Source organism: Loxodonta africana, chromosome 4 (genome assembly GCF_030014295.1).
Source record: "Loxodonta africana isolate mLoxAfr1 chromosome 4, mLoxAfr1.hap2, whole genome shotgun sequence".
Lineage (NCBI taxonomy): Eukaryota > Metazoa > Chordata > Mammalia > Proboscidea > Elephantidae > Loxodonta > Loxodonta africana.
The window spans coordinates 66212453-66284541 of record NC_087345.1 but is presented as its reverse complement, the minus strand read 5'-3'; the positions used below and the strand labels follow the sequence as shown (position 1 = coordinate 66284541).

Sequence of the window (72089 nt, the reverse complement as noted above, 5' to 3'; positions counted from 1 at the left end):
CAACTAAGAAATAATGAGAAGGGCAGTGCCTGCTCACAGCAAATGTGCATCCAACCAGAGTCTTTCTGAGAAGGGGTTGAATCTCATGAATGAACATTTCACATTGCAAACATAAGGTTGAAAGTGGGTCTTTGTCCATTTAAGAGAAAAGAAGATTCCAATCTGATTCAGACGATGAGCAGCTTGAGCTCTTCCTTGAACTGGCTGTGCCGCATACCACGCTGACTGGTGCAATCATTTGTGGTAATATGCAATTATCTCTATCTTGCTCTGTCTTATTGTGTACAGAGCTCTGTGTCTTCACAGAAAAGTCAGTTCAGGATGAGCTAGATGAGCTTTGAAGAACAGTTCCCTTTGAACATACATAAGCCAGGACATAGGAAGTGCCATGTTGGGTCAGCCTTATGGCTCACTCTGCTCTGTTGTCTACTCAGAGAAGAGCAGTGGTCTCCCTGGTGCCATCTTTAAGTTTTGTAATTTTCAAGTTTCTGTCAGTTGCCATTATAGTTCTGCCTTCCTTACGTTTCTCTAAATACCCCCTCCAATTTTTAAAAGTGGTATTAGCGTTCTGTTAAAAAGACAAAATGCTCGTTGTAAAAATTCAAACAATTCAGAAAGTGCCCAAAACACCTCAGATTCCATCAATCAACGATAACACTTGGTGATTGTCTTTCCAGGCACATTCTATGCCTAGATACACATGCATATTATTTTCTATAGATGAGACCATAATGCACATGCTGAATGGGAACATGACCTTTCAGTCAACAAGGTGCCGTGATATGTCTGCTGCATAGTGTACTGTTTTATGTACGTGCTCATGTTCCCTTATTGAAGTCCATTTGGATGGTTTTCCAAATTTTCAGTTTCTTAAACAATATCGTGATGAACATCCTTGTGCATTTTTCTTTTCATGCTTTTGCAAATATCTCTTTGGAGTAATGCACTGTTCATTATTTTTGGATCATAGATCCTTTTGAGAATCTAATGCGAGCTCTGGATCACCTCCCTTCCCAAAATGCACATGTTCATATATATAATTTTACCTTTGATATTTTTGTAAGGATCCCTGGTGGTGCAGTGGTTAAAGTGCTCAGCTGCTAACCAAAAGGTCAGCAGTTCGAACCCACCAACTGCTCTGTGGGAGAAAGATATGGCTGTCTGCTTTCATAAAGTTTACAGCCTTGGAAACCTTTTAGGGTAGCTATGAATTGGAATTGACTCAGCTGAAGTGGGTTTGGTTTTGGTTTTTGGGTTTATCTTTGTGGCTCATGGATATGCCTGTGTAGAAGTCATACTTGGACTTGCTAAGGGTCCATGGACCCCCCAAGTTACCAACTCCTACATTACAGTTAATTACGAGAAATGTGAATTTTCAATAACTTGTAAATTCATTTTTATTGATTTGTCACTTGTTTTGTGAAGTACTAACATGTCCCTCTCCCTTCTTTAGCTAGTACATTTACGCTCCAGTCTGTGCCCAACTCTGGAGGTTTGGTGATATAAAATAAATCATCAGATTATGTAAATTACTTGTTTCCACTGACCACCACAGGCACTGAAGTGATTTTGAGCACAAAACAATGCATTCTACCTTGCTTTATATCCTTTAAGAAGGTTTCATAAGTAAACAAAGTTTCGTAGGTTTAAAAAAAAAAAAAGAAAAAATGTATTTGAGGCATGTTGGTTCCTTCATTTACCAAACAGATATTGAGTCACAGCTATGTGCCAAGCCTGGTGCCAGGAGCTGGGGCAAAAATGAGTAAGACTCCATCCCTTCCTTTAAGGAATTCACTGTCCAGTCTAGTGGGCTAGACATAGAAACAAATCCTCTATCAGGCAGGGAGAAATTACAACCTGCTGTAACAAAGCAGGGTTAATACAAAGGTATGAAACAGCATGGTGTACTCAGGGAACGGCAGGAGGTCAGTGTCACTGGCAGGTCACGGTCAGGAGCAAAGAGCCATCTCTCTGAGCTGGATTAGCCAACCTGCCCCCTTCATATCCTGTATAGCACACTGCCCATTTCCCATCCCCACCCATATGAACCTCCTGCTCTTCTCTCTATTCAATATTTACTTCGCTTTTCAGGGAAAGGCAATACTAACTTGAAACTCAACGATCTCTAGGATGGCTAAGTGAATCCAGGATGCCAAACAAAACCAAAAATCAAACCCGTTGCCATCGAGTCGATTCTGACTCATAGCGACCCTATAGTACAAGAAATATTCAGGTCACATCCAGCAATGTAGCTAGGCTGTTTGATACATTTATTTCCACAGAATTGCAAATGTAGGTGTCTCAGCTGCGGAATCACTTTAGTAGACGAAAAACAGTGGAAACCACAGCATAACATATGTAGAATGCTTGCTGTCTAGTGGAGTGTGTAATTATTATAAACACAAAGCAATAGGCTATCTAAGAAGCTTGTGTGTGTGTGTGTTTTGCCATACTTTGTCTCTTGACTCTGACTCACTCAATAGTTCAGTGCCCTTAGAAATAAGCCAATTCATTTGTCCTCACCACAGCCCAGGGGCCTCTTCAGGAGCTTGATTTCCTTTTGAAATAGGTGAATCTTACACACCTGCTGTGACCTGCCTGCCATTTTGGTCCTCTATCTATATCCATTCCTCTAATTTTTTCTAATACCTGTATTTTTCATCTTTCCTCACTGACCGCCATCTCCTCTTTCTCTAAGCTTCTTATATTTGGACTGCCAGTTATTACTAAATTCCGCTCAGTCTCCACATTTGCAACAATCTTCAGCACCTACTTACTTGCTGCTGGAGCCAGACCCAGGGGTTCCTAGGACACAGCAGGAGGACCACACTCCAGCTAAGGTCTTCCCTGATGTATGGGAAAGAGGAGGAAGAAGATAGGTGGAACTGTTTCCTCCAATGTCTATTTCTTAAGGAAAGTGCTCATAAAAGCATTTTAGTTACATTCACTTTCCCAGGATTTTGATGCATGGTTGTACTCAGGATAAAGATTAAGTTTTTAAGAAAAGTGTTTGGGGGTGGGGTGTGTACTTTTCATTCAAAATCTAAGTGTATGTTGCCACACAAAATGTTTTTAAAACATGTGTTAATTATTTACAAATGTGAGTCACAGGCATCTGAGGCCAAGCATTCAAGCCTGTCAAGAATAAGGATAAGAGGTATTTAAATAGTAGCGAAGGAAGATGACTGCAACATCTGTCAGTGTCGGTGTCACTCCTCCAGGTTCGAGGCAGTCTGTTTCTAAAGCTTCTTGTGATCCAAATGAAAGCATCTTAAAATCTCTAAGATATTTCTTGCACATACAATATTGGCAACAAAACTTTGTTAGTCTCTAGTGTTGCTTTTGTTTCAATGCAAAATGTAACTTATTTCCCTTAACTTTTATATTTCATGAATGCATCTGTATTTTGAAACCTGGTTCACACCTATAGCTGCAGTCCTATTTTAGGTTTGAATGGTGTCTTACGTTATTTATATAATTAATAATTAGTATAACTTTTCTGTTTTCTCATGAGTGAGAAGAGGATGACACTAGTATCTTGCTCATAGGGTTGTCATGAGGTTAAACGAGTTAATACCCATAATGACAGCAATAACTAACATTACCCGAGTGTTTTCCAAGTGCCAGGTACCAATTTATATATTGACTCATTTACTCTTCCCTACAACTCTACATGATAAAATAAGTACTATTATTTCTTTTCTTTTAGAGGATAGGAACTGAGGCAGTGAACATTTGAGCAATGCTCCTTGGTCACAGATCTAGCAAATGGCTAAGCTGGGATTCAAACTCAGGTAGATCAGAGCCTGAGGTCTTATGCTATACCGTCTTTCAGGTAAAATAGTGCCTTAAAGAACCTGGCTGTGAACAAGTAGAAATTTTTATAAAAATTTAAAAGTATAATAAATTCATATGAAGTGAATATTTTTATATTATTGATGCTCTGTGCAATCTGGTTAAGGAATCTCTATTACTTGGCAGCTGTTGTTTTAGTAAAAATTTCAAGTCCTTTACTTCCTCTTTTTCCTGAATGCCTTTAAGTACTCTGAATTTGGGTAAAAGCATGTTAATGGAAAGACACGAGGTTTTGAAGCAGAAATGGTTCGACTCCTTATTAGCAATGTGGTACTGAGCAGGTATATGCTTCTCAAACCCCTGTTTTCTTATCTATAAAGACAGCGACAACATCTGCTTCGATTTCCACAGTAGTTGGCATGAATTGATTAAACATTAAAATATCGAGGAAGACAATCAGGAAGCTGAGACTATGAACATGGGCTATGACACCTGCTGACAGGACTGAGAACACTGCCTTAGCTACCTCCCTGACTCAGGATTTTGCCAGTTCTCTATGAGGATGGAAATTAATGTCAGGATCCTACTGAATGCCCGTATTTTGTAGCTTATATATAATTATGTTTATGTTCTTGCTATTGAAAATATTCAGTGCTAGTGAGGGTATGCTACAATGGTCATATTCGCTTATCGTTGATGGGTATATAAACTGGAAAAAAAACTTGTTAGGAGGCAATTTGGTAAGGTGTAATGAGCCTTTAATATGTTTATAAGTTGAAGATGATGATTTCAATTTTTGGTATCTAGCTTCAAGAAATAACACAAACTACAGAAAAAATTCTTAATATAGGGTATTCTCTGTGGCATTATTTATAATAAGCTAGAAACCACCTAAATGTCCTACCATCTGGCAACGGTTAAGTAAATAATATAATCTCCACATAATAGATTACTGCACAGTAATTTAAAGTGAAGTTTACAGATAATTTACAATAACATGGGGGAAATATGTGTAAATAAGAAGCAGGATACATCTTATATATAATATGATCACAACTAAGTAAGAGAAGAGTCATGTAAATAAAAAGATTTGGATATAAAAAAGAAAAGAAAAACATGTTGTATTTAAAAAAGAATAATAAATAAATATACCATAATGCTAATAATGGCTATTTATGAAGTGATGGTTGAGGGTGATTTCTTTTCCTGCTTTCTACTTTTCTGTATTTTTCAATGTTTTTCACATTGAACATATGCTATTTTACAATATTAAAAAACAAAGTTAACTTTATATAAAGATTTTGTTGCTGGGGGGACAGTAGTATCTGTTAAAATGTAATGCCTTAACAAGGCAGATTCTCCTCTGGGTGTGCTCCATGTTATGCTATTCCACAGGGTTCTTCTGTGAGAATTAAACTTTCTACTATGTAATGGCCAATATATATTAGAGTATGTTAAACTGTAACAGAAAATTTAAATTTTACAACTTTAAGTAAGAGGTGACAAGGCATGTTGCAAAGGAATGTTCCATTTCCAAAGAACTCATGTTTCCTTAGCCAGTTAGCTTTCCCATGCATTTGAAGTTTTGCTCATGAAACGTGTAACTTTTCAGGAATGTTTAATATATCTCAAGCACAGCCATCACCCATCTATCAGTGAAGCCTGGTGTGTTGCTGTGTTGCATTTCTAACAAGTTCCCAGGAAGTTATACATAAGAATCATATGGGGATCTTGTTAAAACGTAGATTCTGATTCAGTATATCTGGGGTGGAAATACAAATTCTCAGCAGGGAACTTGTTAGAAATGCAAATTCTCAGCAGAGGTTTGAACCAGAATGAACTGGTTTGAAGCCCTGTTCCTTTTTCTCTCAGAATTGCTCTGATTTGAGCAATAAGTTATATGGTCACTGTAGCAATATCAGCTATGCGGAGAGGGGAGGAACCAGCAGTGTTAACTGGGTGCTGACTCTTGAGTGGAGGTGTGTATGAGGGTGAGGGTGGGGCACAGCCAGCTCCCAACTACCAGCCTGCAGTCTGAAGGAGCCAGGCACAGCACCTGAAGAGACAGAAAGCACCTGGCTGCCAATATGGGCCATGTTACTTAAATCAGTCATCCATCTATTACCTGCTAGTGATTCTGACAGTATTGGCTTTACCTGAAGGTGGAACAGAAAATCTATGTAGTTGACGTATGATACAAAAGACAGACCTGCCTCAGGAATTCTCTTCCATCAGTTCACTCGGGAGCCTGGCATTTCCAGCATTATAGTTATTGTAATTAAATGTTATTAAAATGATTCAAATTGTTATCTGGAGAGAACAGCACAAAGGTACAGGGGAAACAGCACTACTGAGGAGTTGGAAGGCTCCTCATTGCTGACTCTGCTCTTCCTAGGTGAATGGCCCTGGGCAAAGGGCTTAACTTCTCTAAGGTTCAGTCTCTTCAACAGTAAAAAGAGGGAAATAGAACTTGCCCTGCCTGTATCACAGGGTTGTAAAACAACAACAACAAAAAAACCACTTTGGTGGGAATAAAATGACCATGTGAAAATGCTCTGCAAATGTGAGACACTACTAGTATTAGTATTATGCAGTTATTAACGTAACACATTAGCTTGAGCTAATAGCACCACCTTGAAATGAAGTAAACAAGATCCTGGGGAAAAGGACACAAATCTTGATGAGTGGTTATAAGGAGGAGAGAGGGAACTGAAGCGGACTGATCGATCATTTGAACCATCTGTAGAGCTTTTAAGACAATCACATTACTGGGCTCTAGCCCAAAAGCTTGAGATTCAGTTGATCAGACAGCCCAGACTAAGTGGTTTGGTGGGTGGTAGGGAAGCTACCAAGCATGACTCAGAAGGGAGCAGAGGGGCCTATGAAGAGAGTGATGGGGGAAGGAAATGATACAGAAACTACTGCTGGCCTTGTTCAGGGCTGGCCTTTCTGGGGGAAAAAAAAAAAAAAGGGCTAAAATGAATTTTTGAAATTTTTGTTTACTGCCCCTCCCAACCTACTGCCTGCCCCTAGTTCTAGAACATAATCACTATGTGGTTGGGAATTTTTGTCCCTTTTCTTCACTTTGGAATCCCCAGGACTTAGAAGATAATAAATATTGCATAAGTGAATGTCATTTGCCAGTGTCAGCTCTTTTCCCCATTAATGTCTGTAATTCAAAGTTGGCTAAATCTGTTATGGCAGTTCTGGAGCTACTTGAGGGGAAGGTTGTCGGTTCAAGTTTAGGATGCAGGGCCTTGATGTAGGTCACAGAATAGGAATTCTCACTTGTAGCTGCTGTTTTCATCACCAGCCTTAATTCTTTGTTGGTAAATTGTCAAGTTCTGGTTGTGTTAATATCCTATTGATATTTTTCTTTTCAAGGACTAGGATTACCCTACTAAGTACAGAATTCTTTTTTTTTAGTAATTTATTTGATTTTGTTATTGTTGAGACTATACAGCAGAACATAGGCCAATTCAACAGTTTCTACACAAAATTCAGTGACATAGATTATATTCTCTGAGTTGTACAACCATTCTCACCTTCCTTTTCTGAGTTGTTCCTCCCCCATTAACATAAACTCACTGCTGCCTAAGTTTCCCATCTAATCTTTCTGGTCGCTTTTGGCAATTTCATCCCATATAGATAGATCTTAAAAGAGCATAATGCTCAAGGTTGACATTTTTTACTAGTTAAGCTAAACTATTTGGCCAGTTTGGAAACCCTGGTGGCGTAGTGGTTAAGTGCTATGGCTGCTAAACAAGAGGTCCGCAGTTCGAATCTGCCAGGTGCTCCTTGGAAACTCTATAGGGCAGTTCTACTCTGCCTATAGGGTCACAATGAGTCGGAATTGATTCGACGACAGTGGGTTTGGGTTTTTCGTATTGGTCAGTTTTAAGAAGGCTTCGGGGATATTTTTGGTTTAAGGTTTAAAGATCATCTCAGGGCAATAGTTTCAGGGGAGTACAGAATTCTTTTGAAAGTTATATTTAGTTGGTTATATCCAGAAACAATATAATAACAGGAATCTGATCTTTCAATTCTTACTGTAGTTTGTTGCTGTCCTTTGGGCATTGCAATATGATGATGATTTAAATAATGCAGTTTGGTGATTAATTTTGCTTGTTAACTTTATTGATAGCCTTAAGCGTTTTGAATGTGAAGTGATTCAGATTTTATTTTGTGTGGTGGGTTTTTCCTTCCCTGCTATTGCCTTCCTCTCCTCTGAATGTGTAATATTTAATCTGTTACTTTGCAGATTGAGATTAATGGATCTAGTCAGTTCAAGAAATGTTTGCTGAGCACCTACCATGTGCAGGTGCTATGTCAGGGGCTAAAGATATGAAGATAAACAAAACAAATATTACTTCTTAATCTCTGGTGAGATATATGATACCAGGCTATATGTGTGTGTATACAGACTGTATGTATGCATGTATATGTGTTATAAAATACATGACTATAAATATATAAATATGTGTGTGTGCGTGTAATCATCCAGGATGCTTCTGTAGGAAATTGAAGGATACTCACTTTAAAGTGACTTAAACAGTGAATCCATTTATTATCTTACAAATCAAGAACTTTGAGGGTGGGAGTCCTTGTGGTTACGCTGACTTGATGATATCATGGCTCTGGCTCTCCTCCTCTGCACTTCTTCTGGCTTGTCCCTCTTGCTCCCAAAATAAGAAACTGAACAACTGAAAGGGTGAATACAAACAAAACTAGGATCTGTTGCAAAAAGGAAGTATGTGTGCGGGGGGGAGGCTTGCTCTGTGTGAGTTGGGCCGGGGTGATAAACAGTGTCTATCATATCCAGTTGAAAAAATTTAGGAATACTATAGGTTGATTTTTGTCTGAGAAACACAAAGATTTAATGATATACCAAAGCCTGCAAAGGAGTAAAGCAGGGAATTATATGCTAGGTTTGTTAATGTGGCACCATTTTATGGTATTAAGCTATTGTTTTGTTAAATACACAACAGCAAAAACATGTTGATTAAAAAATGCAAGTTGGCATAGACAAATCACAGTTAAAGGTTGATATGTATCCTGTCCACATTTCTGTGGATTTACAAACAAAGGCTTGGGTGTATACAAGTGTATATACAGTCACCAAAAATTATATATATATATATATATATATATATATATATATATATATATATACACTTGTATATACATCTAGTTTGCTTGTGATCTTAGCCTGGGTCTTCTAGAGAGGAGAACCAGAGGCAAGGATTAAAGTGTGGCCATTTTATTTGGTAAATGCAAACGGAGGATGGTGAGAGTGAGGAAAAATGGAAGTGAGGCAAGAAGAATGCAAAACAACATGATGTGATCACAATGGTAAACACAGTTTGGCAGGAGTGCCTATTTGGCACATGGGATCCTCTAGACAGTTTGCAGGAAGAAACTACACTTCAAAGTAGTCCCTGCAAGGAGAAAAGGGAGGGGATTTTCTGCTCAGTTCCCTCCCGCCTCTTATTTCCCATTGGTCAAGTTTCACCGCATAGGGAGGTTGTTGTTAGTTGCCATCCAGTTGATTCCAACTCATGGCGACTCCATGTGTGCAGAGTAGAACTGTGCTCCACTGGGTTTTCAAAGCTGTGACCTTTCTGAAGCAGATCACCGGGACTGACTTTTGTGTGTTGTGTGTTTTATTGTGCTTTAAGTGAAAGTTTACAGTTCAAGTTAGTTTCTCATATAATAATTTATACACATATTGTTATGTGACCCTAGTTGCTCTCCCTGTAATGTGACAGCACACTCCTCCTTTCCACCCAGGATTTCCCATGTCCATTCAACCAGCTCCTGTCCCTTTTTGCTTTCTCATCTCGCCTCCGGACAGAAGCTACCCATTTAGTCTCATGTATCTATTTGAGCTAAGAAGCATTCTCGTCATTAGTATCATTTTATGTCTTATAAAAAAAAAAAAATTATAGTTCAGTATAATCTTTGAAGAGTTGGCTTCAGGAATGGTTTCAATTCTGGGCTAACAGAGAATCTGGGGGCCACGTCTTCTGAGGTCCCTCCAGTCTCAGTCAGACCATTAAGTCTAATCTTTTTTATGTGAATTTGAGTCCTGCACCCCACTTTTCTCCTGCTCCATCGGGGACTCTCTGTTGTGCGCCCTGTCAGGGTGGTCATTGGTGGTAGCTGGACACCAACTAGTTCTTCTGGTCTCAGGCTGATGGAGTCTCTGATTTATGTGCCCCTTTCTGTCTCTTGGTCTATTATTTTCCTTGTGTCTTTGGTGTTCTTCACTCTCCTTTGCTCCAGGTGGGTTGGAACCAACTGATGTATCTTAGATGGCCACTCACCAAAATGGGATCCAGAATATTTTCTTAATAAACTTTGTTATGCCAATTGACCTAGATGTCCCCTGAAACCGTGGTCCCCAGACCCTCACCCCTGCTACTCAGTCTCTTGAAATATTTGGTTGTATTCAGGAAACTTCTTAGCTTTTGGTGTAGTCCAGTTGTGCTGACTTTCCCTGTATTGTATGTTGTCCTTCTCTTGACCTAAGATAATTCTTATCTACCAACTAGTTAGTGAATACTCCTCTCCCTCCCTCCATACCCTCATAACCATTAAAGAATGTTGTTTTCTTCTGTGTTTAAACCATTTCTTGAGTTCTTATAATAGTGTACTCATACAATATCTGTCTTTTTGCAACTATTTTCACTCAGCCTTCCAGATTCATCCATGTTATGAGATGTTTTGCAGATTCATCATTGTTCTTTATCATTGTGTAGTATTCCATTATGTGGATATACCATAATTTGTTTATCCATTCATCCATCCGTTGATGGGTACCTTGGTTGCTTCCAACTTTGTGCTATTGTGAACAATGCTGCAATGAACATGGTGTGCACTTATATATTCTTGTGATGGCTCTTATTTCTCTAGGATATATTCCAAGGAGTGGGATTGCTGGATTGCATGGTAATTCTATTTCTAGCTTTTTAAGGAAGCACCAAATCAATTTCCAAAGTGGTTGTACCATTTTACATTCCCACCAGCAGTCTTTAACTGTTCCAGTCTCTCTACAATCTCTCTAACATTTATTATTTTGTGTTTTTTGGATTAATGCCAGCCTTGTTGGGGTGATATGGTATCTCATTGCAGTTTTGATTTGCATTTCTCTAATGGCTAATAATGATCCTGAGCATTGCTTCATGTGTCTGTTAGCTGCCTGAATGTCTTCTTTGGCGAAGTGCCTGTTCATATCCTTTGCCCATTTTTTAATTGGGTTATTTCAGGGCTGACTTCTGAGGTGCCCCTATGTGGGTTCAAACCATCAAACTTTCCACTAGTAGTCAAGCATTTCTAGCCCTTTTGCAGCCGCTCAGGAGGCTAATTTCCATGCCCCATAGGGTGGCATTTCATTCAAGTCTAGAAACACAGTGTTGACTTGATGCTGATAGGGCTCTGTGAGTGGGATATGAGGGCCATACAGGCCCAGGGTTCCAACTTGAACTCCAGCCAGCTCGGGAAGCTCAGCAAAGCCAAAATCACGGAAGGGGTACATAGAAGTGTTGGGGTCACGTTCAGAAAAAACAAACAGTAGAGGAAATCGGAGAAGGTGCACAAAGATTGCACCCAATACACTTGTTTTGCAAAACAGAAATTTTGCAAAAATAGAATATTATACATGTTGTTCTGATACTTGCTTTTAAAAAATAATATTTTATTGTATTTTTGGTAAAAGTATACAGCAAAACAGGTTCCATTCAGTTTCTAGTGTTCAGTCATATTGATTACATTCTTCACATTGTATCAACATTTTTATTATTTCTGTTCTAGTTGTTCCATTCCCATTAACCTAGTCTCAGAGCCCTACAACCTTCTTGTCTATGCTTTAGAGTATTTGTTGACCATTTGGTCTCACGTAGATGACTTTATAAATGAGTGCAGTACTCAAGGGTGATATTCATTGCTTTACGGGCTAACCTGCCATTTTGCTAAAAGTGATTTGAGGATAGCTTTTTTTTTTTTTTTTTTTCTGATCAAGGCTTAAAGAATACCTCAGAGTAATAGTCTCAGGGATTACTCCTGTCTCAGTAGGTCCATTAAGTCTGGATTTTTTAAAACTTTGAAGTTCTGTTCTACTTTTTTTCCCCTTTCTATCACGATCCATCTGTGGTAGTCCTGATCAGAATGTTTGGTAGTAGAAGCTGGGCACCATCTACTTCTTCTGGTCTCAGGGTAGAGGAGGCCATGGTTCATGCAGACAATTAGTCCTGTAGACTGGTTCCTTTTCTAAGTCTTGGGTTTCCTTCTTTCTATTTTGCTCCAGATGAGTAGAGACCAATTGTTTTATCTTAAATGGCCACTTGCAAGGTTTTAAGACCCCAGATGCTACTCATCAAACTAGGATGTAGAACATAAACCTTACAAATCACATTATGCCAATTGACCCAGTTGTTTCATGAGACTATGGCCCTAAGTCTTCAAAGCAAGGAAATTGATCCCATGAGGTGATTGTTTATGTCTAAGAAATATCAATTTCTGTGACCCTTATTTGTATACACACATATACACACACACATACACACACATATGTATACATATACACACGTATTTTGGTTGTTGCTGCAAAATCATATAACACAGTTTACCTAAACATTCTCTTTTGTGTGTGTGTGTGTACAACCTAGTGGCATCAGTTATCTTGGTTAAGCTGTGCACACTTCTCCCATGTTAGGTGTTCCTTTAAGTGACTACTGTCTGTAGAATGAACCTCCCTCCTCCAATCCCTGGTAACCACCCATGAATGTTGGTCTCTGTATATGTAGCTGTTCTTGTCATTTTATAAAAGTGAGATCATACAATATTTGTCCCTGTGTGGCTGATGTATTTCACTCAGCATAATGTCCTTTAGGTTCATCCATGCTCCCAGATGTTTTAGGAACTTACCATTCTTTACGGCTGGGTAGTATTCCATTGATGTATATATTACATTTTGTTTATCCATTCACCTGTTGATGGGCACTTCAGTTGTTTCCATCTTTTGGCTATATAGTGCTGCAATTAATGTAGGTATGCATATGTCTATGTCTATGTCACTTCTATTAGATCTGTAGGGTATATACCACGGAGTGGAATTGCTAGATCATAAGGTAGCTCTATTTCTAATTTTTTTAAGAATTGCCATAGTGTTTTCCATAGTGGTTACACAATTTTACATTTCCACCAGCAGGGGATGAGGGTTTCAACCTCCCCACATTCTTGCCAACATTTGTTGTTTTCTGTTTTTTTTTTTTTTTTTTTTTAAACCATTGCCATTTTAGCAGGGTGAGATGGTATCTCATTGTAGTTTCGATTTGCATCTCTCTAATTGGCTAATGACATAGAGCATCTTTTCACATGTTTGTTGGCTGCTTGAATGCCCTCTTTAGTGAAGTGCCTGTCCATATTTTTTGCCCATTTTTAATTGGGCTATTTGTCTTTTTATTGTTGAGTTGTTGAAGTTTTATATATATTTTGAAAATTAGACACTTATCAGATATGTTGTTCCTGAAGATTTTTTTCCCACTCTGTAGGTTGTCTTTTTACTCTTTTGATAGAGACTTTTGATGAGCATAACTATTTAATTTTTATGAGGTCCCAGTTATCTAGTTTGTCTTCTGCTGTTTGTACATTTGTAGTTGTGTTTGATAATCTATCTTTACAAAAAACTAGGTCCCAGGGTTTTATCCCTATGTTTTCTTCCAAGAACTTTACAGTTTTAGCTTTAACATTTAGGCCTTTGACCCATTTGGAGATCTGTTAAAGTTTTTGTGTATGATGTGAGGTACAGGTCTGACACTTGCTTTTTTGTTAAAAAAAAAAAAAAAGTCATCTTTCCATAAAAGTATTTTGAGATCTAACTAATTTCTTTGAACAACTACCCAACATTCCAAAGAATGGATATGCCATAATTTATGTTGCCATTTCCTTATTGATAGACATTCAGGTTGTATCCAATTTTTCAAATTAAAAATGATGCTGTAGTAATTATTCTCAAGGAACATGCATGAGTTTTATTGGAGGCCAAATTTATAGTGCTAAAAATAATTTGAAAAGAAAGATCTTATTTAAAAATCAGTCACTGCCCTTGTCTGATTTGATCCTTTTGGCTGTGTTAACTATGCCCCCTCACCTTTTGCCCAGGATCTGGCAGTTCTGAGTTTATGTGCCTAAGATCTGTTGGCTTTTTGAATAGAGGTCATGCTGACAAGCATGCTCCTCTCAGAAGGCTGCGGACCCTGAGGAGTGTTACTTCCATTTTTGCGTATGCCCGAAGTGAATAAGTATCTTGAATAAAGAAAGAAATGAATTTCTGTGAGTTCTGACTTTGCCCAGCCTGGGTTTCCTGTCATCTAGACAGATGAAATTAGTCAGGCAATGGCCAAGGGGTGAGAACTTGAGGAGGGAGGTGACACTATGCATTCTCTGACAAGGGGTTTGAAGCATTCAGTGATAAGAAAAACACCCCATGGGAAACTGTACATGTCTTCTGCATCCAAAAATCACCTCAGGTTTCACATGATTTTGGAGAAAAACTTCTTGATCTTGTGTTTTTATCTTGTTTTATCTTGCTTTGGTGTCTTGACAGTTTTGAAGTAATGACCGTTTATGGGATACAATAGGGACTTCATCTGCTTTTTCTATTTTCTAGGCAGCTCTTCTGCCTCAGTCTCCAGGGCACAGCTAAGCCTCTGAAGACCCTGCTGGTATCACTCTCGCCCTAAATCAAAAAAATCCACTGCTGTCAAGTTGATTCTGACTCATAGTGACCCTGTACTTACCCTAAACTAGTTAGCTGTAGCATTTCTGAAATTCGGTTTTTAAAAAAATTTTTAATAAATCCATTTTATTTTAAAATTCAGCTAATCCCTTAGTTTTATTTCATTATAGGTAAAATACAATATTTTTATTGTATTATAGAATCCAAAATATTCTTTATTCTAATACCCTTTGGATTTTTTTCTCAGAGAAGCTTAACACATTTTGTTAGCCCTGCTGTAAAGTAGGAAGGAAATTCTACTGGAAAGTAGTTTAAAAAACTGATCAGAACAAATAGAAAGGACAAAATTATTAACCTTGCCCTTAAAGGTACTTGACAAGCAGTGGTGAGTGAACCAAAGGATACTTTCAGAATTAAAAAAAAAAAGAAACTAATCTGATCACCAAAGTTAGAACCAGAGCAATATATCATTTTTATTTTCTACATTATTTAGTGTTTTTTATACAAACATCTTACACCATTTTTTTATTTATCACATTAGCCTTAGAGAATTATCAATAATTCCATGTGAACAAATTGTAACATCTATTTTTCAGTTATGATATTCTAATAATGGAATATATTTTGTGACTTTTAGTGGTAAAACAATTTAATAAATTATAAATTGTACAGATTCAGTAACTCTCTAAAATCAGAAAAAGTCTACTATTTCCTTATTCTTGGAATCTGCACTTGGGGCCTTTGGTCTGTCTTATGCAGTTTCTTTCTTTTTTAATCAAAGGTATATAAAACAGCCAATCACACTTCTGATCAGCTTGAATTGATAACACATCAGCCCCAAACTAGGAAATAAGACATTTGAGTTTGCCTGTGTAATCTCATCAAGGATACATGTATAATTTTTATGTGAGATGGTTTTTAAGATCTTAAAAAAAGTTCATTGAGCCCCATAACTACCTCTGAGCACCTGGAAAGATCCAGAGACCTCCGAGTTGGTAGTCGCTTTTCCAGGCAGGATTTGATACCAACTCTCTGATGGCACTAGTGTTGTGGTATTTGTGTCTTGTGGTACTTGTACCTGCACAATTGTAGCAGCTTGAAAAGGGCAATTTAATGCTTACTATTCCATTCCTGGGAAACCCTGGTGGCGTAATGGTTAAGTGCTATGGCTGTTAACCAAGGGGTTGGCAGTTCAAATCCGCCAGGCCCTCCTTGGAAACTCTATGGTGCAGTTCTACTCTGTCCTATAGGGTCGCTATGAGTCGGAATCAATTCGACGGCAGTGGGTTTGGTTTTGGTTTTTTTATTCCATTCCTGATGATGTAATTGTAACTATAGGCACTTTTTTTTTTTTTAATTGTTTATCAGGTACTGTTCTAAGCGCATATTCATTATCACTACGACTTTCTGGGGGAGCCATTATTATCATCTCCATTTTACACATGAGAAAGAAACTGAGGTTAAAACAAAGCCATACAGCTATTAAGTAGCAGATGTGGAATTTAAATCCAACCTGTTACTCAGATCTATAGTTTTGTCCTTTTCAACAGTATTAGCATCTAAAGTCATTAGTCCAACCCTCTCTGTTGCATGGTAAATTCTTTATTGCTTTCCTGTTTGTTTTTCCTTCTTTCTCCAGCCTTAGAAAAAGCACAAAAGACTATGAAGATGCTTCTCAATTCTACATCTTTGCCTCTTATCTCTCTACTCATCTTTAACCGTACAGCATTTCTGTTCGCAACCTATAAAAAGTAGAGCTCACTGTCTTTCTCCCAATCTCCTCTCCTTTACCACCATTTCTACTTTTTGTCCTTGTTATCATATCACTTCCTTTTTCTGGTTGTACCATACTGTTGATTCATTAACAATGAACTCATGACCAATACCACTATAATTTATGCCTAAAAGAAGCTTATCTAACACATTTATTTTCTCTGTAAGGCTCATCACAGCTGATCATGTTGAATTTTACCTGAGCTGTGATAGTGGAAAATAGCGATGGCTACAGAAATCCTCCAACCCTTTGTTTTCAGGAAAACCCACCCAGTGAAACAGCTTACTGCAAATACCTATCTTCCCACATGGCTTAGGTAAGTCTCGTGGATGCCCCCTTGATTACCTATAACGAGGCAGACACTCATCCTCCAAATTCCCATTCCTTGCCTCATAAATGAGAAACTGAATTGCTTGTCCTCACTTACAGATCAGAAACAAAATGCTTGTTAACCTAACTTTGGTTAAGCTTCTCTCCTTCCCCCAAGCCTCTGAACCTTGATCTGCCCTCAGCTTGAGCTACCATACTACCCCTCTTTAAGGGCCCCTCCTGGAGATTAGGCTGACCTCAGGGTAAAACATTCTGATATACAATCTGATGACATCACCCTTTCATCCTACTGCCCCACACCTTGGTTCTTTTCTAGTCTTGTTTACTCTTAGTCTCTATAAAGGAAAAATGCTTTTTTCCTAATTTTTGAAACACTTGTTGATCTTATGATTAGAGTCGTCTCCTTATTACAATAGACTTCTCCCCCTATTGTAATAGTGCATTTCCCCCCTTCCTTTCTGAATAAATCCTCTCTCTGTCAAAGTCTGGATTTGTTTTTTTATCTGGTACAGACTTCTTGTACTAGACAGCACTTCAGCCCTACACTTGGGGGTCATTTTAAACAGCAAAATGAGCAACAAAAACCACAAAAATGCGAAAAATGTGGCACTAAATAGGCTTTAGAAAGAACACTTGATTACAGTGCTCGTTTTGAAATCTCTCTTCATTATATTCAAACTCATGGATTTTTAGACTAATTTAAAAGGAGTCCTTCAAAATTGTTTAGTTGACTCTGTTAGTAAAAATGTACATCTAGCCTACTAAAATTAAGGGTGACTCATATCTCCTGGCTACGCCTTATTCAAAGCCTCTTAATTAAAATATTCTGGAAATTTCAGGACTCCAAGAGATAGACCAATTAATGGTTAGAATTTGGTCACCATGAGTTGGAATTGGTTCAATGGCAACTAGCAACTACATTGTCCATTTACTCCTTATAAAGCACCATGCTAAGGGGTATTTAGATATTTCCCACATTGCTTCCAGTTTTCTACCTCAAGGTCAGGTTTTACAATTATCTGAATCATCTAAGTCCTGAGCTGGCATTGCTGGCATTGAATTGGGGACAGATGCCCATTCTTTGCAGCCGAAAGTATCTGTTAGTCTGGCAGGAATTACTTCACTAGAGGATGTTGTCAGAGTATTTCCAGTCCTGAAAGATATTTACCTAAAACAGAAGCTCTTTGGTCAATTTTGATTATGTCAATGACAATACAGTTATATATAAGACCAAACAATTCCAGGCTGTATTCAAGCAGTATATAACTGAATTTATACTCCAAATTTTGGTTCTCAATCAACATGAATTTCAGCAGTTTCATCAAAGAGAGCCATATAAACTGAAATTTAGGACAATTTTGCAATTCATATGCCACTTCTCAAATTCCAGTTCAGTTGTGTTTTTTTTTTTTTTTCAGGTTGGTGAAATTAGATCCCTCTTGCAACCAAGAGGAAACCCTGGTGGTGTGGTGCTTAAGAACTACAGCTGCTAATCAAAAGGTCAGCAGTTCGAATCCACCAGGTGCTCCTTGGAAACTCTATGGGACAGTTCTACTCTGTCCTATATGGTTGCTATGAGTCAGAATTGACTCGATGGCAACGGGTTTGGTTTGGTTTTGGGTTTTTTTGCAACCAAGATGCATAGAGAGGAGAGACAGTTGGTAATTCAAACACATCTTGAAGTTTGCACACCAAAAGCAGCTGCCAAAACCTAAAAGTATGATTCATATTCATCAAATTGTGTCTTCTGAAATTTTGACTTCATTTCTACCAATAAAGCACGGCAACTCCTGAAAATCTGTGATTTTGTTAGGGTCAGGCCGTTGCTGTGATCTCAATTCATATGCCTGGTTTGAGTCTGAGATCTTCACTTCTTGCATCAAAAGCTCTTCCTTTTCCCCGATGGTCCAAGGTTCAGATGTTTCATCTGAACAGCAAGAAAGCACAACCTCTTGGGCCCTGGCATTTTGAGTAACTTGGGCCTCTGGGAACCCATTCACCCCCTAAAGTCCTGATAACCTCACCATCAGACTGCAATAAACCCAAAATCCATACATTGCTTCGTCTTTGTCCCAGCTGGTGATGGTGAAGGGCACGGGCATTAAGAATGTTCACGACCATGGTAACTTCCCTCTTCATACTTTTTTTTTTTTTGTACAAAGAAGGCTCAAATTACTAACTTTCCCGATGAATCATGCGAAAAGCATCAGAACTCTCTTTTGTCTTGTATTTGTATTGAAATGTTTGCTCTGTTTTCATTGCAGGTACCCACCTCCACCAAGTATCTGTGTTCATACAGATCTTCTCCAATTCCTTACTGGCAGGGAGAGCCCTTGCAAAGTTTCTGTGTTTGTCTTAGTTACCTAGTGCTGTTATAACAGAAGTACCACAAATGGGTGGCTTTAACAAGCAGAAATTTATTTTCCCACGGTTTAGGAGGCTAGATGTTCAAATTCAGGGTACCTGCTCTAGGGGAAGGCTTTTTTTCTCTGTAGGCTCTGGAGGAAGGTCCTTGTTTCTTTGAGCTTCTGTCCCTGGGAGATCTTCATGTGGCTTGGCATGTCTCTTCCTCTATCTGTGCTTTTCTTGCTTGCTTGTTTAATCTCTTTTGTAGCTCAAAAGAGACTGCTTTAAGACATACCCTACACTAATCCTGTCTCATTAACATAACAAAGAAAATGCATTCCCAAATGAGATAATAACCACAGATATAAAAAAACCAAACCTCCCTGGAGGGGAGATGGGACGGGGTTAGAAGCTGGCAAAATGGACAGGAAAAGAGAGAGTGGAGGGAGGGAGCAGGCTGTCTCATTAGGGGGAGAGCAATTGGGAGTATGTAACAAGGTGTATGTAAGTTTTTGTGTGAGACATTGACTTGATTTGTAAACTTTCACTTAAAGCACAATAAAAATTAAACAAAACAAAACAAAAAAAACCAAACCTACTGCCGTCAAGTCCAACTCATAGAGACCCAGAGAAGAATGCCCCATAGGGTTTCCAAAGAGCAGCTGGTAGATTTGAACTGCCGACTTTTTGGTTAGCAGCCAAACTCTTTTAACTATTGTAACACCAGGGCTCCTACATATATATAGGTTTTCTTTTTTTTTTTTTATATAGGTTAGGATTTACAACACATATATTTGGGGGACAAAATTCAGTCAATAACAGTGTTCTGGCTAATTAGGGTCAGTTAGATCACCTACTGGACACTGCTACTTACAGCAGTACTTCCACTGCATACATTTGGCACATGGGCTGTACATCTTAAATTAAAAAGTTTTTTTTTTTTTTAATATTGTTTAGTAAGTGCATGTATCTCACAATGGTTTTAACCCTAATCAATATGTAAAGAAAATAAAAGCCAGCTGTGGTGAAAGAGAACTGAGAATGAAGGAGCATGCCTCCTGCCTGTGATATGCCTATGATATCCCCCAGACCTGTCTGAAGCACGTTTTCATGCATCATCAGTTTTTGTGAATAATCCATAAGTGCATGAAAACAAGACATATTCTTCCTGGGAAAAGGGCTGTCCACCTGAAGATTATATTTCCAGACTCACTGAACCACTACGTGTTTTTCTGACAATGTCTTTGTTCTATTTGTATGTTCTATTCATTACCATTTATCTCTCATCCAAAGCCTGATCTCAGATGTTGAACCAGAGGTTGTTAGTTGTTTCCAATATCTGTTTCCTCCTTCTTCTTTAGAATTAGAACCATTGATTTTTGGCTGGAAACATGGTCACCCAACAGAAACTACATGATTCAACATTCCTTGCGGCTAAGTTCTGACCAATAGGGAGTAAGTGTAGTGATGTGTAAAACTTTTGCAAGTGTCCTTAAATAGAGAAGTATGTCCCTTTCTGCCTTCTTTAGGGGGATGGATTAAGAATGTGATGGTTGGAACATAAGCAGCCATCATGGGCCATAAGACAGAAGCTCATGTTCAGGATGGTGAAGCACACGGTAGCAGCCTGTGTCCTTGCTGATCATAGTGTCACCAAACCAATCCTGCATTGCCTACACGTATATGAGAGGAATAAACTTCATTTAGTTTACCAAAACCAAACCCATTGCTGTTGGTTCCAACTCATAGTGACCCTGGAGGATAGAGGAGAACTACCCCACAGGGTTTCCAAGGCCGTAATCTTTACAGATGCAGATTGCCACATCTTTCTCCTGTGAAGCCGCTGGTGAGTTCAAACTGCCAATCTTTAGATGCTTAATGACTGTTATTTTGAGATTTTGGTCATGTATCCTAACTGCTACAGATGCCAACTCTTCCATGAAAATGTACTGTTTAGGGTAATTTTCTAGCAGGCAGTAACAGGAATTCGTCAAAAGATATTTTAAGCAAAAAGAGGGAATTATTTAAGGATATGAGGATGCACAAAATCATAGGCAGGGATGTAATTAAACCTCAGGAATAGGCCAGAACCTGGGACTGAAACACTGTAGGGAAACCAGGAAGTTGTATTGTTTCTCATCTCTCCTCCTCCTTCCTCTTACTACAGATTATTTATATGTCTGTCTTAGAGAAGCAATAAATAAATATTTGTTTAAATGGATGGCAATTTGTGTAAGTGTGTGTGTGTATGTGTGTGTGTGTGTGAAAAACTGGCTCTGAAGCCAATTCTCAAAATGTTTCCTTATACATGAGTTGCTTTTGGTGGGAGAATCAGAGTGTCTAGTCTGCCACACCGCTGGACACAGCAGTTCAATCTGATTTTTAAAGAGATTTTAAGTTCATTTGTTTATAAAGTATTACCCAGCATTTTGAAAACTAAAGCCTTAATTCTGGAGGTCTAAGTTCCCATCTGTAAACATGAAGAATAATTCTGTCCACCTACATGAAATTGTTTTTTTGTAAGGGATCTATGAAGTAGTTAATGTGAAGTCAGTTTGAAACTGGTAAGTACCATGCAAATATACACTTTCTTAACTTTGAAAACAAAACAGAGGCAAAAAGCAATAAAAAGTTATAATTAAGGGTAAGAAAGATTGGTTCAATTTTAAAGTTCTAAATCTTTGCATTCATATCATGTTTTCTGGCCTCAGGTATAGATGGGAAAATATTATAATTAAAAAATATTATTTTATGTGCTGTATTTAATATTGTACAATTTATTTTTTAATGAAAGGGAAAGATAGTCAACTACAAAATCTATCACTTTGTTTTCAAAGCGTGTGTAGTGGCTGTCCCTTTAATATATGGGTAGGCAGTCTAACTTAGAATGTTTACACAACACTTTATACATTGGGAAAGCTGAGCTTCTGAGTGCCTTACATTCTGTAATGTCTCTTGGTCTCTGTACTCCAGGGATAATGAAGTGTTATTACAGGAAGTACTCATATTGCTCTTCCCACTCTCAAACTACAATAACAAGTAAGTGAGAGGACACACCTCCAAGTACATTCCAAACAGCCACGTGTATGGTAGGGGATTTGCAAAGGAACCAACACAGGATACAGGCATGTAGTTATTAAAATTTCTTGTAGACTCAGGATATCTAGGTCCTATGTAAAACACATCACAGGGCCTGTCCTCCATAAAGTGTACCCTAAATGTACATCATTCACTCATACCTCATTTATTGAGCCATCCTACTACGTGTAAGGCCTTGTGCCTGTTCTCTTAAAGCTCATAGTCTAACCCACTGCCGTGGAGTAGATTCCCACTCACAGAGACCCTGTAGAACAGAGCAGAACTGCCCCAAAGGGTTTCCAAGGCTGCAATCTTGATGGAAGCAGACTGCCACATCTTTCTGCCCAGGAGCACCACCATTCCCACTTTTTGGTTAGCAGCCAAGTGCTTAACCACTGCGCCACCAGGGCTCCTTATGAGTTATGTACTAAGCTTTAAGTCATTTATTCTAACAAGGGCCCAGTGAGGTAGGTATTCTTATCCCTATTTTTAGGATGACAATATTGGGGCTCATAGAAATTAGCTTGCCCAAGGTCATGCAGCTTGTAGGCGGTGAATTCAAACCCAGGAATTCTTATTCCAATAGCCATACACGCAGTCTACTTTTCTTTACTGCCTCTAAGAGATGTGACCAATATATAGAAAGATAGTCCTGTTCAATAAGTGTATCATGTAAATTGCACGTATCTCTTTTACTGAACACGGAGACGTATGTAGTGATTGATCTTTTTGGGAGCCAGGTTCTGTCTTTTCACTTTTGCTACCTGGAGGACCTGAAGTGTGTGGAAGTTTGATAAAACAGGTGACATAAAAGATGAGAGAAGGGAGGTACAACAGAAACGACATTCTCGAATGCTTCAGCAGTTGCTGGAATGATGGGATCTGGGTTCTATCAGAGAACCCTCCTCCCCCTCCTCCACACAAACTGTAAGGATATATGGGCGCCACTCGGCTCGGGTTGGTTCTAGCAGTCTTCAACTCACAGCTAAGGTTCCTTTTCCGACTCCTGTCGACTCCAACGCCTCCGAAGTTAACACGAGGCCACTTTTCTGGCCGTAGGATACACTGCTTCGCGCCGATTCGCGTCGGTTCCCAAAGAAACCGCCTGCGAAGGCACCTGGGCACAGGCTGCACCTGCGACAAGCCCCGCCTGGCGCCAGGGGGCGCGGAAGCGCGTCGGTCCCCCGGCCCCACGCCCGCCCCGCCCTGTCCCACCCCGCCCCCAGCCCCGCCTTCCCTCCGCGGGGACAAGCCGCTCCCGGCTTCGCTCCTGGCGCAGGCGCAGTCTCGCATTCTCGCGCCGACTCTCAGCGCCGTCCCCGCCGCGGCGGAGAGTAGCGGGCTCGGTGCCCTGTCCTCCTCCGCCTTTTGCTCCCTCGGAGTGCGCTCTCTGCGGCTCTGCGAGCGTCCCTGAGCGCGGGCAGCGGCCACCGTGGGTTCGTCAGGTGAGTGCGGTCGCGGGAGGGAGAGGCCTGGGGCGCGGGCGTCGGAGCACCGCCCCCCTCAGCGCCCGCGCGCGCCTCCCGCGAGGGGCGGCAGGTGCAGGGGCCGGCGCGGCGGAGGGCGCGGCGCAGGGTCCCGGCTGCCCAGCCGGCCGCCCGGCGCGCCCCTCGTCCTTGGCAGCTGGGTCCGAAGCCCCAGCGGCGGTGGGGAGCTGGGCGCCCCCTGGGGCCGCTGGTGGGCGTCGAGCGGCGTCGGCCCGCCCCCAGCGCCTCGCAGCCGCCGCTTGCGTCCCCCGGGCTCGGGCGGGTTACTCATTAACTGCGCGGTTCCGGCGCCCGAGGCGGTGAGCCCGCAGCCTGGTTACCTGTCGGCGCACAAGTGCGGCCGGGAGCTGTGGACGCAGGGTCACCGGGATGGGCGGGGGTGGGGGGGTGTGAAGAGAGTTTTCGAACAAGTCGGAGCACATCACAGCCCGGGATTCCGTGCGGGAGCTGCTGCGGAATGACGCGGGAGCTGTGGACCCGGGCTCTTTCATTCCCGAGTCTTAGTAGATGACGAGCGAGGCACGATGCCGGGGCGGAGAGGTCACTGCGAGAGGCTTCTGTGAAGCCTGGTCGGAAGGAGCGAGCGCCGGGAGTCGCGCCTCAGGAGGCAGCTCAGTTCAGCCCGACTTTTGTTTCGGGTAGTTGAGAGGAGCTGCACAGACGTAGTTACGCCGTCCTTCCAGCGTTGACAGTTTGTCCCGACCGCCCGCGGAAGACCGAGCTCAGTGGGCTGCAAGAGTGATGCTAGGTGCAGTCTGCAGCACGTGGAAAGTTGCCCGTTTTTATGATATTAAAAACCAACCAACCAACCCCCCCCCCAAAAAAAAGACAACGAAAACTCATGGCTAAAGGGTAAGATCTTCAAAGTTAAAAGCGCTGAGTTAACTGATTCCTGAGAGGCAGACGATTTAGTTCCGTGAAAATGTAGCAGCCACCGACTCTACCTGTTCCACGCTCTTCCGTTACCCCCCAACTCCTTCTCAGTGTTGGTACAGAGCCATGTAATCTTTTGCCATGGAGTGATGACGATTGGAGGAGAGGCCGATAAGAGGATTAAAACAAACTGTTCTACTGTAAATCTGTTGAAAGACCCAGTTTCTGTTTATTATCCTCATTTTGTTGTTCAGCAGTTTTGGTTTTGTTTTTTAAATGGTGAATGACAAATCAAGGAGAAAAGAGGCAGAATCGATTTGGAGACCAATCGTAGTCGATAGTTGGTACTGTCAAATATTCCACCAGTTTTATGGGGCTGTGTTCCGGAAAGGTTTGTATATTTTCTAGTATTGTGCATTTTGATAGGGCTTTTAATATTTGGACAAATACTGTATTCTCAATATAATGGTTTATGTGATCTAACTCTGAAGCCCTTGTGGAATTTATAGAAAAAACTTAGTGATTATCCAGTTTTACTATAATAGTGTATTTCTTACTGTTAAAAGAAAAGCCTTTTTAATTTTTTCTTTTTCCATTGCAGTAATGTTATATGGTAGTGTGTACCTTTGTGAGACAAAGTGGGTACATTGATTAAAACACTTCCTTGTATGTTTGGCAAAGAACTCATTGGTGGTATTGAATAGCTCTAAACTTTCACCAGGATGGATATTTGATGTTGAGCTGCTTTGTGTTTTACTTAGATCCAGTTGTACTTTTTGAATTAGTGTAGTTATGCAAATACTTCTTTTCCTAAAACATTCTCTTTCTCAAATTTTCCCTAAACCTTCAATTCCCAACATACTCTGCAAATAATTTTTGAATTAGAAAGGTTCTTAGAAATCTATTTTACCCCCTCATTTTTTAATATGGCAGAACCAAAAATTGTAAGTTACAGTAGTTTTACATGTATTATAGTAGTTAATGTATGTTTTTTTCCCTTCTGAGTTAGATTCACTGAACAAATTATTGAGCCAGCCAAATGAAAAATTATTAAATCTGTCTATAAGTTTTAGCTCCATCACTTGCTATACATATGATCTTGAATAAGTCATTGCACATCTCTGAACTTATTTTCTCTTTTAGTAAATGGGAATATTAGGTCACACTGTGCGACATTGCTGTTATTCAACTATTTTTCATATGGTTCAACCTAATATGAATTTCATAATGGTGCATGCGATGAGGATTAAATGAGACACTCCATGTGGGAGGTGGGTGGGAGGGAGAAAGGAGGAACAGATGTTAGCTTGACTGTGTGCCAGGTGCTGTGCTTCCTGCTTTAAGTACCTAAACTCCTTTAGTCTTCACAGCATTCTTGGAATATAGGTGGTGGTAATGCATTTTACAAATGAGGAAACTAAGGCTCAGGAAGGTGAAATAACTTGCCTGTGGTTACCCTGGTGGTGTAGTCGTTAAGTGTTAACAGCTGCTAACCAAAAGGTCGGCAGTGTTAATCCACCAGGCACTCCTTGGTAACTCTGTGGGGCAGTGCTGCTCATTGCTGTGAGTTGTAATCGACTCGATGGCAGTGGGTTTGGTTTTTTTGGGTATGGTTACTTAGTTCTTGGTGGTGAATGGCAATGCAGGGATTAAAACTTGGATGTGACTGCCCAAAATGGAACTCAACACTCTTGCTCCTTCCATCCTGGTTTACACTTTCTGTAAAAGAGCTTTGTAAGTATAAGAAGGCACATAGATGAAAGGTGTTTATCACCTGTATTTCTGGTTAAAAAATACCCTAGTTTTCTGATGATGGTGATATCACTGCCACTACCAGTATCGAAGAAAGTCTGGTGGCGTAGTGGTTAAGTGCTGCAGCTGCTAACCAAAAGGTCGGCAGTTCATATCCACCAGGTGCTCCTTGGAAACTCTATGGGGCAGTTCTACTCTGTCCTGTAGGGTTGCTATGAGTTGCAATTGACTAGAAGGCAATGGGTTTCTTTTTCTTTTTTTACCACTGTTGAGTAATACTTATCTAGTGCTGGGTCCTGGCCTAGTTTACGTTATAATAACTCATTTATTCTCACTATGAATGAGGAGATAGGTAATACTTTGTCTCCATTTTCAGCTGAGAAAATCGAGACACTGAGAGGTTAAGTATCTTGCCCAAGGTCACATGACTAATTAAGTAGCAAACTTAGTTTAGCAGTCATGCAGTTTGTCTTCAATGTCTATACTTATCCACTAACTCTACTACCTTTTCATGTATAAGCGGTAATCCTAAAGAATTGCTTTTAATTTAGATGTTATGAGATACTTAATATTAGTGTAATATGTAATTCTTGGTGCTCTGGTGACATAGTGGTTTAAGCATTTGGCAGCTAACCAAAAGGTCGGCAGTTCAAATCCACCAGCTGCCCCTTTGAAACCCTGTGGGGCAGTTCTGCTCTGTCCTATAAGGTCGCGATAAATCAGAATCAACTCTTTGGCAGTGGGTTTATGTAATTCTTAATGTGTTACTAGAGATTTTTTTAACTTAATTGGATATTCACTGAACATCTACTCTGCAAGTCACAGTGGGAGTTAAAAAGTACTCACAAGGAGCCTGAAGGTAGACCATGTAATCATCTCCGTACCTTCCTTTTGTAAGTTCCTCAAAGTTTAGAAGTCATTTTTCATTTATATATATATTTATAATTTTCATAAGTACAAAATAAGACAATGTGCTAGAACTGTTGGAGAGGAAGAATTAAGGAAGGGTGAGTGGTGGTTAGAGGTACTTGTGTGTTAAAGTCATGAGGGAAAACTTTGAGAAAAGTCAGAGGAAGTATACTTTTTCAAATATAATTCTCGTTCAGATGCACTTCAACAACGGGTAATAAATGTTTACTAAAGTTAAGAACTTAAGTGTACTTGATAGTCTAAAAATAAAATATTTGTGTGTTTGAAAATTTTCTTTCTAGCTAGTGTCTCATTCTCTGTATTGCTATCCTTAACTTTGCCAGGTAGTATTTTTTTTTTTTTTTTAATGCATGCTCCCATAGCACTGAGTTACATGCCTCTGTTTTAGTGTTTATTCATTTTGATATTTACATTGTATTTATAAGTGTTTATTGATCAGGTCGTCCCTTCCTCTAGTCTACAAATGCTTTGAGGGCAGGGCCTAAGTCATCTTGCCAAATTTTGTAGCTTTAGCATCAAGCCCAGCAAGTAGGTACTGTGCTGTGTTTGGTGATGGATGGTCAGTGGAAGAGTTAGGAGGGTATTAAAATTGATGTAGCAGGAGACATTGAAAGGAGTGTTCAGAGAGAATTGAGGGGACTCAACTGAGGTGCAATGTTTAACTTCTCAGCTCCTAACCTAAAGGTCGGAGGTTTGAACCTACCAGCCACTCCAAGGAAGAAAAGACCTGGCCATCTACTCCTATAAAGATTATAGCCTAGGAAACCCCATGGGGCATTTCTAGTCTGTCCTGTAGGGTCGATACGAGTGGAATTGACTCAAGGGAACACAACAATGGGAAAGAAGAGAGGGATACTTGAAACAGACAACATTCACTTGCTGTCTTTTTTTTTTCTTGTGCTTTCTTTATCAACTTACAACCAAATGAGGTAGTTTTATAAGTTTAAATTGTATATAGTCATGGTTAGAAAAAAATAGTCTTGATTTAGAGTGTCAGCAACACAAAATTAGGTAGCTATAGCCATAAGCTAAAATTACTTAGAGAAATAAAGAATGAAAATTACTGAAGTAGTTCAGGTTTCTGAGAGATTTGTTGCTTGTAGTTAACAACAGGGTTCTAAATGTAAGCATAGTGGAAATTGATGGAATTCTACATGTAAATATATGAGTTGATAATCTAGTATAAAGAAACTCTTGATCAAGAAGGTGAGAGTGCCCTTGATGTTAGGTGCCATTGAGTGGGTTCTGACTCATAACGACCCTGTGCACAACAGAACGAAACACTGCCTGGTCCAGCACCCTCCTCACAATCATTGTTATTTTGAGTCCATTTTTGCAGCCACTGTGTTAGTTCATCTTCTTGAGGATCGTCCGCTTTTTCACTGACCCTATACTTTACCAAGCATGATGTTCTCCTCCAGGGACTGATCTCTCCTGATAACATGTCTAGAGTATGTGAGACAAAGTTTCACCATCCTTGCTTCTAAGGAGCATTCTGGCTGTACTTTTTCCAAGACAGATGTGTTTGTTTTTTTGGCAGTGTGTGGTATATTCAGTGTTCTTCATCAACACCACTTTCAAAGGCATCAGTTCTTCTTCAGTCTTCCTTATTTGTTGTCTAGCTTTCGCATGCATATGAGGTGATTGAAAATGCCATGGCCTGGCTCAGGCGTACCTTAGCTTAGAATCAATTAAACAAGTAGATATTAATTCAGTGTGTTCGGATAAGAGTAGTAATATTAAGTATTTGTTTTGGGGCACCTGGTTGACAGATTAGGATAAATTATAAAATAACAACCAAAATAAGTATGTAAAACAAGCAATTCTAGATTGATTAATTCACTGCTAGGAAGGGAATCATTTGAACTGTATACCTAAGAAAGACTTTGTTTTCCCATTTCTTTTCATTTATCTCGGATAAATAAGGATCCCTTCTGATTTGTGAGACAAATCCCTCAGTGTCCTCTTGCTTATTAGCCCCATTACTGTTCCTTCTTTCTAAATATCCTATATTTATATTGTGCTTTAAAATTTATAAACCATTTTTAAATTAATTAAGCCATTTGATTTTTTTTTTTTTTTAACAAATGTAGGCAGGGGAGAAATAATATCACCACCATTATAAATGTAGAAACTGAGGCTAAGAGAGATTAAGTGACTTGCTCAAGGTCACACCTAGTCAGTGCAGAAACTGGCCTGGCAGGAAGGTTTTCTGAAACTGGTCTGATAAAAATGTTCAGATTTCCCCAAACCTTAAAAATTCAATTTCTCTAGTCTCAGTACTCTCTCAAACTACTTATTATTTTCTTTTTTTAAACAAATGTATTCTTGATTCACTGCCTCTACTCTTCATTTCTTTGCCATTCATTTCCTGTCTAAAGATTCCTATTATTTGTTGTCCAGTCAATACATCCTTCAGAACCTGTGAGCATTTAGTTTGCACATGTTCTTAACACGTACAGAACAAGGAGGCTTCTGCTATTAAGAAAAAGAAACTTGGAAAACATTTTTTATATTTCTGTTCCACGGATTTATAATTAAATACAATATTAGTGTCCAGTAAGTCCTGAGCATTTTTTGAAACCCTTACTATAAGAATCTGCAAAAAACTAATATCCTCAAATATGCCAGTTATACATCCAAGTCCTGTGGAATTAGCAAATGGAAATTAATTTGTTGTCTATTTTAATAAAAGTGGTCTACTTTAATAAAAAGGATTGTGTAGCTTGATTGACCATTTGACTGATCTCCCCTTGGGTTACTAATTCATACGTATAAACATAGAATGCTTCTTAAAATGTATGTGTGGCTTTTTTTTTTTTTTTTGGACCAAATCGTTAGTGTAGAAAACCAACTTTGAAATTATAATGGAAGTTAATGAGAAAATGGTTTTATATATACATAACTTTTTTCTTCTTCCTTTGTTACAGTGTTTGTATAAATCTTGAACTGTTTTTTTTTAAAAAAAAATTGTGAACAATTTCAAATTGTGTGCCACCGAGTTGATTCTGACTCATAGCAACCCTATAGGACAGAGTAGAACTGTCCCATAGGCTTCCCAAGGAACAGCTGGTGGATTCAAACTGCCAGCCTTTTGGTTAGCAGCCGAGCTCTCAACCAGTGTGCCACCAGGACTCTATATAAATATTAGGATTATATAAACATTATATATACAAATGAGATAACACAATAGCATAATGAGCCTTGGAGTACCTGAGTGGCGCAGTTGAGTCCTTGACTGCTAATTGTCAAAGTTTGCAGTTTGAATCTATCCAGGTGCCTCAGAAGAAAGGCCTGGTGATCTGCTTCTGAAAGGTCACAGTCTTGAAAACTCTGACACACATGGGATCTCCATGAATCAGAATTGACTTGTTGGCAGTTGGTTTGGTTTTTTGGTTTATAACGCACCTCAAAGCTCCCATCACTCCCCAGTAACCATCAACAGTGGTCAGTCCTGCTCCAGTTACCTTTCCGTCTCCCGTATTATTTTGAAGCCAATTCCAGGCAGTGTATAATTTCATCTGTAAATATTTCATTATATATATTTAAAAGATAAGAACAGTTAACAAGAGTATTATTAAACACTTAAAAAATTAACATGAATTTCTTTAGTATCAAATAGCTGCACTTAAAAAAAATGGGAATAAGACCACTTGAATAAAGTCAACTTCTGTTTATTTTGGCTTACGTACTATTTCTTTTCCAAATCCTATTGGGAGGTGAATAAAGATTTTAAATCCCAGCATGGCAGTAAAATAGAGGAGGAAATGATGGTAGCAAATAGAATAAAGGGAAAAAATAGAAAGGACACAAAGTAAAAGCACGTGCCAGTTTCAGTAGCACTGCATTAGAGAAATTTTGGTTTTCTTTTTCTGAAGATCAGACGTGTTCAGAGATGAAACAGTATTCTGTTTGGATTGTTAACCTGTTACAGTTGGTATGGGTGGCACCTGCCTTAGACATTCTGTGTCTTGACCTAACCTTTATTCCTTTCACCCTTTACCCATAAATTTTACCTTTTACATGTATCTTAGATGTAGTGGAGAGGCCCTTGATGTTGGAGTCAGACCAAGGTTTGAATCCTAGCTGTTATTTTTTAGCTGTAGGACCTTGTCTAAATTAATCTCTGAACCTTGGTTTCTGTATCTGTCAATAGGGATAAGAACCATTTCAAAGGAATTCTGTAAGAATTAACTAGAATAATTTTTGTGTATATATGTGTATAAACATAAATGAAGCCTGTTGTCCTGAATCTTTTTCATATATACATACCTCCATGCCCTCCATTCCCATGTGTGACCTTGACATTCAATCAGGCCTCCATAATTTCTTGCTTAGCTTATAACAGTAACCATTTAACCAGTTGCTTCTAGTCTCTTCTCTCTAGTCCTCATTGCCTTGGGAGTCATTTTTCTAAAATGTGGATCTGACCTTACCATTCCCCATCTTTCAGGATAAACTCCAAGCAACTTTTTCCATGTTAAATGAGGCTTTTAATGATAGGTCACGTGTCTACCTCTCCGGCCTGGTTTTTTCCTTTGTTAGTTTCATTAGTGCTAAAGTTTATTCCCTGATCGTCCTGTCCTACTTCCCTTCCTTGCCCATCTGTTGGACTCCTGTTTGTCTTCTAAAATCTAACTTACAAACTTCTTGAAACATTCTCTTCTCCCTCCTTTCTCTGCCATCTTTCCCCAGAACCCAGAGTAGTCATTTGGTGACTTACAGTAGGCTGTGTGCCATCTCTTTAATCTCTCTTCATACTTGTATTAGAATTTAGTTCCAGGATTTGCCCTTAGGAGTTGAAGCTGGCAATCACCTCCATTCCAACTAGAACAAATATTATTTATTATATGTATAATGTAAATGTACTTGTTAATAAATGTAGGTCGTTAATGATGGTTTTAAGGCAGAGAATTAATTGATGGAATTTTTAACACTTGAATTCATTAAACACTATCAAAGTAGTAGTGACAGGAGCTGTTTTCTTCCATAATCCATGCTAAATTAAGAAGACATTTGGGAATTAACAGAAGCATCTGGGCCTTCCTCCCTAGCCCCTCCCCCAATACTCTGTGAATAAATTAAAGAAGACAGTGATACGTTATATAATCCTTAAGCCTTTCATTTTGACCAGCTTGACATATTTCTATTATTGTAATAATAAAAGTAAGACAAATTTCACGTATACAGTATATGTGGATGATTGCTTTTTTGAGGAAAAACATTGAGAACAATAAACTTTTAATTTTTAATATGTTTAAACCAAATGAAACAACTGCTGTGTCTTGTTCTCCTTTGTGTTGGTGTTAGTGCTGATCCAGTGTGACAAAAATATCTGGCAAGTATTAGATGTACCTTACAGATCATTATAGTAATAGCTAATCTTAATTGATAGGTGCCAGACATGCTAAGCCCTTCATGTTTATTATCTGACTTAATTCTTATGACAAACTTATGATGTGGGTACAATTATTATCCCCATATTTTCAGATGAGCAATCTAGAAAGAAAAAATAACATGATTATCACTCATGATTATCAAAGTACTATTGTAGGAAGAAATAAATTGTGAAGATAGGTTGGGTTCAGATCATAGAGGGCCTTGATTGTCAGGCTAATAAATTTGGAACTATAAAAAAAAAAAAAAAGGAACTATAGACAGTGGGAAATCAATGAAGGATTTTCTTTTTAGCTTTAGGTCCTTTTTTGTTTTTATAATTTTTTAAGTTGTACTTTAGATGAAGGTTTACAGAGCAAACTAGTTTCTCATAAAACAATTAATACACATATTATTTTGTGACATTGGTTGCCAGCTCCACGACATGTCAGCGCTCTCCCTTTTTCGACCTCGGATTCCCCGTTACAGCTTTCTTGTCCCCTCCTGCTTTTTCGTCCTTGCCCCTGCGCTGGTGTGCCCATTCCATTTAGTCTCTCTCTCTGTTTTTTTAATGAACCTCTCTAATCTTTGGCTGAAGGGCAAACTTTAGGAGTGACTCAAAGGGTGTCCTGGGGCTGTACACTTGGGGTTTCTTCAGTCTCTGGCTGGTAAGTCTGGTGTTTGTGAGTTAGAATTTTGTTCTACATTTTCCTCCATCTCTGTCCGGGACCCTCTGTTGTGATTCTTGTCAGAGCAGTCAGTGGTGGTAGCTGGGCACCATCTAGTTGTACTGGACTCAGTCTGGTGGAGGCTGTGGTAGTTGTGGTCCGTTAGTCCACTAATCTTTCCCATGTGTCTTTGGTTGTCTTCATTTTCTCCTGCTCCAGATGGGGTGAGACGAGTGCAGTATCTTAGATGGCCACTCAAAAGCTTTTAAGACCACAGATGCTACTGTATAATTACCTTTAGATTCTTCAAGTGAAAATTTGAGTGATACGCTTTATAGTTTTCATTTAAACTTTGTGATGTAATCAAGTACTTATATTAAATATTTTCTGCTTATAGAGAAACTGAAACATATGTTATACCAGGAGAAAAATATAGCCAGTGTTTATTGAGACCATACTTTATGCCCGGTAATAGTACTCAGTAGTACTAAACACTTTTATGGATTGTCTTCTTTAATTCTCATGGTGACCAGGTGAAGGGATGTATGATAGGAAAGTTAAAAATATGAAGCAAATTTTTATTTATTCTTCATACTAACTTATTAATTGCATTCACTTTAACAACTTTAGCTGTCACTTTTAAATTAATTCCAGATCAGATTGTCTTTTGTAGTAATTATACTGAGTTCACTTAATAAATATTAAATGATTTTTCCTAAATCTTTTATTATAAGCTTATCATTTATAATGGACTATTAAACACATTTTATAGTTTATAGATCTTAATTTAGTTAACCTGGCAAAAAATGTCACTATCTAAAGATACTTACCTGCTTTTTGTTTAAACATAGGTTATCTTATGATGAAGCTTTTGCTATGGCTAATGACCCCTTGGAAGGGTTCCATGAAGTAAACCTTGCTTCACCTACTTCTCCGGAACTTCTTGGTGTGTATGAATCGGGAACTCAGGAGCAGACTACCTCACCAAGTGTCATCTACCGGCCACATCCTTCAGCTTTATGCTGTGCCCCTGTCCAGGCTAATGCATTAGATGTTTCTGACCTTCCTACACAACCTGTGTATTCGTCCCCCAGACGTTTAAATTGTGCAGAAATATCTAATATCAGGTAGGAGATCATCAAAACACTTATTTTGCAGTATTATATTTAAAAAATGGACAGTTTGATTACCTTATTTTAAGTTTTATTATTTTAGAAAATTTGAATAAGCTTGCCATGTAGAGCAGTATGTTTTAATGTTCTAGGGCGTGGGGGGTTGACAAACTTCTTCCATCAAGGGCCAGATAGTAAATATTTTAGGCATTATGGGCCATACAATTGTTGCAACTACTCAACTCTACCATTAGAGCATGAAAGCAGCCATAGACAGTCCGTAAATGAATGAGTGTGGTTGTTCTCCAATAAAACTTTATATACAGACGGACGTGGAATTTGGAATTTCATGTAAGTTTTATATGCTAAAAGAATACCATTATTCTTTTCATTTTTTTCTTAAGCAGTTAAAAATGTAAAAACCATTCTTGGCTCATGTTGTTTTGTTGTTAGTTGCCATTGAGTCAATTCAGACTCATGGGAACTCCAATTTGTGCAGAGTAGAACTGCACACTGTAGGGTTTTCAAGATTTTGAACTTTTGGAAGCAGATCGCCAGGCCTTACTTCCGAGGTGCCTCTGGGTGGATTTGAACCACCAACCTTTCAGATAGTCCAGTGCTTAACCATTTGCCCCACCCAGGCTCATGGACCTTAAAAAACAGGTGACAGGCCATATGTCCTACAGCATCCATGTTACAGACCCAGGACCCTGTTCTACCTCTTGAGTCACAGTTGGGTTAACAAACTATGAGAAAGGACAGTTGTAATGCTGAGAGGGTGCTGTGGCCTGTAGTTTGCTGACCCCTGTTCTAGTGTAGCATTATCTAATAGAACTTTCTGTGCTGGTGGAATGTTGTATTTCTCTACCATCTGATATGGTAGCCGTTAGCCACATGTAGCTGCTGAGGACTTGAAATTGGCTAGTGTGTCTGAGGACACACTATTAATTAAATATAGTGACTGTCATATTGGATAGTGTATTCTAGACCTGTGAGCTTATGCCGGCTATATTCGAGCATATACTATATTTCTGAAAAATGTTTCTTTTCTTTACAGCATCCATGTTACGGACCTAGCACCTTGTTCTACCTCTGGAGTCACAACTAAATTAACTACGAGAAAGGACAACTGTAATGCAGAGAGAGAGTTTTTACAAGGTGCTACTGTAACAGAGGCTTGTGATGGCAGTGATGATATTTTTGGGTTGAGTACTGATAGTTTGTCCCGTTTACGAAGCCCATCTGTTTTGGAAGTCAGAGAAAAGGGGTATGAAAGATTAAAAGAAGAACTTGCAAAAGCTCAAAGGGTAAGATAATAAGCTATTTTATTCTTTCATATATTCTAAATTAATACGTATCCATGAGGTGGAGCTAACTCATAGATGAAATCAGTAGAGTCCTACCCTTCACATATGTGCAGTCTCAGCTCCTGTTAGGGAGATTTAGAAATCTGAAATTGGCTGGGTAGTTAAGAAGCTGACCTGAAAGTACTCCTGGAACTCTTCTTATGCCCCATACATTGTCTCCTCCCTGTCTTGCATTATCAGTAATGCAAATTTAGTGAGTTGTATTCCCTCTTACGTTTAGAGTGTGTTCTCTGACCATAATGAAATCAAACTAGAAGTTAATAACAGAAAGATAACAGGAAAATATCCAAACATTTGGAAACTAAACACACGTAAAAATAATTGTGGGTCAAAAAGGAAGTCTCGAGGGAAATAAAAAATTAACACATTGAACTAAATGAAAATGAAGATATAACAGATCAAAATTTGTGGGAAACAGCGAAAGCAGGGCCTGAGAGGAAAATTTTTAGGACTAAATACATACATTAGAAAAGTCTCAAATCAGCAATTTCAACTCCCACTTTAGGAACCTGGAAAAAGAAGAGCAAAATACCAGAGAAAGCAGAAGGAAGGAAATAATAAAGAGCAGAAATCAATGACGTTGAAAAAAAAACAGTGGAAAATATGAATGAAACAAATAGATGGTTCTTTAAAAATATCAATAAAATTGACAAACTTTTAGAAAGGCAAAAAAGAGAGGAAACACCAATTATCAGTAACAGGAATGAAAGGAGAGCACTCACAGACTGTGCAGATACCAACAGTGCAATAAGAGGATACTATGAATATAAACTTGACAATTTAGGTGAAATGGACCAGTTCCTCAAAAAACAAAAACTACCACGAGTTACCCAATATGAAATAAATAATTTGAATAGCTCGATACATTTAAAAAAAAAAAAAAATTTTTTTTTTTTTTTTAATACATATCAAGGGGATTGAGTTCATAATTAAAAAACTCCCAAAAAAGAAATCTCCGGGCCTAGATGGTTTCTAGAAGAATTCTACCAGATGTTTAAAGAAGAATTAAGAACAATTATATATAATCTCTTCCAGAAAATAAGAAGAGGAGGGAATAACTTCTGAATTCATTTTATGAAGCCCTGATACCAAAACCAGACAGTTTAAAAAAGAAAACTGTAGGCCAGTATTCCTCATGAATATAGATGCAAACATGTTTAATAAAATAGTAGCGAATAGAATTCTGTAATATGTGAAGACTTATACATTATGACCAGCTGAAGTTTATTCCAGGAATGCAGGGCTGGTTTAATATTAGAAAATTAGCCAGTGTAATTTTAGAGAACCTAGAAGTAGACCCACACAAATATTCCAGATATGTTAACAAATATATTAGTTACTACATAGTTGTAGTAACTATTTTGTTCTTCCCTTTGAGCCCAACCTAGGATTGAAAAGAAAGCTGGTCTTGGACAAAGGTGCAAATGCAATTCAATTGATGAAAGAACATTTCCAGCAATGTTGTTGGACATCTTTAAGGCAAAAAAATAAACCTCAATATCAGTCCCACGCTTTATATAAAAGTTAACTCAAAGTGGATCATGGAGTTAAATATAAAACCAAAAATATAGAACTTTTAGGAAAAAACATAGAAAGTCTTCGTCATTTAGAGCTAGGCAAAAAGTTCTTAGACTTGACATCTAAAGCGTGATCCATAAAATGAAAAATTGACAAACTGGACTTCATCAAAATTAAAAACTTTTGTTCTACGAAAGGCCCTTCCTAACAAAGAAGTTGAAAAAAAATACAAAGTGGGAGAAAATATTTGCAAGCTATGTATCTGACAAGGGATCAGTATCTGGAATATATAAAAAACTCTTAACAGTAAAAAAAAATAAATAAATAAATCAAATTTGAAAATGAGTACAGTGCAGTAAATTGCTTTTATATGGCCTTTCTAGCTGTGGTCTCGTAACTCCCCCAAAATGATTGACTAGGCTACAATCTCGAAAGAGTTTGGTGTTTTACTATGCAAATTGAGTGACTTGCAGTCCTTTGGTCAGTTTGTGGTCCTAGTGAGAGGGCCATGCCTTGAAATTGACAAGGAGTTTGCTTATAATAAAGGCCAACCTTAAGGAGATTAGGGAGGACCTCCCCACCACAAGAAGAGTCTGTAGTGGAATGCATCCTTTGGACTCAGGACCTGGGGTTGCTGCACTGAGAACCTGCTAGACTCAGAAGAAAGAGTTGTAACACTGAAGACAATGCAAGACGGTGAGAGACAGTGGTGGTGGGCTTGCCTGCCCACAGAGTGAGGTGGCAGCTGTGGGCTTGCCAACCCACAGAACAAGAGCTGAATGCCTTCAGGCAGGAGGCTTGCTGGCGGAGCTAAAAGAGTTGTAACCCTTGCCTGTGCAGGGCAGAGGCCTGAGTGTGCACTGTGCAGGGGTTGCATCAGGGATCCTGTTCAGTGGTCTCCTATAGGAGGCAGGGCTGGAGGCCTCTGGGCAGGAGGCTTGTCAGCAGAGTTAAAAGAGCTGTAATGCTTGTGCAGGGCAAGAGAGGCCTGAGTGTGTGCTGTGTAGGGGTTGCATACCTCCTCGCCCTGGGCAGTGCAGGCCTGGGTAGCATGGCAGCATGGAAGCCCCACAGGCCCGGGTAGTGTGGCAGGAGCCGGCAGCAGAAGCTTGGGAGATTGTGTGTAGGGGTCTTCTGCAGGCGAGGGAAGGCCCAGCAGCAGAGCAGAAGCCTTGGGAGCCCTGGAGGCTCCCTGAGCAGCGTGGTGGTAGCCGAAGGCGGTAGCATCATGAACACAGCATCTGACCTGAACCATGGTGTGCCTGCCTGGCGTAAGAATGGACAAGGGTAATTTGGGGAGGGGTAAGAATTTCCCTGTTTGGAAACTATTCTAATGTTTACTGTTTGCTTTCCATAAATAGTAATAATGACTTTCACTTTGCCAACAACCGTATAAGCGTCTTGTGTGTCTAGCATGATCACAGCTGAACACAGCACCCATGGTATGGTTGGTGCCCGTGGGTGTATGTGTCTCATTCCTAGCTGTCTTATGGCTGTCTGGAAGTTTGAGGTACAGCTTGTCTGCATGTGTTATGCAGAGACAGAGCATACTACAATGAGCAAAAGAGACATTTTGCCAAAGAGGCTATTCAGATGGCAAATGAGCATATATAAAGATGTTTAGCTTCTTTAGTTGTTAGAAAAATGCAAATTAAGGTCAGAATGAGAGAACACAACACACACACTTATTAGCATGGCTAAAATGAAAAATGGTGACAACACCAAATGCTGGCAAGGCTATAGAGAAACTGAATCACTCGTACAGTGCTGGTGGAAATGACAATTTCTTAAAAGTCTGAACATGCAACTCTTCCATTTTGATGCAGTTAGGTTGCATTCTTCACGGTGTTATCCATAGTATATTATCCATAATTCTACCACAACCCATTGCCGTCAAGTCAATTCTGACTCGTAGAGACTCTGTAGAACAGAGTAGAACTGCCCCATACGGTTTCCAAGGAGCGGCTGGTGGATTTGAACTGCTAACCTTTTGGTTAGCAGCCGAGCTCTTAACCACTCTACCACTAGGGCTCCAATTCTACCATAGGAACTAGCGTTTGTACTCCTGGGCATTTATCCCAGAAAAATGAAGACTTATGTTCACACAGAAACCTGTACATCGGTGTTGATAGCAGCTTTGGTCATAATAGTCCAAAATTGGAAAAAAACTCAGATGTTCTTCAGAGGGAAAATGGTTAAACAAACTTCGGTGCTTCCATACTGTGGTATACTACTCAGCAATACGAAGGAACCAACTATTGATAACATGCAAGAGTCTGGAACCTTTTAAATCTTTTCCCAAAGGTAAGGGGTATGGTAGGAAACCCTGGTGGCGTAGTGGTTAAGTGCTACGGCTGCTAACCAAAGGGTTGGCAGTTCGAATCCGCCAGGCACTCTTTGGAAACTCTATGGGGCAGTTCTACTCTGTTCTATAGGGTCACTATGAGTTGGAATCGACTCGACGGTGCTGGGTTTGGTTTTGTTTGAAAGGGGTATGGTAAGATGTAATTAAATGAATCACCAGAGAATTAGACTGAGTAAAAAAAACAAATCCTGAAAATCTATATAGTATATGATTCCATTTCTATAACATTATCGAAACGACAAAATTACAGACATGGAGAACAGTTTAGTAGATACCATGGGCTTGGTATAAAAGGGCAACATGAGGGATCCTCGTGATGGAAATGTTCTGTATGTTGTGGCAACAGCAGTATTCTGGTTGTGATATCGTACTATATAGTTTTGTAAGATGTTACCATTTGGGAAAACGTAAAAGGCATGTAGTATATCACTACATTATTTTTTACAACTGTATGTGAGTACAGTTATCTCAAAAAGTTTATTTAAATAAAAAGTTTATTTAAAATAATGGGGTTGTGGTAACTAATTTGTTCCTCCCCTTGAGCCCAGCCTAGGATTGAAAAGAATGTGAATGTAAATGTTCTTTTCCCTTCTCTTACCCCAGCTCATCTTTTCTATTGTTGTATTTTATGCAAATATTTTAATAATTTCTTGTTTAAATCTTTTTTACTTTATCACTTATTAGAAAGGGAGCAGGACAAAGGAGACTTAGAAATATTAGAAAATGTGAATTTTAACTTTCTTAACCATGGAATGATCTGTAATTTGGAAAAATTGCCTTAAGGCCATCTTGGGTTTCAATTCTTAGATAGCCGTATTGGGTCATGGGCAAGTTGTATAACTGTGCCACAATGTCCATCTCTCTAAACTAGGTAATTTCTGGTTTATGCTTTTGAAATGAGAGAAACCATGTAAAGTACCTGGCTCATAGTAAGATGATCAGTAAACTTTTTTGTTTTGTTGTTTTTAGAAATGAATGTTAATTGGCAACCACTTAATATCAATGTAATAAAAAATGAACGAATGAGCAGTAATAAATGTTTCTGTTGTGTGCTGATTCCAAGTTATGGTGACCGCGTATGACAGAGTAGAACTGCCCCATAGTCTCTTAGGCTGTAATCTTTATGGGAACAGATCGCCAGGTCTTTTCTCCCACAGAGCGGCTGGTGGGTTCAAACTGCTGACCTTTTGGTTAGCAGCAGAGTGCTTAACCACTGTGCCACCAGGGCTCCTAAACTGGACAATAAACTATATCATTTCATGGGGCTCACCTTATATGTTTACTATCATTTGGGGATTATTCTCTTTTGTTGCTTGATATCCAATGTCTTGAAAACCTTTGTTTCATATGTTTTTTTTTTTTCCTTTCAGTTTTTTAATTGCGTTGGGCAGGGTGGTAAATCTGATCCCTGCTACTCTGTCTTGATTGGAAGCAAAATTTTATTTATTTGATGATCTTCTCCACCCCATCCCAGTAATTCCTACACAGAAATCTGCACTTACACACAGACACCCCAGTAATTTCGAGCTTCATGAGTATAGGGATTGCATGGGTTTTTCCTGATGACTGTATCTTGAGCTCATAATGCATTCTCAATACATTTTGTTGGTTAAATGAATATTCACATGTGTATGCATTTCCACTGGTGTTTGATTAGGCCGCCATGTGTGATATATTAATTAGGGTAATACTAGTTGCTTGTAAAGATCCCCAAATTATGGTGGCTTAATTTAATAGGATTTCATTTTTATTCATTAGCACTTCGAAGCAGGTGTTCACCGTTGATAGACAGCTATCCTCTGTGAAATGATTCAGGAATGTGTGTCTTCTGTCTTAAGCCTTTGTAATCTCTTACGGTTTTATAGTTATCTGTAACTAACCAATAAGCCAAACAGAAAAGAAAGCTTGGAGAAGGCATACCTGCTTCTTGAAAGCCCTGACTGAGAAGTGGTAACACATAACTTCTCCATTGGTGTGAATCAGTTTCATGCTGATAACTGGATGTGTGGTGGGCTGTGAAATATAGTCTGTGGCTAGGCAACCCCTTCTCAGCAACAAATCCATGCTGTGTGTCGTGCGGGGAGCAGAAGGGTTGGTGGGCAGCTAGTCATCTGTTTCATCTGTGCACTCAATTTTTTAAACAAAAATGAGGTAATTTTAGATGTACTGTTCTGGTAACTTTTCCTTTTTATTTATTTTTGTCTTCTATATGTGCGACTTTTGTCCACATTGGCATCATACGTGATTGCTTCAGTATTTTTTTTTTAATGGTTGTGTATTTCATTATGTGGGTCTATCTATGATTTAACTCTCTCCTTAGTCATGAACATTTGTTTTTTTTAAGGTTTTAATTTCAGAGGTCTAGTGAGTATTCTCAAAATCATCTTTATTGTACTTTAGATGAAGGTTTATAGAGCAAATTAGTTTCTCCTTAAACAATTAATACACATTGTTTTGTTTAATTGGCTGCCAACCACATGACTCATGTATATCTTTTTAAAATACTGGTTTCAGTTAGGATGCCTCCCCTTCTTGGGATGGGCTATAACTTGATTCTTTTAAACACACCAAAAGAAGAGACAAGACCAAAGGGCTATATTTATCTTTTTTGAGTAGGCTTAAATCTTGGCATAGTTTACTTAAGAACAATACATACTAATTACAGTTGTTAATTTAATCCATTTCTCCAGGGAATGAATTGTTACATGGTTGTATCAGAAGATCCAGAGGTGTCCATAACAAATGGACTTAATATATCAAAGAAAATGCCTACGTTTCATTTTGTTAAATACAGTAGTTCTGCAGAGTGTATTACTGACTCTTAATGTCATCTTGTTAATTACCTGTTCTTCAAACCCTTGCCAACACTGTATTTTCTGGCTTTTAAATTTCTCCAATAGGTGAGATGGTGTTTCATCCTCGTTTGAATTTTGTCAGTAGATAGTTTGAGCATCTTTTGTTATAGGTCCAAATCAAGTCATTGAAAACCTGCATTGAGTGGTTTACTGAGTGATGATCCTAGATTCTTTGGAGGGTTAACTCTCCAAAAGTAAAAGGCATTATTTCTTTTAATGTGGTCTCTAGAGTTGTATAGCAAAATCACCCCTAGTTCCAAGTTTAAAAATGTGTATTCAGGTGATAATAAATCTTAATGGGCTTCTTTTGTTTGTATTGCGAATGTGGTTATCAGATGAGATACAGTGGTAACCCGTGTAATAACTGATTTTCAAATTCAGGGATGCCAGAAGTGATGATGTAGTTACTCAGCTATTTGGTCTTACAGAGGTTGTTGCTGAAGAGCAGCTTTTGGTAGAATTCTGAGGCAGAACTTGGGCCGTGTTGTTGTTGCTGTTATTAGGTGCTGTTGAGTCGGTTCTGGCTCGTAATGACCCTGTGTACAACAGAGCAAAACACTGCCCGGTCCTGTGCTAGCCTTGTAATCGTCATGCTTGAGCCCATCCTTGCAGCCACTGTGTCAATGCATCTCACAGAGGGTCTTCCTCTTTTTCGCTGACCTTGTACTTTACCAAGCATGATGTCATTCTCTCCAGGGATTGAGCCTGCTGATATTATATCCAAAGCATGTGAGACGTAGTCTTGCCATCTTTGCTTCTTAGGAGCATTCTGGTCGTACTTCTTCCAAGACAGATTTGTTTGTTCTTTTGGCAGTCCCTGGTATATTCAGTATTCTTCGCCAGCACCACAATTCAAAGGCATCTGTTTTTCTTTGGCCTTCCTTACTCATCATCCAGCTTTCACATAAATATGAAGCAGCTGAAAACACCATGGGCGTGGGTCAGGCGCACTTTAGTCTTCAAAGTGACATCTTTGCTTTTCAACACTTAAAAGAGATCTTTTGCACCTGATTTGCCCATTGCAATGCGTCTTTTGATTTCTTGACTGCTGCTTCCATGGATGTTGTTTGTGGATCCATGTAAAATGAAGTCTTTGTCAGCTTCAGTCTTTCGTGGTTTATCATATTGCTTATTGGTCTAGTTGTGAGGATATTTGTTTCTTTATGTTGAGGTGTAATCCATACTGAGGGCTGTGGTCTTTGATTTTCATCAGTAAGTGCTTCAAGCCCTTTTCACTTTCAGCAAGCAAGGTTGTGTCGTCGGCATAACGCAGGTTGTTAATGAGTCTTCCTCCAATCCTGATGCCCTGTTCTTCATAGAGTACAGCTTCTCGGGTTATTTGCTCAGCATACAGATTGAATAGGTTTAGTGAAAGGAAACAACCCTCATGCATACCTTTCCTGATTGTAAACCATGAAGTATGCCCTTGTTCTGTTCAGATGATTGCCTCTTCATCTACGTACAGGTTCCTCATGAACACAATTAAGTGTTCTGGAATTTCCATTCTTCACAGTGTTATCCATAATTTGTTATGATCCACACGGTAGAATGTCTTTGCATAGTCAGTAAAACACAGGTAAACATCTTTCTGCTATTCTCTGCTTTCAGCCAGGGTCCATCTGACATCTGCAATGATATCCCTGATTCCATGACCTCTTCTGAATCTGGCTTCAATTTCTGGCAGTTCCCTGCCAGTATACTGCTGCAGCTGCTTTTGCATGATCTTTAGCAAAATTTTATTGCATGTGATATTAATGATATTGTTTGATCATTTCCACATTGGGTTGGGCCACCTTTCTTGGGAATAGGCATAAATATGGATCTCTTCCAGTCAGTTGGCCAGGAAGCTGTCTTCTGTATTTCTTGGCATAGACGAGTGAGCACTTCCGGTGATGCATCAGTTTGTTGAAACGTCTCAATTGGTATCCTGTCAATTCGCGGAGCCTTGTTTTTCGTCACTGCCTTCAGTGCAACTTGGACTTCGTCCTTCAGTACCATCAGTTCCTGATGATATGTTACCTCCTGAAATGGTTGAGCGTCGAACAGTTCTTTTTGGTAGTGATTCTATTCCTTCCATCTTCTTTTGATGCTTACTGTTTTATTTAATGTTTTCCCTGTAGAGTCTTTCACTTTTGCAACACGAGGTTTGAATTTTTTCTTCAGTTCTTTCAGCTTGAAAAATGCTGAGCGTGTTCTTCCCTTTTGGTTTTCTACCTTCAGGTCTTTGCACATGTCATTATAATACTTTACTTTGTCTTCTTAAGCCACCTTTTGAAATCTTCTGTTCAGCTCTTTTACTTTTTTATTTTTTCTTTTTGCTTTAGCTACTCAACATTCAACAGCAAGTTTTAGAGTCTCTTCTGACATCCATTTTGGTCTTTTCTTTCCTTCTTGTCTTTTTAATGACCGCTTGCTTCCTTCATGTATGATGTCCTTGATGTCATTCCACAACTCGTCTAGTCTTTGGTCATCAGTGTTCAGTGTGTCAAATCTATTCTTGTGATGGTCTCTAAATTCAGGTGGGATTTGTTCTGATTTTCTTCAGTTGCAGCTTGAACTTGCATATGAGCAGTTGACGGTCTGTTCCACAGCCGGCCTCTGGCCTTGTTACTTGAGTTAACATTATTAAAATGTGGATCCACCCGTGTGTGTAGAAACAATTACTGTGTTGAGGCTTGAGGATATGCATTTTCAACAAGCACCCCCTTTGATTCTTAAATTCACTAAAGTATGAGACTTTTAAATTCACTAAAATTTGGATCCACCAGCTGCTCCTTGGAAACGCTGTGGGGCAGCTCTCTCCTGTCCTGTAGGGTCGCTATGAAATGGAATCGACTTGACGGCAGTGAGTTTGGTTTGGTTTTTCTTTGAGACTTTTAAGGTGTTAGATATTATTTTCAACTTTTAACTGTTCTTAAAGGAGAATGAAATTGTTTGGAAAATAAAATCTAAGAGAGTGGCTTATAGTCAGAGAAAGTTACTCAAAAATGCACCTGTACCAAAATCCATGTTCAGCTTGGCCCTACTAACTGTAGCTAGAGATGTTTGTAAGCATTTATTATGTTTCTCTTATTAACAAATATCTTTTGAGTAACCAAAATATTCACAACATCGTACTAGTTCTGGTAAGGGGAAAAATAAGTTGATATACCTGTCCTCGAGGAGTTTACTAGTTGGGGATAAACATGTATACAGTGTTTCATTGATTCTGAGTTGTACCTTTCTCCCCATTTTAACATCTCTAAAATTGCTGTTAGCTTGGCAGCAGTCATGACAGTTGTCATTGCCTACTTGTGTGTGAACCTGGTTTTGGGAAAGGCACAAGAAGGGCTGGATGATATAAGATAAAAATCTATGTCTCTATCAATCAGTTTAAAAGGGGTCTTCCTGTAAGTATAAAATAGAAATTTTAAGTGGAAAGAAAGCATTGACAACATTTTTTCTTTCTTGATGTGTAAAATGTATTCAAATGAAGAAGTCTTCAATTCGATGGAAGATACTTGGTCACAGTCTTTTAAGATAAGTCTGAATTTCTTAGCCTGACATTCAAGACCTTTCAGGATTGGCCATAAACCTGACTTTCTGGCATTGTCTTCTTTTAACACCCCTCCCCTCGGGTCTTCAGCTACTGTAAAGCATACTGCTTTATTCCTCCTTTTCGTTTGGCAAATTCATACTTTCTCTAATATGTATACATCGCTCCTGTGGCCCTTATCAAATTGCCTTGTGGATCTGTTTAAAATTTGTTCTGCTTCCTCCCTCATTAGGCTATGACCTCATGAAAAATCGTGAACCAGATCTCATTTCTTTTCTCTGTGTCTAGCACATAGATAGATAAATGTTGTTAGCTGCCCTCAAGATGATCCCTGACTCATAGAGACCCCATGTACAACAGAACAAAGTGTGCCCGGTCCTGTGCCATCCCCACAATTGGTTGTAGATTGAACTGTTGTTTTTTTTTTTGGAATGGATTTCCAGGCCATTCTTCCTAGTTTCATTTTGAAGTTTCACTGAAACCTGTTCATCATCATAGCAGCACACAAGCTTCCACTGATAAATGGGTGGTAGCTGTGTATGAGGTGCATTGGCTGGGAACCAAACCAGGGTCTCCCACATGGAAGGCAAGAACTCTACCACTGAACTACCAGTGCCTCCAGTGCATTGTTAACACAGATTAATGTTTGTGGAAGGAGGGAATTTTGAATTACTATATTACAATCAAGGTATCATAATAAAAGTACAAAAAAAGTTCTAAAAAGTATTTACCAAAGAATAAATTTGACTTCATATATGTAGATTGAGTTGGACCATAAAGGATAAATAATAGATAGATATATATATTTTTTATTTATAGGGAAGGAGCCCAGATGTATGGGATCAAATTGGGGAATGAATGAGGAATGAACACACCAATTGAAGTCTAGCTTTAGAGTATGGATCAAGAGAAAGAATTCTGATGAGAAACTGAGAACATGTTTTTTAAAAAAAAAAACATGTTTTAGGGGGTCTTTAATATTGGGGTGAGGTTTATGCCACTTTGGTAGTTGGTAGGGAGATATTCAAGAATTTTGCCCTCATGATTGACTTATCCTTTGTTTTAATAGTTGGAATTGTCTCAAGGGGACAGTTAACTTGTTTGGTTTTATATCCTGAGGGCTTACCATCATGCCTGCCTTGTAGAAAATGCTGAATGAATTGACTTAGTTTTTAAATGGTTTATAACGTTGTGAAATTTTAGAGTTTGAAAGGAATTGGCTTTGAATTTGTGCGTATTTGTACTTGCAAATTAACTTGGAGAATTGGGTGTATTTATGATGTCTTTTTATATAAGAATATGGCATGTCTTTCTTCCTGTTTGTCTAGGTTTATTTTCATGGTTTTTGAGAATTTTTAAGTTTTTATTGTGTGTTGTAGTCATTCATTAGCATTATGAATATTCCTTTTCTTCTTAATGATTTTGCCCTATGTTCTATGTAGCATATCAAGATTGAGATGCCTGTTTGATTTTTTTCTGTATTGTGTTTTTTGATATACTTCTGCCCATCCTTTTATTTTTAATATGTCTGAATCACTTTGTTTTAGGTATGTCTTTTGTATAGAGCATAGAGATGGATTTTGCTTTGTTAGCCAATCTGAAAATCATTTAATTTTAATAGGTGAGTTATGCTCATTTGTATTTATTGATAAAAGTGCTGTGTTTGGGCTGTTCTGTCATAACAGCTTTCAGATGTGTTTTCTGTGCATGTATACGGATCTTTTCACTATGTGCTCCCCTTTTATTCTTTTTAGTATTTAGGAAGGTTTGATTTTCATTCTAATGGTTACCTTTAATCAAAGATATTTGTATATACCCTTAGCCCTTCTTTTTTTCTTTTACAAATTCTTCTTTTTTTTTTTTAGTTGTACTTTAGGTGAAGGTTTACAAAACAAACTAGTTTCTCATTAAACAGTACACATACTGTTTTATGACATTGGTTAACAACACCAGGACATGTCAACACTCCCTTCTCGACCTTGGGGTCCCTGTTACCAGCTTTCCTGTCCTCTCCTGCCTTCCAGTTTTTGCACCTGGGCTGGTGCACCCCTTTATAGTCTTTGTTTTGTTTTATGCTTAGCCTTTCTTTAGATACTGCCTGTGTTCCCTACCAAACAAAAACCAAACCCAGTGCCGTCGAGTCAATTCCGACTCATAGCAACACTATAGGACAGGTTAGAACCGCCCCATAGAATTTCCAGGGAGTGCATGCAGATTCGAACTGCTGACCCTTTGGTTTGCAGCCATAGGAATTAACCACTACGCCACCAGGGTTTCCTCCCTAGCAATACTAAAATTATCTAGTAACTGTTTCTTCACTTTTCCCCTATCATTTAATTTTAATTACATTATTTTAATGTTAATTGTTGTGATCTTAAGTATGTTTAGTTTTGTACTAATTGATTCATGAACCTCAATTAAGTATCCCTTTTTACTCCATGCTAATGCAGGGTCGCTGTGTGTCAGCAGTGGGCTTGGTTTTGCGTTTAATACTTAAGTAGTCAGTGAGCCTTATCTCGTCCTTCTGTTTGTGTGTGTTATTTTTACATTGCCAAAGCCGATAACATTTACATAGTGTTCTGTCAGCTTGAGTTGTAGTTCTACAGTTGTATATATTTGCTTCTTAGTCATTAATGTTAAAACTTCTCCAGTTATTTCTTGGTTATCTGAAACTCATTCTCTACTAGATCAATCAAGCAGGCTTATGGAGAGAGATTCCCTAAGGTCTTGCAGGTTTAAAACTCTTTGTGGTCTTTATACTTGAAGGGCAACTAGTTCAGTGTAAAATTCTCAGTTTTTCTTTTTTTTTCCCTCCCTTCGGAATCTTAAAACTGTAACTCCATTCATTGTCTTCTAGCGTAAAGTGTTGCTGTTGAAGTTTAGTACTATTGTGATTTTCCCTTGTAGGTGAGTTGGCTGTGTGTTTATCCTTTTTCTTATGATAACTTTACATATTTCTTTTTAATTTCCCATGTTTAAATGGATTGTATTTTCCTGAACTATTAGGAAGAGGGTAAAGGGGATAGGATAGGGCCAGGATAGATTTCCCAGTTTTAAGTTTCAAGGGCTTTTCCTTCTGTTATTACTGGTAAGGCTCAAAATTTGGTCTATCTGTATAGCCACTTCTGTCTTTCAGAGCTGAGGCTTGAGAAAGTTTTCTCCTCTAGCCCAGTGTTTCTGAGAGCTTTATAGGCTTATCATTTCATTATGAGATAAGTATTTTGTTCTCAGTTCTTCCTGGGATCTGTTTCTTTGGAACCCTGCCCCCCCGCCCCCGCAACCGTGAGCTCCCTGTATTTATTGATCATGTCCTGCTTAATTTGGTTTCAGATTCCAAAGGAGTTCTTTGCTAGATACTCTGAGATTCTTGAGAGCTTAGAGCTTCACACCAGTGTTTGCTGCTGTCTTGACTGCATACACAGGTTTTGTGCTCACCTGCAACTTGTGGCCTCTGAAAACCTTTCCTTTTTCACCTTTTGTTCTCAGATTTTTTCTTCCAGTTTCCACTCTGGGTACGGTCCTTTCATTTTGGGATATTTGTTAGCGATTTTTGGGTTCTGAGGCTTGTAGGATACAATGGCAGTCCCCTTTCATTTTCTGCTGCTCTCTTCTGTAGAGCTGCTGATGCCTCACTGTTGGCAGTTGAGCTACATTCTCTCATATTTCAAGATTTGTGGGGATTCTCTTTTCGCCTAGTTATGTGGAAGAGGTGATCATTGGATTTTTCTGAGATCCTCGTGGTTATATGTGGTTTTCAGGAGCCGTCTTTGGGGGCTTAAAAAACTGTTCCGCTTTGAGCTTATGTTACTTGTGGCAGAATGATTTGGAAAAGGGTAGCAAGAATGGTTGTACAACTTGAAGAATGTAATTGGTGTTACTGAATTGTACATGTAGAAATTGTTGAGGTGGCATATGTTTGTTATGTATATTTTCACCACAATAAAATTTGAAAAACAAAGCTATTCCGCATGATTAACTCATTATTTTATTAATATAATTGTGACTAATATATAAAAAATAGGGGGCTTGAATTTTTAATCTGTAAGTTTGAAAGGTTAATTTAAGACTACTTCAAAATATAAAATTGCATGTTTTTTAACATCTTAATAAAGGAATTTTTTTACATCTATTCCTACTGAAGAGTCGTGTTTAAATGTAGGATGTGATTTTCATCGTTAACTATCTTCTTGACTTTAAATGCTGATATGCCTCGTTTACCTCTGGTTGCAGTGTTAAATGGGTATCGTCTCCTAATGGAAATTTTAGATTAAATAGCAGTGTGGTATGTGAAATGACCTATAAGTAAACAGTTTTAAAAGTAAGTGTGGAAAAAAAAACACCGAACATTTATTGAAATTATATAAAGAAATTCCTTATTTGATGGAAGTAAGTATGTTTAGATAAAAGATAAAGGGAAAAAAAGAATGAAGTCATTTTATTGTTTATTTTCACATATATATTGCATATTTAATCTTTGGATGTTTGATGAAAGAAATGTGAAAATTTAATATGTTAATTATTTGTAATTCTAGATTCGCGTGACAGTCTTCCACATAGTGAGAGCTAGATAAACATTTCAATGTGACTATTGTAGGAGGGGACAGTATTAATATTTTGTAACTTTATTAGTAAAGATTATATAGTCTTTTGGATATAATTTCAGACTCTGAAAATCCAAAATGAATTTATCAATTTCTTATAGGAACTGAAGTTAAAAGATGAAGAATGCGAAAGGCTTTCTAAAGTACGAGATCAGCTTGGACAGGAATTGGAAGAACTCACAGCTAGTCTGTTTGAGGTTGGTCTGTCTGCATCTTGGCAAGAGCAACATCTTGATTCTTTATATATTGAGAGAATTGTTTGTTGAGGCAATCTTGAAAAAGATATGCCTAGCTCCACTCATATTTATAAGGTCTTTAAGCAAAAAAATGAAACAAAATCTTTAAGAAATGTAGGATCTGTAACTTAAAATGATGTTTAAAGGAAAAAAAGTGAGTTACCCAGTATCAGATGGTTTAAAAATGCATATGTGGAAAGTGAAACAAATTTTTATTTTACCAAGTATTAGGAGCTACTTTAGGGTAGCTTTATATGATTCCACTACAAAGGAGGCAAACCCTTTGAGGTAGTCATCCAATACGGGATGACTTGAGGAATATAAGAAGGCACACTTCTTGTATATATCCTTGTCAGCCTTTGACAGAAACCAGAATTTCTAGCCAGCTAAAGCAGTGTTTCTTAGTAGGGCTGCTATTGGCATTGTATGAGGTTTAGCATCCTTGCCTTTGCCCAGAAAGTGCTAGTCATACTGTCTGATCTATTTTGATAATTTATAAATATTTCCAGGGGTTGGGATAGTATTTCATTGGTTAAAAACCACTTCAGTGGAATGTTTTCTTTGGGTTGAGATGTTGAGCCTCCAGAAATTCCTTATCAAAATGCTGATTTATTAATGGAATGACTAATGCCACTTTCACCTATGAGTATTTTCTTTTTCTCCTCCAAATTTATTTTTAAAACTTTCAATGTAATAAACTATTTTAGGGGAAAAAGGAAAAGTGCTATCTTTTGTTATTTTTATTTATGTAACATCTATATCAGTTTTAGAGGATATGCATATTTTCTTACATTATTGTAATCCTAATATTTTTTTCTTCAAATGACATTTTCATTTTGCTATACTAAAAAAAAAACAGAAAAAACCCTGTTGCTATTGAGTCAATTCCGACTCATAGCGACTCTATAGGACAAAGTAGGAATGCCTCATAAAGTTTGCAAGGAGCGGGTAGTGGATTTGAATTGCTGACCTTTTTGTTAGCAGCCAGCCTCTTAACCACTGTGTCACCAGGGCTCCAATTAGTACATAGTCATTACTATTTATAAAGATAGTCATAATCTATCAAGTGTATGTTTCACAATTTTTATCATTACAAGTCACATTGCGGTCACTGTCTTTAAACAGGTAGGCCTTTTCATGCTTCCTCTGTTCCATAACCCCTTGTCCTCCCCTCCACCTTTTTGGGGTCATTTTCATTCATGAACATTTTTGAACTAATTCATTTATTTGTTTAGGTAACTAGTCACTTAATAATAGTCACCAGAGAGGAAGATAAATTTAAGAATAGTGGGAAATTAAAAATCTGGAACAAGAGGTGTGTAACTTGTTACGTTTTTTACATAGAAGAGTTATACAGAAATGTAAGACTTTCCCTCCCAATATTGTCTGATATAGAGGCAAATTTTATAATGATAAGTGGACACTAGGTAAGAAAGCAAATATACTAAGCTACTTAACGTTAATTTTGGTGTCCTACCTCACTGTCTTAGTCATCTAGCGTTGCTATGACAGAAGTACCACAAGTCCATGGCTTTAACAAAGAGAAATTTATTTCCTCACAGTAAAGTAGGCTGAAAGTCCAAATTCAGAACATCAGCTCCAGGGGAAGACTTTCTTTCTCTGTTGGCCTTCTCATCAGTCTTCTCCCAGACTAGGAGCTTCTCTGCGCAGGAACCCCAGGTCCAAAGGACATGTTCTGCTCTGGGCAGTGCTTTCTGCTTTCTTGGTGGTATGAGGTCCTCCCATGTTTCTTGCTTGCTTCTTTCTTTTGTATCTCAGGAGATTGCCTGAAGACACGATCCAATCTTGTAGATTGAGTCCTGCCTCATTAACACAACTGCTACCCATCCTCCCTTATTAACATCATAGAGGCAGGATTTACAACACATAGGAAAATCACACAATACCAGGAATCACAGCCCAGCCAAATTGATACATTTTTGGGGGGTCATAATTCAATCCGTGACATACACATGCATATATATCATATATACATATTAGATGAAGTAAAAGGAGAATAGAAGGAAACTTTTCCCTCTCGGTAGCAGGGTGTGAAGTATAAGGAATGCAGTTTGTGCATTTAATGAAAATGTCTATCCAAAAAAATACAGTTTTTTTGTCCCTAATGTATCTTAAGTTTCCAGAATAGATAATTAGCAATATCTAATAACTTTGACACTGTTTATGCTTTCTTGGAAAGAAAGTGCATTTATCAAAGATGCTATCAGTAATGCAGTCTGCCGGGCGCTTCTTGGAAACTCTGTGGGGCAGTTCTACTCTGTCCTATAGGGTCCCTGTAAGTTGGAATTGACTCAGCGGCAGTGGGTTTGGTTTGGGTTATCAGTAATGAGGAAAGTTGTATTCAAATCAATTATTTATGAATTATGAGAAAATGTGCTAAAAGTTTTTCTGCTGTCTTAATTGCGCATTCATGATCTCAATTTATCAGATCTTAAGAAAATTTTTTTTTGCTTGCATTTTCTGTGTGTATGTGTGTATAGTTTTTAAGAATTAAAGGTTATTTTGAATAAACCCAATTTGGACACTTCTGGTAAGCTTAACGTGTAAATTCAAATTAGGAGTTTATTATTATGTATGACAAATAATCTTGAATATAATTTCTTGAATATAATTATACTTTATACATAGCAAAGTTGAATCTTAAAACTATCAAAATATTTACAAAAACCATAAAGTTATGTATTTTCTCCTAATATCTCACGTTTTGAGATAATGTAAAATAAATCCAGTTGAAAGAATGCTTTACATTTAACATGGAAAAAAAAAGGTGGTTTTAATTTATTTTATCAGCCTGTTTAATAAATGCCTATGAAATGCCTGGTTTTCTCTCAACAATACTGTGAGTCCTAAGGCTTCATATTGCACTTAGAATTAAATTCAGGATTCTTACCTTGATATTTATTGGTTTATTAGAATGGAATCAGACTGTAAGCACCTTTTGTGCAGGGACCTTGTCTTTTTCCCTGACATCTAATGAGCACCTAGAACAGTACCACAAGGGGATGCTGTGAATAAATATTAAATGAGTAAAAAGGAATTAAATACCTAGCATTTCATATTTGTGGTACTAAAAATTTAAGACACTATTAAAACTCTCGATTTGCCTTTTTACATTGCTCTGCACAAAATGGTCACTTTAATATTTTGTGAATGTTTTCATTGGAAACTAAGGCTTCTCAGCTGTCATGCCTATCAGTACCAACTTAATTGATATGCTACTATTTTTACGTAGCCCTTGTGTATGTCTGTGCCCTAACTAAGATATTATATAGTGTGACCAAATTATAAAAACCTAACTGCAAAGAGTTGGCGTTGACATTCCTTATTATTTATAAGCATTGATCAGAATGATTGAACAAAACTTGGCTGCCTCAGTGAAGATAGATACTAAAAGAAGGTACCTAGTCCTAACTCCATATAGTAGTGTATCTGATGTCAGCTGCTGTTTTAGTAGTTGACACTGAGTGTAGGTAGTATCCAACTTAAAATGTATTTGAGATGCAATGGACTACACTTAATGACTATATAGTTCCTTTTTGTACATCTTATTGTTAGTCATATATGCTGTATACAGTATTGCAAAATGAAACTTATTGATGTTATCGTTCTCATACGTTCGCTTGCAGATATTCAGTGTTACGATTTACTGTTCAGAACAATGCCGTATAGCAGGCAATAATGAAAACTAAAAAAAAGAAGGTATTCGACTTAGGACTGATTTGCAATGGAGTTGGCAGAACAGAACCGGGTCGGGGACTGCCTATACTGATTTTCAAGATAAATTTTGCTAACATATCTTTGTTTCAGTTATAGACAGTGAATATTTTGTTTCCAAATTTGAGATGTTACCTTTTTCAGGAAGCTCATAAGATGGTGAGAGAAGCAAATGTCAAGCAGGCAACAGCAGAAAAACAGCTAAAGGAAGCACAAGGAAAAGTAAGTTTCTGCTGCTTTTAATGGTATAAAACTTAAAGAAATTAGCGATTATTGTTTTAAAGGTACCTTAACACTTAGTGGATTTTTGTTCTGATTATAAAAGTAGTGCTTATTTTAGAGAAGTTGGAAAACTGTAAAGAAGAAAATAAATAACTAGATATAATTAATAGTGAACATTTTAGTGTTCATTTATGTTAGAACCAAATGATTTAAAGGCTTACGAATCATGTGTTAACAAAAGGATTACATAATCACATTTTAAAGTTGATAATTTTTATATTTTTTGATTTAAGAAAAGCCATGTAAATTTTATTAGATTTTACTGTTTTAACAATGAACTACAACTAATTATAAGCTATTATATTTTGAAGTTTTTGAAATTGCACATAAATTAACATTAAACATTTTGATAATTTTTAAAAAGCCATTTGACAGTGTGTATAGCCCCTGAATCCAGTCCATATGGAAACATAAAAAAACTTCTTTTTACTTTCCTTTTATTACTCTGCTGTAAGGCTTCTTACAAGTTAAAATACACATTTAACTTATTTTCTGTCTTTGAAAGAAAAGCGTTTCTACCATATTGCTAACATTTAGCTGCATCTGTCATGAAACATATTCAGTGTACGTGACTATGTTGATTTCTTTTCAAGATTGATGTACTTCAAGCTGAAGTAGCTGCATTGAAGACACTCGTATTGTCCAGTTCTCCAACATCACCTACGCAAGAGCCTCTGCCAGGTGGAAAGACACCTTTTAAAAAGGGGCATACAAGAAATAAAAGTACAAGCAGTGCTATGACTGGCAGTCATCAGGACCTCAGTGTGATACAGCCAATTGTAAAAGACTGCAAAGAGGTAACTCGTCAAGGGCTGTCCCCTCTGACTCTATTGATACTTAGTAATTTTCACCACTGAGATGTCAGTTATGATTTTGGCAGCATATTTTTTTAGTACTAATCATGCAGCATTAAGATGGGGGAGGCTTTATCTAGAGGTTGCTACTTTCAGAGATTCTTCATTTCCATTCTCTGCCTGGCTGACCTTGGAGTACCTGCCGGAAATTTGGTAAGTTTCTTAATCTTGGTATTTCATTTAGGGAGCCAACTGTCATGTGTTGTATAAAGATAGCTTAATTATCTGTCTAGTAAAAATTTATTACTAGTGTGCTCCAGCAAAATATGAATGTAAGAAGTGCATGAAAATCAGGTAATTTTCTTGAAGAACGTTGCATTGCTTTTCCTTAAATTCTGGGAGAAGTAGAATTTTATGTCGGTAATGGTGTCCTAGAGTTAGTTCAGATAATTAAGCAACGAAAAATAGAAATAATGGTAGGCTTATCATTTTAAAAGATAAAAAGATAACCAAGACAATGTACAAATTTTTTGAGCTATTATGAATAAAAATTACATAATTATAATTATTTTTACTTTATCGTTGTATACTATGAGAAAATGTGATTTTAATGGAATCATTTCCAGGAAGGTTGATCAGTAGTCACAGTAGCACCCCCTCCTCTGTTTTTTCTTAAAAGCTGTACAGTATTTTATGTTGTGGAATTCAAGTCTTTGGGTACTGTCACTAATTTTTAAGAAACTGGTATGCTTGTTCAGTTAAATTTTTGCGTGGAAGGCGAGAGTTTATTAAACTGCATAACCAAGGTTGTATGTTTTAATTGAATGGTATTTTGTTCAGTTATTAGTAAAATGATACTAGTGACAGTGAAGTTCAATACTTGTTCAAGTCTGAGTGTGATAAAACCTAAAATTCATAGTTTTTTATTAAATATCTAAGAAACTTTTTTAAACCATAGCTTTAATTTTCATTTCTTTGGATTTAAGTAACATTTTTAATTACATCGTACAACTTGTATTTTTGCCAGGGCTTCTCAGTATGTTTTTTTCCCCAGTAATGTACGCTAACAAAATTTAAATGTTTTCTCACGAAGCAGTTTAAAGTTTTATTTTTAGCTTATGAAATCTCTTAAAATAAGAATAGACTGTGTATAACTTGAAAATAATAGCTTTTTGCTTTCTAGACATAGCATATATTCTGGTGTTTTGTGAAAGCTTCAATCAGAAGTCTTAATGGGCAAAGAAAATATATAGATTTGACCTGCATGAGTCTTAAAGATAAAACAATCTGAATGAAAATGAAACGTGTTCATGTCTATAGCAAATATGATGGGGGGCCTCAATCAAGACCAGCCAACCAGCCCACTGCTGTCCAGCCACTTTGACTCATATCGATCCCATAGGGTTTCCAAGGCTGTAAATCTCTGTGGAAGCAGACCGCCACATCTTTCTTCCGTGGAGCCACTGGTGGTTTTTTTTTTTAACCACCTACCTTTTGATTAGCAATTGATTGCTTTAACCACTGTGCCACTAGGGCTCCTTTCAATCATGACATTAGAGATATATCTATTATAAGCATGAAGAACGTATATACCCACCCACAACGTAAGGCTTTGTGGTCAATTCACTTAGATTTGAATTTGGACTCTTGGTGTTGCTTTCTTGCTTTGTAACCTTGGGCAAGTTACTTTCTCTCTCTTAAGTCCCAATTGCCTCATCTATAAAACGGGAGGAAACCCTGGTGGCGTAGTGGTTAAGAGCTACGAGTGCTAACCAGAAGGTCAGCAGTTTGAATCTACCAGGTGCTCCTTGGATACCCTATGGGGTAGCGCTCTACTCTGTCCTATAGGGTCGCTGTGAGTTAGAACCGACTCGACGGCAACGAGTTTGGTTTTTAGGTTTTATAAAATGGGAATCATAATATCTCTCTTGCACAGCTGTGAGAATTAAATGTTTATGAATTGGTTTAGCATAGTTCCTGGCACATAGCTCTTAAGACATGGTTTAACTTACTGCCTTTAAGCTATAATCTTTCCTTAGAACACTACTTACCTGCCTTGGAGTTTATGTCCATTATATGATAAGCTTTACAAAGAATGAATTTATATAAGTATTGCTTCTGTGCTAATATTCTTTACCCCTTTGCCTTTAGTTTTGATTCAAGGAATTTATGGATTGGGATGAAAAAAATTCACACTGAGATTGCTACCACACATCTTCAAAGAAAGCCTGTAGGAAAACTAGGATGCACTCAGTCTTTTGTTATTGTCATGTAGACTACCTGCACATCTTATTAAGCTGTCCCAAAGGTCATACTCTAGTCAGTGCCGTGTGTGTCATTTACAGCTGTGGGAGCAGGAGGGAGGATACTTAGTGTTTGCATGGCTGGGGGTGGGTGTGGCTTTACATTTCTGCAGGTCGTATTGAACTGGGGTGAGGGAATCTGAGGATCTATAGAGAGAATACTTGGGGAAAATTTATTTTAAGGAGGCGGAAAAGAGAAACAACTGGAGGAGTAAATTGGAAGGCAGGTGGCAGCAATGGATTATGTTAGTTCAGATGGTAGTTACTGTTTGTTGATGTGCCAAAAAATACCTAAATAAATGATATATTTTAAGACAATCAATTTAGGAGGTTATATGTGTGCTTCTTTTAGTCTTGCTGCTTATGCAGTAAACCCAAAACAAACCAAACTAAACCCAGTGCCATCGAGTCAATTCTTGACTCATAGCAACCCTATAGGACAGAGTAGAACTGCCCCATAGAGTTTCCAAGGAGGGCCTGGCAGATTTGAACTGCCGACCCTTTGGTTAGCAGCTGTAGCACTTAACCACTATGCCACCAGGGTTTCCAGTGCGGTAAACACTTTGGAAATTCTTTTGGAAATGCCTTCAGATAATAACAGAACAATTAGTATCATTTTTTTTACCCTAAGCAAGGTTTCAGAATTTAGTCACAGTTTATTCAAACAATTTTATTAACTGGGCTCCAGATTGCTTTTTGACTATTTTCAGAAAAGATAACTTTTTTTTAATATTTAGAATAATATATACATGTGTCTTAAGAGGAGCTGCAACATTATTTTTGGGGGGGGAAGGAGAGTGTAATGGTAGTATCATTGGACATCCATAGTGGAGACCTTCCAAAGGGAATAAATAGTCGTTTGGGAATGTAAGTTTGTATTATTTTAAAATAAAAATTGCTACCATGTGTCATAACTAATCAATAACTGTCCAAGTATCAATTATTTTAAATGAAGAGCAGTTGTTTTTCAGTAATGTTTAAAGTAGGTTTTGGTTTTGCAAAGTGGTTTTATGTTTTGTACTTTTTAAAAAGTTTTTTTTTGTGTGTGTGTGTTTTCTTTTGGTTTTTTTGTTAGGCTGATTTGTCTCTGTATAATGAATTCAGATCTTGGAAGGATGATCCCACAATGGACAGAACTTGCCCTTTCTTGGACAAAATCTACCAGGAAGATATCTTTCCATGTTTAACATTCTCAAAAAGTGAGGTAATATTGTTTTACCACTTTAGTGGGAATGCCTTAGAATTGTTTTCTGTACCTTCAACTAAATCACACTACATATTTTTGATCTCTTACGTAAATAAGTTATTATTAACTGTCATGTTTTACCACTTTTCCAGTCCATATCAAGATTGTAATTTCTTGGCATTCAGTTACTGAACATCTTTCTTATTTGAACAGAGGTTCGTTTACACTGAAATGTGTACTGCGTTGGAATGAAGTGTTAAAAGTATGTATTGGGGATCGAGCTGATTCCTTGATTCTTAGTCCAAAGTTCAGTGTAAGGGAAGTTCTGTGCACTCTGCACTTCCTATTAAGGACATTTGTTTAGTTTATCTGTTCTTGATAAAAAAAATCATATTAGTTTTTTCATCTTTAAAACAGGAGAAACAATACCTTTTTCTTGCCCGTGTCACAAGGTGTTATGAGGATAAAATGAAGTTGGTTAAACAGCTTTAAAAAAAATACAAGGCACTATATAAATGTAAGGTCATAATTTTAATTTGTAATTACGTGTTAAAAGTTTGTCTACAAATACCCTATAAATGAATGCTTAAGAAGTTTAGTCCTAAGAGTGTTATGTTTACTCTTTCAAGGACTTAATTGTAACATTGCTTGTAAGGAGATGTTGAGAAGAACAGTAAAACGTTTTTGGTATGTAGATACGCTGTTCATTGTGGCTCTGTGCCCTGTTTCAGGAAGGCCAATCAATATTAGTAATCTTGCCAGACTGTAAAGAAGTTTTGCTCATTTCATGTATTGTTTATCAGCTGCTACCGTCTCCACTCGGGCATTTAATATTTGGTAATTCAGTTAATTCTTTTGTAGACTCACCCTGGTGCACATAAACACAAGTTCAGAAAATACATAGCCACAAATAGTATACATATGTTGCCGTGTTATAAATGACCAGCACTATGGAGTATTATATAAATTTGGCAAATTAAGGCATTAAGATACTCATTTTAAAGTGGGGTTAACAGTGGATATTAATTGTGGGTAAGGAGTAGACAGAGCCTGGAATTGATGACTTTAATCCTCTGTCAGATAATGAGAAGAATTAGTTAGCTATAGTTGAATTGCCTGTAGTAACAGTGTTTGAGTTAACCAAGATTGCTTTTTTTTTTTCCTTTTCGTCGACTGAGGCCAAGCTAGTGGAACTTTGGGGAAGAAGAATTTAAAAAAAATTAGTTTACAGTAGAATACAGTTTTGTTATTTTTCTGCTGGCATAATACCTAATACTTTTTATTTTTTTTAAGTTGGCTTCAGCTGTTCTTGAGGCTGTGGAAAACAATACTCTCAGCATTGAACCAGTGGGATTACAGCCTATTCGATTTGTGAAGGCTTCTGCAGTTGAATGTGGAGGACCAAAGTATGTTTTAAAATTCATGACTTGTGAAAGATACTGAGTTTTAAAATTTTTGTCATGTGTTGCATTTGTCATTTAGTTTTCCTAGCTTTAAATGTGGATAAATTTTTCATCAATTTTCTATTTAGAGTCTGTGCAGCGAAAACACAGATCCCCAGACAATATGGGATATAACATTTCAAGCTTAGCATCGAGAGAGCGCTTTTAATTGTGAAAATATACTTATATGATACGCATCCAGTTATACCATAGGTTAGATACTTTTTTTTCTTTTTTTAGCCACATGCCGTGACCCATTGATGGCTCAAATCAGTTTAGTGGGTCATTAACAGACTTTTGTTTGTTAAACATACATGTATAGCTGTGTGTTTTGTGTTTCTCTGTAAAATGTTTCTTCCTGAAGTTTACCATCAAAAATAGTTGGGAAGACACTGAGTTAGATTAAGTCTTATCAGGGTGCCAAAAGGACTTAATTAGTCCTCTCCTTTCTTACTATCGTTATAAAGGATTCCCACTTTGGTAAATAATCAGTTCTGTCTGCCTTAAGTGAGAGATACTTGGCAGTTGCAAACCTTCAGAGGTAAGACTCTCATATTCATAATGGGGCAGGCTTATTTTCATCCAGGCCCCTATAGGAGGAGGGACAGTTGAAACCAGCTGTGCCTAAAATCTTTGGCATCTAAAGATTTTGCCTAAAACCAAGGCACAGTTGTGCTTTTGCCTCTGTTTAAAAAATAACTCAGAAAACTTTTGAGGAAGCTGCCTTAGTGGTTAGAACTTGATCAATATAGAGGCCTGGAAAGCCGAGTGAGCTCATGGAGGGCAACATTTAACTCTTGTCACAGTCGTTTTGAAACAAGAATAGGAAGAGAGTGTAGGTTGAGATTAACCGGTAGGTCTGTGTTAATGCCTGCTGTAGGAGTTTTATGGTTCTTCCTTTTCTGTTATGCACATTACATTCTCAGCAAGATCACAGAATGCTGGCATTTGGGCAGCCATTTGTGAAGGTACCTAGTCATCTATTTGCACTGTGAGCCACACATGCAGCTAGAGTTGTATCCAGTTTTATACTCACCTGTTCCCACACCTATCTAGCACAGTGGCCTCTGAATTTTGGGGAAGGGATTTACATTCCTGAATTCTGCTTCTTGAACAAACACCGAAGTGTTTTTATCCTGATCCTTTACCCCAGTAAAGGGGAAATTAAATTTAATGATAGCAGTTTTTATACTTTTAAGGTCTGTATCATACCTTATTTTAAATGTAGTATATCATGGTTTTTATTGCAGAATTTTAAATTTGTGCCTGCATTATATGTCACACATGTTCCATATGTGCAAATGTCATCAGATGACGACCATTGGGGCTATCAGCTGAAGTGACTTTATGGTATTTTAGTAAAATAGTTATGTAGGTTAGGTTTAGGGGCAATTTATGTGATTTAAGGATATTGTACCTGTGGGAATGGGGCCAGAAGCCAGGGTGTTTTGGAGTACATACTGTAGAAGAAATGGAAGAAAGATGTCCTCTTTCATGAAATGTGAGTATGACTCTGACCAAGGCTCTGGTGGACTAGGTTATGGAGATAATCACAAAATGAATGGCACAGTGCTGTATGGATTTTGAGAAAGACAAGATCATCCCAGTTGGAGTGATCAGGGATTCTTCTTGGAGGGAGAGAGATTTGATCTGGGTTCTGAAGCATGAGTGGAATTTGGACAGATAAAAAACAGTCTGTCCACCCAGTAGAGAAGAGTGTGTTCTGGTCAGGAGGAACAGTATGTTTGAAGGAAGGCCTAGAAACAAAAAAGCAATGTGAGTTCAGAGGATGGTGAGGAAAGTAGAGATATGACAAACCTTAAGAAAGAAAGATTAGGAGATGAGACTGGGGTGGAGGGATGGGTGAAAGAGAAAGGAGTTAAGAGCTGATTGACTGGAAGAATGATTTGAAATAATTTTGGCAATTAATAGGAAGGGCTCTGGTTTCGGGAGAAGATAGTGGGTCTAGGTTTAGGCATATTGACACCCCCAGTGAAAAGGTAGGCAAAGATTTGAAATCTTGGGACTAGAGCTTTAAAGAGATATTGAGGAAGTATAGCATGTTACAAGAACATTGGAGTTGGCAGTCAGAAATTTAGGATTGAATCTTGGTGCAAGTAAAAATGTATTGGGTGTGACCAGTTAACATATGGCTTTAGAAAAGAGATTTTTTTGTTTGTTTTTAGAAATGAGATAATTTTAGAAACTTTTTTTTTAATTAAAAAAATTGATGTTTAAAACCATTTTAGCAGAACCCTTTCAAAATTAGAATAGTAGGCAGACAGGTGTGTCTGTCTCCAGAAGAGTAGTGTGCACATTGATCTTCCCCCTTGTGTAAATTATACTTTTGAAAGTTTCACAGACTTCCAACACTTGAGCCTTAAATTTCTTAATCTCCTATCCTTCACAAGCAAGTAGTTAGTGCTTTTAAATATTATTACAGATCATTAAAGGACTTTACTGATAAAGGAACAATGAGGCAAAATCTGTTAAAATAAGAGTTCTTTCGTGATTTAAATTGCCACCCCCAAAATTACCCTGTTTTAAATACACGTTTTCCACTTTTTCTTTAATGTGCAGGCACATTTGTATCATATTTCTTATACTACTTGTAAATAAAGTTAAAATTTTAATGTTCATTTAATATACTTTTTTTTATTACATAATTTATAGTGTCATGTAAAATGCTAATGGCTACTTATTTTTACTTAGAGTTTGGGTTTATGCTACTTTTATAGTGATAGGGAATGGTAGTTGAGCCAAACTCGTAGCTTGGGAGGGTGACATCCAGGCTACCTGATAGACAAGCCCACTTCATCCTATTCATCTGTAAAGTGGTGGGCGCCCCATCGCTAATTGAATGCCTGCTGTGTGCCAAGCATGTGCCCTCAAGAGGTTTATAGCCTAATCCTAGCCAGAAAACCTTCATACCAAATTTTAAATTTTGTAGTATGCACATAGAGAGGATGGTTTGTCTAAAGGTATACTCCTTATGTAATTGTTAAGATTTGGTATTTTTATAAGGTGGCTTATTCCTTTGTAGTTCTTGGTCTTAGATGCCACATTCAATGCATATAAACCAACAAAACAAAAAAGCCACCCCATCAGCAAGCTATCAACAACATGTTTTGATGCTTGAGTGATCATCCTTAGGATTTTTTGGAGCTAGTAAAGAAGTTGACGTTCTGATGGAAAACAGAGCAGATTATTCATATGTAGATTTGTTACTACATAGGACAGAATTAAATCACACATAGTACTTCTTCCCCTGGGGCCTCCTGTGTCACACGTACTACTTAACTGATTAGTAATATAAAATATTATCTTTCCTTTGGCATTATCAACTTCATTGCATAGAATTGTCTTAGAAAAAATGTAGTTTTCAATATTTTGTTTTCATAGTCTAACCAGTGGTGATGGAAACAAGTAGAACTAAAATAGTAAGTTATTTAGACAAATTCAGAGGATATTTAAAACATCTAGTTTATATTTCTAAAACTATGGTTAATGTTATGATATTAAACTTACAGTAGAATACCTACAAGGGAAGGGATGTTGTCTTGTTCACCCCACACCTAGAACAGTGCCTGGTACATGGTAGGTTCTCGGATATCTGTTGTCTGACTGAATGAATACACAGCTTTTACAGAATGTAGGGACAAAATACTCTTAATGGTACGGAGCTAACACCTGTCATTATTTTACAGAAAATGCGCCCTCACTGGCCAGAGTAAGTCCTGTAAACACAGAATTAAATTAGGAGACTCAAGCAACTATTATTACATTTCTCCCTTTTGCAGATACAGGGTACGTAACTTAACCATGAATTTTAGTACAGCTCATTCCGATGTGAGACATTTGACTATTAATGACATTTTTTCTTTTGGTCTAGATCACTTCTGTGTGTAACTTTTTTACATACATACGATATATTCAGCAGGGACTCGTGAAACAGCAGGATGGTGAGTGTTTTCAGTTCATTATAAATGTTTACATAAGCAATTCAGCAAAAAGTTTAGAACATAATAGTAATTCTCAAACTTTATTATTGGTACATTTATAAAGAATCATTTTTATAAAACACCAAAACCCCTTGTCATCGAGTTGATTCCAACTCATAGTGACCCTATAGGACAGAGTAGATCTGCCCCATAGGGTTTCCGAGGAGTGACTGGTGAATTTGAACTGCCAGCCTTTTGGTTTGCAGCCTAGGCTCTTAACCACTGTGTACCAGGGCTCAATCACTTTCATAGTTCTATCAAAATATCTGGAGAATTTGGGAACGAATGTCTCTATTTTGAAAGAACATGTTTTATTTACTCCCTTTATTTATGTAATTTTAATTTTAGGTAGGAATAGTTTAACTCTCAAAGGGCTATGTGATAAGCCAGATGATGCGTGTGAGGAGAGTGCAGGGCTCATTGGACTTCTTTAAGAAATGAAAATGAGCAAGATTTAGAAGTGGTCAGATTTTTTTAATGGCGGAAACCAAGAAGGAGCTAACAGTAATTTTTTTCTGTATTTTCTGCTTTCACGTGTGAATTGATAAAGCAGTCACAAGGATAATTCTGAATGGAATAAAGATTACTGCTGTATTCTAAATCAGGGAACCCAAGGTCGAGAAGGCGAGTGTTGAGATGTCGGGGGGTTGGCAACCAATGTCGCAAAACAATATGTGTATTAATTGTTTAATGAGAAACCAGTTTGCTTTGCAAACCTTCATCTGAAGTACAGTAAAAGAAAATAAAAATAAAGTTTAGTGTTGTATTCTAAATCAGAAGAAACATGTAGATGAGATATCCAGAACAGCAACATTATGCAAATATTTTAATATCTTTTTAATACAGTCTTTTATGATTATTGTTTTATAGCTGAATGTTATAAAAACTGACATGGCTTGCCAGCTCCAAAGAAGTGTTTCTTGATTACGCGTGACTGTTTTAAAATAGAAATAGCAGGTACTGTACTAGGGACAAGTCCATGACCGTTTTGTATTTTAAGTTGTGAGAAATTTTCTTTATATATTTTTTTCGTCATTGAAGTATTCTTATAATTTATATTCTTGTGCTTAAACACAAGTCGAATCTTAGCTGTGTGGGAAAATTAGTCATGCTGATAAAAAACTTAGTTTAGCCTTATTCAAGCTCTGGTATGTTGAAAACATTCATATTTATTTAGAATCCCATAATAAATAAGGATGAAACCTGTCTTCTGATTAATGTTGAATTTCAAGAGGCTGTTCAACATAAAATTAATCTTTAAACTGTATTCTAAAACTTTTATGACTTTAAAATTGAAGTATTTTTGAATACTTTTTTGTGGGTAATATAATTTAAACTGGTAAACAGATGATTTCTGTTAGGTTAAATTGTGAGGCATATTCTTGTTAAATTACAAAGTTTTTGTTGAGAAGGCTAAAAGATAATTTTATAAAAATAGAAAGAAAATGTCATGAGTGATGGTGGTGTCTTCTTTAGTTTCTGTGACTCTTCTACTCCACAGTGTTTGGTATACATCATATACTGTGTGGGCTTGCAGTACATAAATATTACCAGTTTTAAAATCTGTTTGCTATTAGTAACTTGTGCTAAGAAAGATTTAGGGTGGCTAAATCTAAAGCAAAGGAACGCTGGTGCCTCAGTGGTTAAGCACTCGGCTGCTAATCAAAAGGTTGGTAGTTCAACCCCACCAGCAGCTCTTTGGGAGAAAGATGTAGCAGTCTGCTTCCATGAAGATTACAGCCTTGGAAACCGTGTAGGGCAGTTCTGCGCTGTCCTGTAGGGTCGCTATGAGTCAGAATCGACTCGATGGCAGTGGGTTTCAATCTAAAGCAGGGTTTCTCCAACTTGGACGTGTTCGCATTTTGTACTGGACAGTCCTTTGTTGTGGGGTGCTGTCTTGTGCATTGTAGAATGCTTAGCAACGTCTCTGGCCTTGAATCACTAGATGCTAGTAGCAACCCCTTAGATGTGACAACCAAAGTGTCACCAGACGTTGCCAAATGTACCCTGGGGGCAAAATCTGATCCAAATCAATCTAATCTGATCGTGTGTCAGATGAACACTTTTTATTGTGTGAAATAAAGAGATTTTTTTTCCATTTATTTTTGGGGCTTAAAAAAGTATAGATAATCAAAATTCACAGCTCATCCTCTATACATATTTTTATTTACAACTTGAGCCATACACAAAACCTTTTCCTAGTATTACTCACAAAGAATGTGACTGAATTTTCTGGACTGTGTTTTCTTTTTTTCCTACTCACTCTGTTAATTTTAAAGAGTGAAGTGGCTAAGATACAGCAAACTAAATAGAGCAAAATATTCATAAGTTAGATAATAAACTCTTGAATTATTGAGCACTGAATATAATTATTTATGAAGGTAACTGCATTGACATTTACAAGGGACACTTACAAGGGACACTGAAATGTTTACCTTCACCTTCTCTTGGGCTAAAATTTTAGGCATTGATGTATCTAACAAATAGTTCTTAAACTGCTTTAATATTGCTTCTTTATTGATAAAACTGGGATACTCACAGTCCAGGAAAAAGTTTGTGTGAAATATCTGTGGAATGTCTAGGCATTCGGTACATGATTAGGGTGCTCAGTTGGTACTTCAGCTGATTTAAAATTTTCAGTGCAAGATACTGGAGAAATAATTAAGATAGTATTTCTTTTGTTTTACATGTCTCTCTCTTCTGTTTGTATAGTTGATCAGATGTTTTGGGAAGTTATGCAGTTGAGAAAAGAGATGTCATTGGCAAAGCTGGGATATTACAAAGAGGAACTCTGATGCTCTCTCTGCCTGGGAACATGCATGAACCTCCCTGAATAACTGAAAAATGGCTGAATATTTTTATGGTTACTTGATATTTATTTCCAAGGAGTGGGCCCAAGACTTTTTCACTTTTTTGCAAATTACACTAAGAAGTACTGTGATTTGTTTTAAACTGACCTATGCTGTGTTTGCTTATTCTTTAGTTGAACACACTATAAAGAAGAATTACAGGTGTACTAGTGATTGTAATTTATAGTTGCGCAAAAAAAAAAAAAAAAACCCTAAATAAATACATGTTAGATTGAATGTGTTTTTGCCTTCTCTTCTACCTCTGACATGCCATATAGGGTCAACTGAATTTCATATAGTAGTTGTCAAACGGTGCAACAACCTATGAGAGGCAAGGAAGAAGGTTGGGTGGACAGGACTCAGCTTTCATACCCTCACTAGAATGGCTCTGTCTTTATCTGTTTTATATGTTGGGCTTCGAAAAAGATTTTATATGAAGAAAGACTTCTACCAAAAAAAATTGAAAAGTTACTGGTTTAATTATTCTGCTCAGTAATTTAAAGAACCCCTTTATTCTGGTTATTTGTTAAAGGTAAAGGTAGAAGACAGTCAAATTTTATCCCAGAGATGCATTCTTGAACAAATTAATATAAGGTCTTCATATTTTCTATATGTTGAGGACTGTAGTAGGGATGGAGCCCTGGTGGCACAGTGGTTAAGCATTTGGCTGCTAACCAAAAGGTCAGCAGTTCGAATCCACCAGCTGCTCCTAGGAAACCTGGCAGTTCTACTCAGTCCTGTAGGGCTGTTATGTGTCAGAACTGACTCAGTAGCAACAGGTACAGGTAATAGGCGTTGGAGGGATATAAAGGTAAATAGTGTGTGATGTGTGCTCAAGGGAGTTTGAAGGTGTGTGGGTTGCAAGAGTAGTACATGCAAAGTATATACTGATCATAGAAACACTTCATCTGTAAGTTCCAAGTTGTAAAACTGATATCATATAGAGGAGCTACTTACTAAAATTAATTCCAAAAGAGGCTCATGTAGAAATGAAGTAAAGAAAGGCAGGAAGAAGAAATGAGAAACCACTTCAATCTCTCCATCCAGAGACAGCTACTGTTAATATTTTTGGAGAATAGTCTTTCAGTTTTTAGAAGTTTTCTACCTAGATATGCATACGTCTGAAACAAAAAAATAGACTTGCTTGCTTTTTTGCCTAAATACTTTCCCCCTGTTGGTAAGTCTACACCATCTTGATCACTGTATGATTTTGACAATATTTAACTAGTTGTGTTTGGACTTTAAGTTGTTTTCAATTTTTTTGTATATCGTAATGCTGTGGTAAGTATCCTTGTGTATACCTCTTTAAATATTGTTAGGCTATTTCATTAATGTGAATGCCTAGAAGTAAAATTGCTATGTTAAGGTGTACAAACATGTATTGCAAAATTTTTGATCTACATTACAAAAATCTCCTTAGAAAAGTGGAACCAGTTTATATTCACAGCAGCAGTGTATGAGAAAGCTGGTTTTCTGAAGATGCTGTTTTTTCCAATTCTGTCTCAGAGGTTTGGACAACTTCACCTCCACAAAGTTTGGTCACCAGGCTGGATGGAAGACCATAGACAAAAGGCTTATCAGTGGTATGGTTGAAACCATCATTACCATGGTTTAGTCATACCAGCTCAAGAGTCTGAGATTGAACATGAAAAGGACTTTGAGCCTGGAATTTTATTTCTTGATAGTTATTTTAATGAGAGTGTAATAAGAATATTGTTAATTATTCAAAGCTTCAGAAGATTTTTGACACAAAAACAAATTGAAGATCCTTTTGAAGAAAAACAATATCAAAAATGATGTCACTTCTCTCCAAATTTATCTATAGATTCAGTGCATCTCAAAACTAAATTCTACCATTTCTCCTGGAATTGAAAAATGATTGGAAATTTATTTGGCAGCATAGAAGATGGAGAACCACCAAGGCACTCTGAAGAAAAATTTTGAGGAGGGGAATTTGTCCTACCACAAGGACTTTGGACATGGAACTAGGGATATGATTGCTGATGTCTGAAGGATCCTGGCTGAAAGAAGAGAATATCAGAAGGATGTTTACATGTGTTTTATTGACTATGCAGAGGCACTCGACTGTATGGGTCATAACAAACCATGGATAACATTGTGAAGAATGGAAATACCAGAACACTTAATTGTGCTCATGAGGAACCTGTACATAGAGAAAGAGGCCATCATTTGAACAGAGCAACAGGATACTGTGTGGTTTAAAATCAGGAAAGGTGTGAATCAGGGTTGTATCCTTTCACCATACTTATTCAATTGGTATGCTAAGCAAATACTCAGAGAAGGAAGACAATATGAAGAAGAACGCAGCATCAGGAATGGAGGAAGACTCATTAACAACCTATGATACACAGATGACACAAGCTTCCTGTAAGTGAAGAGGACTTGAAACACTGAGGAAGATCAAAGACCACAGCCTTCAGTATGGATTACATCTTAAAATAAAAATCCTCAGGTAGACCAATAAGCAACATCATGATAAAGGGAGAAAATATTGAAATTGTCAGGCATTTCATTTTACTTGTATCTGCAATCAACAATTGAAGCAGCAGTCAAGAAATCAAACAATTACCAGAACTAAAACCATTTCTGAAGCCCCCTCTTCAGACAAATTAGACTGGAATATAAAACAAAATAATACTCGTGAAGAGTGTGTTTCTTAGTTCAATCAGATAAACGACACGAAATGGCTGGCTCCTGTCTGGAAGCAGGATGAGAAGGCAGGAAGGGACAAGAACTGCTTGAATGCACACAAGAAACCTGGGGTGGAAAGAGGGGAGTGTGCTGTCGCATTATAGGAATTGTAACTAATGTCACATACCAAAACCAACCAAACCCGTTGCCGTCGAGTCAATTCTGACTCATAGCGACACTATAGGATGGGGTAGAACTGCCCCATACAATTTCCAAGGAGTGCCTGGTGGATTCGAACTGCCAACGTTTTGGTTAGCAGCTGTAGCTCTTAACCACTATGCTACCAGGGTTTCCAGTGTTACATAATGATATGTGTATAAATTTTCTCTCCTTTTTTTGTGTGTGCTTTAAGTGAATGTTTACAGTTCAAGTCAGTTTCTCATACAGAAACTTATACAAAAACTTATATGACCCTAGCTGCTCTGCCTACAATGTGACAGCATACTCATTCTCTCCACCCTGTATTCCCTGAGCCCATTCAACTACTCTCCCCTCTGCCTTCAGAGAGGAGCTCCCGACATATTCTTACGTGTCTTCTTGAGCTAAGAAGCACAATCCTCACCAGTATCATTTTATGTCTTATAGTCCAGTCTAGTCTGAAGAGTTGGCTTCCGGAATGGTTTTAGTTTTGGGCTAACAGTGAGCCTGGGGGTCATGACCTTTGGGGTCCCTCTAGTCTCAGACAATTAAGTCTGGTCTTTTTATGAGAATTTGAGGTCTGCATCGCACTTTTCTCCTGCTCCATCAGGGATTCTCTATTGTGTTCCCTGTCAGGGCACCATCTAGTTCTGGTCTCAGGCTGCTGGCGTCTCTGTGTCTTTGGTGTTCTTCATTCTCCCTTGTTCGAGGTGGGCTGAGACCAGTTGATGCATCTTATATGGCTGCTTGCTAGCTTTTAACACCCCAGATGCCACTCACCAAAGTGAGATGCAGAGTGTTTTCTTAATACACTTTGTTATGCCACTTAACCTAGATGTCCCCTGAAACCATGGTCCCCAGGCCCCTGCCCCTGCTACTCTGTCCCTCGAAGTGTTTGGTTGTATTCAGGAAACTTCTTAGCTTTTGGTTTAGTTCAGTTGTACTGACTTTCTCTGTATTGTGTGTTGTCCTTACCTTCACCTAAAATAATTCTTGTCAACTATCTAATTACTGAATGCCCCTCTCCCTCCCTTCCCACCCTTGTAACCATCAAAGAATGTTTTCTTCTGTGTTTAAACCTTTTCTTGAGTGCTTAAAATAGCAGCTTCGTACAATACTTGTTCTTTTGCGACTAATTGAATTCAGCATAGTGCCTTCCAGATTGCTCCATGTTATGTTTCACAGATTCATCGTTGTTCTTTATTGTTGCATAGTATTCCCTTGTGTGACTATACCATATTTGTTAATCCATTCATCCGTTGATGGGCACCTTGGTTGTTTCCATCCTTTTGCTATTGTAAACAGTGCTGCAGTGAACATGGGTGTGCATGTATCTATTTGTGTGAGCGCTCTTATTTCTGTAGGATATATTCCAAGGAGTGGGATTGCTGGATTATATGGTAGTTCTATTTCTAGCTTTTTAAGGAAGCGTCAAATCAATTTCCAAAGTGGTTGTACCATTTTACATTCTCACCAGCAGTGTATAAGTGTTCCAGTGTCTCCACAACCTCTCCAACATTTATTTTTTTGTTGTTTTTGGATTAATGCCAGCCTTGTTGGGGTGATATGGTATCTCATTGTAGTTTTGATTTGCACTTCTCTAATGGCTGATGATCCTGAGCATTTCATCACGTATCTGTTAGCCACCTGAATGTCTTCTTTGGGGAAGTGCCTGTTAATATTCTTTGCCCATTTTATAATTGGGCTATTTGTCTTTTTGTTGTTGAGGTTTTGCAGAATCTTATAGATATTAGAGATAAGATGCCGATTGGATTTGTTGTAGCCAAATTTTTTTTCCCAGTTTGTAGGTAATCTTTTTACTCTTTTGGTGAAGTCTTTGGATGAGCATAATTTTAGGAGCTGCCAGTTATCTAGCTTCTCTTCTGGTGTTTGTGCATTGTTAGTAATGTT

The 72089-nt window shown here is 37.9% G+C and overlaps 1 protein-coding gene across 2 annotated transcripts; it reads left to right on the top strand.

The window, feature by feature from the left end:
* Nucleotides 1-23392: 23392 nt before the first annotated feature.
* On the top strand, nucleotides 23393-70224 carry RAB3IP (RAB3A interacting protein). 2 transcript variants are annotated; one of them, XR_002787884.2, is made up of 12 exons: nucleotides 23393-23506; nucleotides 33999-34274; nucleotides 35317-35566; nucleotides 50602-50697; nucleotides 54616-54693; nucleotides 55347-55550; nucleotides 58926-59054; nucleotides 60330-60442; nucleotides 64186-64285; nucleotides 64371-64440; nucleotides 65350-65436; nucleotides 67192-70224. XR_002787884.2 is itself a non-coding variant. In XM_010598802.3 (11 exons), the coding sequence occupies exons 2-11, from the start codon at nucleotides 34024-34026 to the stop codon at nucleotides 67272-67274; spliced, it is 1374 nt and encodes a 457-aa protein (XP_010597104.1). In that variant the 5' UTR covers nucleotides 23393-23506; nucleotides 33999-34023; the 3' UTR covers nucleotides 67275-70222. The 2 variants fall into 2 exon arrangements, 1 of the variants encoding a protein (XP_010597104.1); XM_010598802.3 differs by lacking the exon at nucleotides 65350-65436 and having other exon boundaries at nucleotides 67192-70222.
* Nucleotides 70225-72089: the final 1865 nt, after the last annotated feature.

Bases quoted from the DNA above. Each gene is read 5' to 3' on its own strand.
- RAB3IP (XM_010598802.3), top strand. From the start codon at position 34,024: ATGGCTAATGACCCCTTGGAAGGGTTCCATGAAGTAAACCTTGCTTCA. The intron at 54,694-55,346 runs GTAAGTTTCTGC...TTTCTTTTCAAG, and splicing joins TAAAGGAAGCACAAGGAAAA to ATTGATGTACTTCAAGCTGA. The intron at 59,055-60,329 runs GTAATATTGTTT...ATTTTTTTTAAG, and splicing joins TAACATTCTCAAAAAGTGAG to TTGGCTTCAGCTGTTCTTGA.